The sequence below is a fragment of the Podarcis erhardii genome (genome assembly GCF_964252035.2).
Source record: "Podarcis erhardii genome assembly, chromosome: 6".
NCBI classification, from domain to species: domain Eukaryota; kingdom Metazoa; phylum Chordata; class Lepidosauria; order Squamata; family Lacertidae; genus Podarcis; species Podarcis erhardii.
Genome location: NC_138510.1, coordinates 1,443,072 through 1,512,533, shown reverse-complemented (window position 1 = coordinate 1,512,533; position 69,462 = coordinate 1,443,072). Strand labels below are relative to the sequence as shown.

At 47.8% G+C, this 69,462-nt stretch overlaps 6 protein-coding genes across 9 annotated transcripts in view; 5 read left to right on the top strand and 1 right to left on the bottom strand.

Annotated features, from left to right (window-relative positions):
- Positions 1-4,986, top strand: part of LOC309345121 (WAP four-disulfide core domain protein 2-like) — a 19,817-nt gene extending 14,831 nt beyond the window's left edge. Inside the window, exon 5 of the mRNA XM_081868181.1 lies at positions 4,587-4,986. The gene's annotated coding sequence lies outside the window, so the exon portion shown is untranslated. The remainder of the gene's footprint in view (positions 1-4,586) is intronic.
- LOC309345117 (waprin-Phi1-like) lies at positions 481-4,986 on the top strand. The gene is made up of 4 exons (XM_081868177.1): positions 481-679; positions 1,237-1,386; positions 2,034-2,186; positions 4,554-4,986. The coding sequence occupies exons 1-4, from the start codon at positions 571-573 to the stop codon at positions 4,583-4,585; spliced, it is 444 nt and encodes a 147-aa protein (XP_081724303.1). The 5' UTR covers positions 481-570; the 3' UTR covers positions 4,586-4,986.
- Positions 4,987-9,548: 4,562 nt separating this feature from the next.
- LOC309344906 (uncharacterized protein) lies at positions 9,549-36,482 on the top strand. 4 transcript variants are annotated; one of them, XM_081867793.1, is made up of 13 exons: positions 9,549-9,625; positions 10,966-11,154; positions 16,452-16,592; positions 18,593-18,736; positions 20,701-20,844; positions 23,384-23,494; positions 24,704-24,850; positions 28,082-28,234; positions 30,117-30,281; positions 31,144-31,206; positions 32,222-32,287; positions 33,592-33,729; positions 36,316-36,482. In XM_081867793.1, the coding sequence occupies exons 1-13, from the start codon at positions 9,559-9,561 to the stop codon at positions 36,357-36,359; spliced, it is 1,572 nt and encodes a 523-aa protein (XP_081723919.1). In that variant the 5' UTR covers positions 9,549-9,558; the 3' UTR covers positions 36,360-36,482. The 4 variants fall into 4 exon arrangements, with proteins under 4 accessions (XP_081723919.1, XP_081723920.1, XP_081723918.1 ...); XM_081867794.1 differs by having other exon boundaries at positions 9,550-9,625; positions 10,963-11,154; positions 30,117-30,266; XM_081867792.1 differs by having other exon boundaries at positions 9,550-9,625; positions 10,963-11,154.
- Positions 36,483-41,447: 4,965 nt separating this feature from the next.
- LOC309344241 (uncharacterized protein) lies at positions 41,448-48,022 on the top strand (the record flags this gene model as incomplete). The annotated part of the gene is made up of 5 exons (XM_081866489.1): positions 41,448-41,523; positions 42,463-42,606; positions 45,117-45,263; positions 47,243-47,461; positions 47,982-48,022. The coding sequence occupies exons 1-5, from the start codon at positions 41,481-41,483 to the stop codon at positions 48,020-48,022; spliced, it is 594 nt and encodes a 197-aa protein (XP_081722615.1). The 5' UTR covers positions 41,448-41,480.
- A 1,344-nt stretch (positions 48,023-49,366) lies between these two features.
- On the top strand, positions 49,367-64,105 carry LOC309345019 (actinia tenebrosa protease inhibitors-like). Its single transcript, XM_081868028.1, has 9 exons — positions 49,367-49,568; positions 50,340-50,480; positions 50,616-50,771; positions 54,082-54,219; positions 54,318-54,500; positions 57,761-57,808; positions 60,436-60,603; positions 62,545-62,712; positions 63,432-64,105. The coding sequence occupies exons 1-9, from the start codon at positions 49,553-49,555 to the stop codon at positions 63,440-63,442; spliced, it is 1,029 nt and encodes a 342-aa protein (XP_081724154.1). The 5' UTR covers positions 49,367-49,552; the 3' UTR covers positions 63,443-64,105.
- Positions 64,106-67,261: 3,156 nt separating this feature from the next.
- Positions 67,262-69,462, bottom strand: part of LOC309345115 (eppin-like) — a 9,185-nt gene continuing 6,984 nt past the window's right edge. The window contains exon 4 of the mRNA XM_081868176.1: positions 67,262-68,438. Within this exon, the coding sequence (XP_081724302.1) occupies positions 68,428-68,438 (11 nt within the window). The 3' untranslated portion in view covers positions 67,262-68,427. The remainder of the gene's footprint in view (positions 68,439-69,462) is intronic.

Sequence of the window (69,462 nt, the reverse complement as noted above, 5' to 3'; positions counted from 1 at the left end):
ATATATCTAAGACCTCAAAGGGACGTGGGTGGCACTGTGGGTTAAACCACAGAGCGTAGGACACACCAATCAGAAGGTTGGCAGTTTGAATCCCCGCGACGGGGTGAGCTCCCGTTGCTCGGTCCCTGCTCCTGCCAACCTAGCAGTTCGAAAGCACGTCAAAGTGCAAGTAGATAAATAGGTACCGCTCTGGCGGGAAGGTAAACAGCGTTTCCGTGCACTGCTCTGGTTCACCAGAAGCGGCTTAGTGATGCTGGCCACATGACCTGAAAGCTGTACGCCGGCAAACCACCTGGCCTGGGCTGTGCTTCTCAGGAAAGATCGGCCCCTGAGTCTGAGCCTCCAGCTTCCTGGTTCGCACCAGAGCCAGGGCTGTTACCTGATCCGATTGTGCAATGGAAGGAGGAGGGAGCTGGGCTCACCTTGTTCTCCAGTCATCGCCCAGGAGCCTCTCTTCCCCCTCCCCACCTCCCTGCCTCCCTCCCCCTCCACCAGCCACACCTGAGAGAGCTTAAAGCTTGGCTGGCAACAGCCAGAGACCACAACATCTTCTCTGCAAGCAGCATCACCATGAAGACCAGGAATAGCAGCTGCTTCCACCACCTCCTCCTTGTCTCCCTGGTGGGGCTTCTCACAGCCTCAGCTCACCTGACAGACACACCTGGGCAGAACGTTACAGGTGGGTGTGAGCGGGTGGCAGTCCCTAGGAGAGAAGGAGAGTAAAGCCCTTGTTTCCAGCCTAGCCCAGCTGGACAAAGGAGCAGAAGGTCAGTGGGGGGGAGTGTCTGCCTTGCCGACAGAAAGACCCACCTTCTCAATCCCTGGTTGCATTTCCAGGTAGAACTGGGAGCTACCTTTACCTGGAATCTTGGAGGCCTGCTGCCAGTCCACCATCCAACAGCTCTCAGTCTCAGAATGTTCTTCCTGATGTTTAGTCAGAAACCCCTTCCCTATAACTAGAAGTCGTTGGTTCAGATCTTACCCTCTGGAGCAGCAGAAAACAAGCTTGTTCCATCTCCCAACTGTAGAGTTGGAAGGGACTTTGAGGGTCATCTAGTCCAACCCCCTGCAATGCAGGAATCTCAGCCAAACCACCCATGACAGACGGCCATCCAACCTCTGCTTAAAAACCTCCGAGGAAGGAGAGTCCACAATCTCCTGGCGCAGTTCCACAGCCAAACAGCTTTTAAAGCCCGAAAGTTCTTCATAATGTCTACTTCTCTTTGCCTTTTCCAGTTGCTGCAGAGAAAGCTGGCACGTGCCCCAATGCAACGCTGGGGACGGCCCGTGGAAACTGCACAGAAGATTGCCAGTCCGATGCCAGCTGTGCGGGGACAGAGAAATGCTGCTGGATGGGCTGTGGGGCCTCTTGCCGTCTCCCAAACGGTAACACTTGCCCTCCTTTGCCCCCCGCAATTCTCCTGCCCCCAGGACCCAGTCTCAGGTGGGCCTCAATGCCAAGTTCATAGAACTGCAGAGCTGGAAGGGGCCCAAGGGATCCTGCAATGCAGGAGTGGGACTTTAAGGTGCTGGATGCAATGTGGGGGGGGTGGCTGTGATGGGAGGCAAGTTGCCCATGGTGCCAGGGGCCCAGCAGTGGCACCGTCTCCAGGCAGGGGCCCCTCTGCACAGGAGAATGTCCAGGAAAAGCAGGCACAATGCTCAGATTGTAACTTGGGCTAACAGTGTTTGCTGGTGAGGTGCCAGAGAGGTGAATGGGCTGCAACAAGCAACTCCTGCTGGGTGAAATATTCCTGCAAGGAGCACAATATGAATTCTGCTCCTTCTGTAGGATGAGGGAGGGGGAGCTGGGCAGGAGTCGGCCTGAAACCCTTCTGGAATTCTGCAAGCACCTTCTCCATGGATGGATGTCTTGTCCCTCCAGGCAATGCCTGCAAACTGTAGTGTTGGAAGGGACCATGAGGGTCATCCAGTCCAACCCCTGCAATACAGGATTTTTTTTGCCCAACTTGGGTCTCGAACCCACGACTTTGAGATTAGGAGTCTGATGCCCTCCCTTTCTCCCCATGCAGATAAACCAGGGTTCTGCCCTCCGGATCCCCCTATCATATCACTGCTGGGCATCTGCAGGGATCAGTGCAGAGAGGACTCTGATTGTCCCAGCGACAGGAAGTGCTGCATGAGCGGCTGCAAGAAATGGAACTGTGTCCCTCCCAGAGAGCAAGGTAAGTGAGTGGCAGAGAAGCGGCATTTGGGGGGGGGTGAAGACATCATTTCTGTGTTGTGGGTCTTCAGGGGCAGGAAGTCTCGGTGAACCTGTCAGTATTGATTGCTGCTGGTTTCTCGTTTTGCTGGTCTCATGTTCATTTCTGCGTTATTATTTTCTTAAGTCCTCTTGAAAATTCATCAACATTTTAGGGCAAGTTTCTCCTAATATGAACACCTTTGAATGTGATTTTGCTTGAGATGCACACTTTTACAATCTGATGGAGGCTCCTTCGCAGCTAGCAGGTGAAGCAAAGACAGAGAGTTCCCAGGACTCAGCTACATAGCTGCAAACAATGTTTTAAGCGTGTTGCAAAGTGCAATATACAAATGTGACACTAGATGGCAAAAGTGAGCTATGGCAAATTCAATGTATTTTTCAAAACTTTTTTTTAAAGCATTTTCACAGCGTTATTTTTACATGTGTGTAGATTCCACCCTATAGTCCACTGAGTAGACCTTGGCCAACAAGCAAAGTAGAGAGCTTAAAAATTATATTCATGCTGAATAAGGCTAGGGATGGTCGTGCGAGATCTCATAGAAAATCATATGGCGCCTGCAAGATCATTTCTGAGCTTCACAGATCTGGCATGCTTAGCAGACCTTGCCCCCGCCTCCCAGCAAAGCAGAGAGTTCTCTATACACCCAAGCCGACTTGGCAAAAAATGAACCTCTCCGCTTTGCTTGGGTTTAACTTGTGCAATTTCAACCATCCTACCTTCAACTGCATACATCTGAAATTGCTCCAGTTAAACATGCATAAGATGCTATTGCACTGTTTATGTAACTGAAATCATACCAGGTCCTTCCCCTGTTCACTTCCATATCTGCCCCCTTCCTGTCATGTGTCTCTCCCTTGTAAATGGCACAACCCTTGGGACAGACACATGTCAAACACCATCTACAGAGATGGTGCTGTGTGTCTTGCCAAATGCAAGGCGGTTCTTTTAAAATGGGATTCAGAAGTGATACAAAACACAAGTGAGTGGGAAGATTGAAGATTTGGTTTTAAACAGCAAGCAATATATACATGCCAAGCAAGCGCCTCAATCTGCCACTTGGAAGTCCCCTAAGAAGTGGCGAAGTGACTCCCCAGGGAGCCTCAGTTTGCACGGCCCCACAGCCATCAGTCTCTGCATGAGCTTCTCAGAAACTATGCCCCAAACCATCCAATTTATAGCTAGCCTGCATGGCTTGCTTGACTGGCTATGTGCAGATAATTCATTAGCCACCCTCTCCCAGTGCCTCACTTCCCCAAACAATGTCCAACATCAAAGAAGGTACCCAGCACTATCGCTTCCTTCCAACAGATTAAGACATTAAAGGTTGTTTCTCAGCCATGAAAGAGCTTAACAAGAGATAGGGAAGGGGAAAGGAACAGGGGGCAGGAAGGGTAACTATGATGGATCATATATTGTTGTTGTTGAGTCATTTAGTCGTGTCTGACTCTTCATTATCCCATGGACCAGAGCACGCCAGGCACTCCTGTCTTCCACTGCCTCCCCCAGTTTGGTCAAACTCATGTTCATAGCTTCGAGAACACTGTCCAGCCATCTCGTCTTCTGTCTTCCCCTTCTCCTTGTGCCCTCCATCTTTCCCAACATCAGGGTCTTTTCCAGGGAGTCTTCTCTTCTCATGAGGTGGCCAAAGTCTTGGAGTCTCAGCTTCAGGATCTGTCCTTCCAGTGAGCACTCAGGGCTGATTTCCTTCAGAATGGAGAGGTTTGATCTTCTTGCAGTCCATTTACAGATAGGTAGCCGTGTTGGTCTGCCATAGTCAAAACAAAATTAAAAAATTCCTTCCAGTAGCACCTTAAAGACCAACTAAGTTAGTTCTTGGTATGAGCTTTCGTGTGCATGCACACTTCTTCAGATGTTCAGATGTTCAGATGTATCTGAAGAAGTGTGCATGCACACGAAAGCTCATACCAAGAACTAACTTAGTTGGTCTTTAAGGTGCTACTGGAAGGAATTTTTTTATTTTGTCTTGCAGTCCATGGGACTCTCAAAAGTCTCCTCCAGCACCACAATTCAAAAGCATCAATTCTTTGGCTATTAGCCTTCTTTATGGTCCAGCTCTCACTTCCATACATCACTACTGGGAAAACCATGGCTTTAACTATACGGACCTTTCTCGGCAAGGTGATGTCTCTGCTTTTTAAGACGTTGTTTAGGTTTGTCTAGGTTTCTCTAAGATGCTGTCTAGGTTTGACGGATCATTTAACTCCTCGAAACACAAATATCTTCTGGATAGACTGCGCATATAGTGTGTTGCACACCTCCAGCAAAGTTATGCTCACTAATCCCTCTCTCGTCTTCCCTCTGCAGATCCAGAAGCCGAGACCCCATGGAACACCTGAGGTGGGGGACCCTCCACAGACCCCGACCCCAGGGCCATGACAACCACTGGCCTCCCTCATCTCTTGGCACTTGGTCTCCTCTTCACCTTCGCCATGTTCGTTGGAGTCCCTCACCCACTTTCGAAGTAAAATTCTCCCTTTGCACAGCAGCCCTCAGTTCACATGGCTGGGTCGTCACTGCTTGCTCCGTCCTCCAGACCACCTGCGCTCGTCGCTCTGTGCATGCACACGACACCTGACAGTATCAGGAAGCGGTGGGAGCTCCCTTTCGGATTTGGCATCCCACCTCCTGTCCCTCCCTCCTGGCTCTGAATGAAAGCCAAGCCAAGAAAGCAGCCATTTAGTAGATCATATACCGCAAGCAAACACATTAAAGGTGCTTCTTATCATGTACAATAGAATTAAGGATTTGTTGTTCTGTTCTGTGCATGTGCTAATTATGGAGTTGAAGAAATTCTTCAAAACATTTCTTGTCATGTCCCTGTTCAGGGAAGTTTTTAATGTTTGAAGTTTTATTCTGTTTTTAATGCTCTGTTGAAAGCCGCCCAGAGTGGCTGGGGAAAGCCAGACAGATGGGCGGGGTATAAATAATAAATGATTATGATTATGATTATGATCACCACCACCATCATCAATAAATTTTTTAAAATATTTTTTTATTTTGACAACGTAATAATAAAAAATAAATAAGAATAGAAATATGTGCCCCACCCCCGAGACCATTTCACTGTAACTATCCAACCTCCCAAAATTTCAGCACCTCTTGCGGTGGTTTGACCCCTTTCCTTTTTTCACAGTACAAATTCTACAAACACCGTCAGGTCATAAATGGTTATAAGGAATCATGCGTACATGAGGTGAAGAGGGCAAATTCCTGCATTTGAGGAAAAACAAGCTTTATCTTATGAATTACGAGGTGTCATAAAGCGAGCCAAAAAAGTGGGCATCAACATTTCTTAGGAGTTATTCATGGCGGTGGAAATGAATCAACAGGTCTGGTCACCGGACAGTTTCTCAAGGTGCTCCTCCTTGCAGGCTCTGGAGCCAGGAATTCTGTTGTGGCAGCTGAATGTCACAAGCCAGCCAAGGGGCCGAGAGGGTCCCAGATTTTTGTATTATGAGTCCCGGTGGAATGATGCCCTGATCCGTTAAAATGAGCCAGATAATTTTTATTTGATAGATATGATGTTGTATAAATCCTTGGTTTTCTTTTCTTTTCTTTTCTTCCCTTTTTTCTTGTTTTTTCAAACTTATTTGTTTTTTGTTTCTATACTTATCTTCGTTGTATGTTTGTATGTTTGCATTTTAAATCAATAAAGATATTAAAAAATAAAATAAAATAAAATGAGCCAGAGAAAAGGCATATCCTGCTGATCTCTTTTTACTGACGGTTGCAATATACCTGCTATGGAAAAGTGCCTTTTTTTTTTGGAGGAGGAGGTTTGTTTTTTTTATAAACCCACGAGTAAATTAAAAAGAGGAATGACTCCTGCTGCTTCTACAGGAACAGTTCAATGCTGCAGATTAATCATATTAAAAGGAACAGGCCCTGTCTGCAAGATGACAATCCGAAGGTCAAACCAGATCCATGGCATTGTATGGGCAAGGTTTTTTATTAATTTGAAAATGCACAAATGGTATCAGCTGGTGTGGGGTGCGGAGGGCACATGCCCAAAGGTGGATTCTTCTGAATACAAATAACCCTTCCAGAGGAATCACAGAATCATAGAATTGTAGAGTCAGGAGGGAGCCCTGAGGGTCATCTAGTCCAACCCTCTGCAAGGTAGGATTCACAACTAAGGAACTCCTGGCAGTTGGACATCCAACCTCTGTTTAAAAACCTCCAAGGAAGGAGCATCCACCAGTTCCTTCCTTTTTTATATAATTTTTTAATTAAGTTTTTGGAAAAAATATATACATATAAAACAAAGCCATTTCAAACATCAAAATGCAGAGTTGTTTCGAACCCTTGGACTTCCTTCTCTCCCTCTATGGCTTCCATCTTTAAGATTAAATTTACTGCATTTTTACCCTTATCTAGCTATTGTATAGTAACCATAATTACCATTACAACAATTCCACATTACAAGCGTCTTTCCATCTCTGCCAAAGGTTTTAACTGTTTACGATGGTCTTCTAAATAAATGACAATTTTACTCCAGTCTTTGGAAAATACTTGATCCAGTACGTTTCCGAGCACAATTCAAAGTGTTGGTGTTGACCTTGAAAGCCCTAAACGGCCTCAAAGACCCAGTATACCTGAAGGAGCGTCTCCACCCCCATCATTCTGCCCGGACACTGAGGTCCAGCTCCGAGGGCCTTCTGGCGGTTCCCTCACTGCGAGAAGCAAAGCTACAGGGAACCAGGCAGAGGGCCTTCTCGGTGGTGGCGCCCGCCCTGTGGAACACCCTCCCACCAGATGTCAAAGAGAAGAACAACTATCAGACTTTTAGAAGACATCTGAAGGCAGCCCTGTTCAGGGAAGTTTTTAATGTGTGACATTTTTGTGTATTTTTTGTCTCTGTGGAAGCCGCCCAGTGTGGCTGGGGAAGCCCAGCCAGATGGGCAGGGTATAAATAATAAATTATTATTATTATTATTATTATTATTATTATTATTATTATTATCCGCCACCTTCTGAGGGAGTTGGTTCCGCTGCCCAACAGATCTCACTTTCAGAAAGTTCTTCCTGGTGTCCAGCTGGAATGCCCTTCCTCGTGACCTTGAGGGTCCCTTCCAACTCTACAATTCCATGAGGTGTCAGAGGACTCTGCCATAGTTGCATCTGAGTCCATCTCCTCCTCGCCCAGCCTCTCTGACTGGCACCCAAGAGACCCAGAGCCCTTCCTTAGGAAATGGCAGACCTGCAGAAGATGGAGCAGGGTTGTTTCCTGCTGCTCCGGAGCAGAGGACCTAAACCAATGGATTCCAAGGACAAGAAAGGAGATTAAGCTTCCAACTAGACCTTCTGACAGCGAGAACCGCTTGATAGTAGAGCTGATCACCTCAGAAGGTGCTGGACTCGCTTAACTGGAGGTTTTCCATCAGAGGTTGGATGGCCAACTGTCAGGAAGTTTCTAGCTGTGATTCCTGCATTGCAGAAGGCGGGTTGGACTAGATGACCCTTGTGGGTCCCTTTCAATTCTTCAATTCTATGAAGAAGAATTTATTATTTTGGTCACAGACCAGTTCCAGCTCACATACAATATCAAGGAACTCATAAAACACGATAGGGATACATTTGAATTTGCAATTAGGTATAACAGGGACACTACAGATATAGCAACAGTTAAAAAAATATACAAATTAAAACTTAGTCACTAACATATAACCTAAAATTATCATTTAAGGCCTTAATCATTCAATTCTATGACTGTAGGAGCAACAGGAGTGCAAACTTGGCAAGGTGCTTCTGTGGCCTCTGGCTGGAGGAGTAGAGCTGCATTGTCCTGGAATTCAATGGGCAAAGAGGAAAACCTCTGTTGCTTCTGGACTCCCCCAGTCCTTGGCAATGTGACCCGACTCCGATTCCTCCTGTCCTCCGCTCACTGACTGCAGAGAACAATGGAAAAGCAACTGGTGACAAATGGACACAGCCAGGTAGCAGCGCAGCAGAAAAATATCGCTTGCAATCACTTCCCAATCACTTCACCCTCCCAGTCACTTCAATTTTAACTGCATCCCCTTACCAACAGTTCCTGCCAACAAAGACAGCTTAACTCCAATGAAACTGTTATAAGAATTTTAAGGTCTTATATATATATAATAAATGTTCATAAATGTGCCAACCAAGCACTGACATAGATCAGCACAGGAAGACCGACCCGAAACCATTTTGACTCCCAAAGTGACCAAATGTTTTCCCTGCAAGGAGGGGGGGGGGGGTGAGGGAGCCTTCCTGTTGTCCCAGGAAATGGAAAATCACCATCTCAAAGAAATGGCCAGACTGCCAGGAAAGGCAATCAGATAAGGCATTATCAGAGAACCTGGCAGACAGGAAAAACAACAACATTCAAATTTCTGTTGTAGACCACCTTTTCTGTGGTGTAGGTATGATGTATCTGGAGGGGTGGTCTTGGACACCAGGGCGGGCAATTTAAAATGTCTATATAAGGGCGGACACACCTGGTTTCTGGGTCCTCCTCCTTTCCTGCATGTGAGGGGAGACCCTGTTGCAACAGTTTAATAAAGATCAGGCTTACTAGCTGCTTTGCTTCTCAATATTCTCTGGTTGGCCTCTGTTATTTTCTCCTACCAATAGGGAACCCACATAAGGACTCTATCCGGGCTCTTGTGTCCCCCATAAGGGAAAAAGGGCAGATTTTGTTTACAACAAAACAGAACTACATTTTTGCCATATTTCTAGTATTACTGTGTAGAAACATACATAGAAAGCTGCCTTATACTGAATCGGAGGATCGGACCATGCACCTTGGTATTGTCTGCACTGGCTGGCAACAACATTTCAGGGTTAGGTAGGGGAGATTCCCAGTCCCACTGAGTCCAGCGTCCAGTTCTCACAGTGGCAACCAGATGCTCATTATGAGAAACCAGCAAGAAGAATCTGAGCACAAGAGCAACTCTCTTCCGTCCTGCGGTTTCCTGCAGCTGGAATTCAGAAGCACAACAGAGTCATCTCCTCCAGCACTTCTTGTGTTTCCACGGCTCAGTGCTCAGGCCTCCCTGGGTCTGTGCTCCGCTGCTTCCAGGCCTTGACCCAGCAGCTCTGCTCATGTCAAGGTGACAGCTGCAGATGAGAAAACGTGGCTTGCCGGGAACAAAGATGACCAAACCCTGGAAAAGGAGGGCAGAGGCTGCTTTCATGCTGGCAGGAACCCACCGCCAGCTCAGATGGGAAACTCCTGTGCAAGCACCCCCTGTTCCCCTGGGAAGGTGGCGAGGGAGGGACGTCTGCCTATATATAGCCCAAGGCGGTGCAACCCCGGGCAGGCCAGCCGCTTCCATGCAGCGCCATGCAGCTCCCATCCCTCTGCCTTCTCGCGGGGCTGATTGTCTCAGTGGCCAAGCCAGGGCTGGGAGGTTAGTGTGCAAGCTGAGCCAAAGAGAAACATGTCTCTCTCTCTCTCTCTCTCTCTCTCTCTCTCTCTCTCTCTCTCTGTGTGTGTGTGTGTGTTTGGGTGTTTGGGTGGGTGTTTGGGTGTTTGGGTTTGCAAGAAAGAGATCTCTTTTTTTCTAATTTTGTTAAATTTGCTTAGTAACATAACATTATTATATATAATCTATAAAACAAAGAATACAAAACAACATTCATTCATACTACAATGCATAACTACATAACATTAATATATATAGTTTCTGAAAAAAGGCTTACATAACAAAATCAATTCAAAATACCATCCGGTTTACCTTTTTATTCTTATTATTATTTTCCCCCCCTCCAACCCTCCCCCCCCCCCGGTCAGGCCTTCCTTCTTCATATTTTTATCCATGTACACAGTCTGTTCATGCGAGCTTGTGTCTTAGGGTTGGCTCCCCCCCTTTCTATCCAGTTCCTGTAAAATGCCAATTTATTTGTGATTCTTTGGCATTTATTTTCCCATCTATCCTCTGCCCCTATCTGTGCAAATATTTCTGATTGTATGTATTCAAGAACATAATCATTCCATTTTTCCATATTCATTTGGCCTTTTCTTCCCATCCCAGAGCAATAACTGCCATTCCAGCTAGAATCATAATCTTGTACAACTCGCAAGAAAGAGATCTGACTCTTCTCATGCACAATCAGAGAGTTCCTCTCATCCCATCTCCAGGAGCTGCTATGAAGGGATTTGAAGCTCAGGGACTATTTATTTTTTATTTTACTAATTGCATTTATATCTCACATTTTTCTCTCCAAGGAGCTCAAGGTGGCGTACATGGTTTCCCCCCCTTCCTCACTTAATCCCCACACCTGTGAGGTAGGCTAGGCTTAGAGGCACCACCTGCCCCCCACGGTCACACCCAGTAAGCTTCATAGCCAGGGCTGGATTTGAACCCTGGCCTCTCCCAGGTCCTACTCTGACACCCTAGCCGCTACACTGTACTGGCTCCCACTTAGGAGACTGTCTTCTCCTGAATCAGACTGTTGCCTTACACTGACTGGCAGCAATGGCTCTCCAGAGCTTTAGGCAGGACTCTCTGCCAGCCCTGCCTGCAGCTGCCTTTGGGGATTGGGACCTTCTGCTTGCAAGGCAGCTGCTCTGCCACTGAGGGATCAGCAGCTCCCACTGGCAGCCTTTCTGGAAGACCTTCCTCTCCAGAGAAACACCCTCTGGTGCAGAGGAATTCGCAGGAAAGCCCGGCCGGCCAAGAGGAGTCAGGGCTGTGACTTGTCCCTGGCGGGCTCTGCTGCCCGAATGGTCTCTTCTTTTCCACAGGAGGCGCTGGAAAGGGGAGCCCGCTGCCCTCAACTCCTGCCTCTGCCCTGGAGAAAGCTGGCCTGTGCCCACCAGGGAGGAACCCGGATGCCCAGCCCTCCGAGGTCTTCTGCCTCTCCGACGCTTCCTGTCCCGGCAGTGAGAAGTGCTGCAACATGGGGACGCTGAGGATCTGTGCGCATCCTGCAATGGGTAAGTGTGGCAGACAGAGGATGGGAGCAGCAATGGTGAGAACCGTCTGCTTAGGGGAGGCCAAATGGTTTGACTTTCTACAAGCACAGAGTTAAACTATGGAACTCACTCCTGCAAGAGAGAGGTGATGTCCACCAGTCTGGATGCCCTGAAAAGAGAATTGCCATATTTTTCGCTCCATAAGACGCACCTACCGTATTTTTCGTCCCATAGGATGCTCCGTCCCATAGGATGCACCTAGTTTTTTATTCCCCCCCCCCCAAACCAGGTCGGGGAAACCGAACCAGGTCGAGGAACAGCGGGATGGCGGCGCTGTGCCTCCCCGCTGTCCCCCGAGCTTGTGGGGCTGGCTGATGTCTGTCCGGCACACGGGGCGCTCTGCTTCAGGGAGCCCCATGCGGGTACTCCCGCAGGGCTGCCTAGGCTGCGGATGTCTTCCTGAAGCCTGGAGAGCGAGAGGGGTCGGTGCGCACCAACCCCTCTTGCTCTCCAAGCTTCAGCGAAAGCCTGCATTCGCCCCATAGGACGCACCCAGATTTCCCCTTCATTTTTGGAGGGGAAAAAGTGTGTCCTATAGGGCGAAAAATACGGTAGTTATTAGAGGAGGAAAACAAGAAAAAAATATATTCTGAAACAGTGGATATATGATTTTTGTGGTTCATGCTGTGGCCACAGACATGTGATCTGATGGTGAATTTTGGTGACCCAATGCAAAAATCCTGAGAATTCATGTGGATCTGTGCTTTGTAACCACGTTTTTACACCATTGCAGCCCCATGAAACAGTGGATGCGTGATTTTTTTGGTGCAGGCTGTAGCCATGGACATGCTATGTGATCTGATGGTGAATTTGGGGTGACCCAATGTAAAAATCCTGAGGATCCATGGGCTTTTACCTCCCCCCTCCCAGGCAGCCTCCACTAGTGTCCCTTATCTCTCTTCCGATCCCACCGATCAGCTGTTTCCTTTCAATACCCCCTTCCCTCTTGTTTGCCTTAGTTTGTTTTCCTTAGCCAGAACAGTTTTTTGCTCCTCCTTTTCTTTTAATTTCTCCCCTTATTGCTTTAGTCTTCCTGTTTCCCCCCTTTGCGAGTTTGCTGTCTTTACATCCCCCCTCCCAGGCAGCCTCCTTTATCTCTAGCGTCCCTTATCTCTCTCCCCCATTGGCAAACAATCAGCGGCTTTGTTTCAGCACCCACTTCCCTCTTTCCAAAAAAAAAGCATGATCTGCTTTTTGTCCCTGGGCAATTCAGCTCCAGGGACCACACATTCGCTCCATAAGATGCACAGACATTTCCCCTTACTTTTTAGGAGGAAAAAGTACGTCTTATGGAGCAAAAAATACCGTAGGCAAGTTCATGGAGGAGAGGACTGTCAATGGCTAGTAACCCCGATGGCTCTGCTCTGCCTCCAGAGTCGGAGGCAGTGATGCTTCTGAGTACCAGCTGCTGGAAGATACAGGAGGGGAGAGTTGCTCTTGCCCTCAGGTCCTGCTTTGCAGGTTTCCCATTTGGGCATCTGGTTGGCCACTGTGAGAAGAGGGTGCAGGATCTCCCTCTGGAGCTTGTGGACTCTCCATCACTGGAGGTTTTTAAGCAGAGGTTGGATGGCCATCCAGGGCCTTGCAGAGCCCAGGCCAGGTAGATAATATGCCCCCCCCCCTTTTTTACCCTGGGGATAACTGAAGTCTTATAAATAAGTAAGTATATAAATAATTTTCACAAAAGTTATGCTGACAAATAATTTTATTTCAAGGCTTGAACTGTATCTTCATATAAAGACCAAATGGAAAATATAGATATACAATAGTGCTTTTTAAAAATACATAGGGGAAAGGATTATTTTAAGTATTTACATTTAAAAATGCTTTCCTAGCTTTCTTTTTGGCAAATTCTTGAATTACGTAGGAAAAATCAAGCAACTTCGCCTTATCGTGGTTTATGTTTATCATTGCTAAACCATTTAGGCGTTCTTGAGCCATTGTTGATCAAAAGAAAGACTTCATTCGTTTTGTGAATATGCTGACCGAGGCCCCCTTTGGAATCTGAGGCTCGGGCCAAGTGGCCTATATGGGCCCCCCTCTGTCTGGGCCTGTGGCCATCGGTCATGGATGTTTTAGCTGAGATTCCTGCATTGCAGGGGGTTGGACTAGATGACCCTCGGCTCCCCTTCCAACTCGACCATTCTATGCTTCTATGCTTCTCTGACTAGATGGGTTATTGCCCTGATTCACCAGGGCTCCTCTTATCTTCTCAAGCCTCCCCTCACCCCTGGCCGTTGGCTCAACCAACTTTCTGCCATGAATATTCAAAAAAACTCTCAGTGTTTTTGAGGGAAAAGACTCTGTTCTGAAATGGTAACAAAAAGTGGCTCAGAGATAAAATGCTTACCGTATTTTTCGCCCTATAGGACGCACTTTTCCCCCTCCAAAAATGAAGGGGAAATGTGTGTGCGTCCTATGGGGCGAATACAGGCTTTGCGGACCTCTCCGCAAGCAGCGGGAGCCAGCACTGGGCTCCCACGGCTTGCAGAGAGCTGCCTGTTTGGGGGCTGGGGTCGGGGGAAGCTTGCACGGGCCTCCCCCGCCCCAGCCCCGCGCCTGGGGGGAAATAATTTTTTTCCCTTTATTTCCCCCCAAAAAAGCAAGGTGCGCCTTATGGGACGGTGCGTCCTATAGGGCGAAAAATACGGTATATTCCATGAACAGGAAAGAGATATTGAAACATCCCTCCTGATTCTGCCTTTCCAGCAGCAAACCTTCATAGAATCATGGATTTGTAGAGATGGAAGGGTCATCTAACGCAACCCTCTGCAATGCAAAAATCACACACATCGAAGCCGGCAGACAGGCGCCACTATTTCTGTTGAACATAAATTTTAGAGAAAAAATGTCAGTGGGAAGGGGGCCATAATTTTCATTTAGCTTGGTTTCTTGGCAAGATGACTACCAAACCAGGGTGAAAGAATCAGCTCCAGGAATAACCTCAGCAAAGACCTGCAGTAGCAGCTGGATCAGGCCAAAGGGACCCCATCCAGGCCAGCATCCTCTTCTCACAATAGTCCAGCAGATGTCTCTTGTGAGTCGAGGACCCGCCACTCGCATAATAAGACGCACAGATACGTTATTTTAGGTTAATGGGCGAAATTAGGCCACAACTTTTATTGGTTACAGCATGTGAGTAGTATTGGCTTAGGCACTGGATGAAACAGCAATACAAGACTCCACCGGGAGTCATATCAGGGTTAACAACCAATGAGAGGAGCTTGTTGATGCAAATACAACTGGAAGCTCCCCCATGATGTCCCCGGGGGTCCTGCCATGGCCCCGGCCACCAGCAGGGCATCAGACAGGATCCACGCCCACCGGATTCCTTTAACAGAATACCTAAAAGAGGAGGGGTAGATGATGGCCCATACCCAATCCTCCAACACAGCACACCTATTCCAATGCCTAACCACTGATACCAGAAGTTGTGATGAATTGCTACGAGGTAGGCGAAAAAACCAAGAGGCTGGTGCCAATTTGCCAAATGGATAAAAAAAGTCCTACCAGGCCCCTTGGGCAACCAACCGAAGTCCATAGCAAGGTCAATACGCAAAAAGAAGCTGACCTAAGAGGGAGGGAGGGAGGGAGGGAGGGAGGGAGGGAGGGAGACCCAAAGAAAACAGGAACAGGCTGGGAGCTGAGCGCTGCTGCAGCTGTTTAAATGTGGCTAGCCCTGCCCACCAGCCGGCCCTATTGGTCGGCTGGGAGGCTTGGCCACGGCAGCAGAAGCAATCAGGAGCAGGGAGCCAAGCACGCCTCTCTGTCCCTGAGGGAAGCTGCTCCTGCTCACAACCCCTCCCCTCTGGGAGGAGGAGAGGTCTTGTGGAAAAAACCACTAGCAGGACCTGAGCACAAGAACCACCTCCCTCCCTGTGGTTTCCAGCAACTGAGATTCAGAAGCACTGCTGCCTCCATCTGTTGAGGCAGAGCAGAGCCATCCTGCCCAGGAGCCCTCCATAGTCCTTTCCTCCTCCATGAACCTGTCCAATTCTCTTTTAAAGCCCTCTAATCTGGTGGTCATCACTGCCTCCTGTGGCAGGGAGTTCCATAGTTTATCTATGCATTGTGTTCTTTCTTTGACCTCTTCTGAATCGTCCGATCTTCCTGAATTCAGTCCAGAACTTGCATGACTCCTGCAGGTGAATCAACCACAACTTTTTATCTATCAAGCTGGAGTTGGGAGGAAGAGGTCAGGATGAATCTTCCCTCAGCACTGAGTCACCAGCACAAGCCCTGAGGCCGCTCTGAGGGACAGGCTCCCCGGCCAAAGGGGTTTCTGCTGTGGGAACACAGCATCCCTTCTGGTCCGTCTCCTCCTGGCTGTGACAAACCCACAAGACCTCCCCACTCTCTGCTGACTCAGTCCCTGACCTGCTCCCACCTGGCTTGGCCTCATCTCAAGAACATTTCTGGAGGAACCTCGCCTCTCGCTGAAGTCTTTGCCAATGGGGTGAAATTCCATTCAGGTCACACTTCAAGACAAACCTGCCCGATTTGCTCTTTCCAAAAATGCAGGGATCCTTCAAATTTTGCACTTCTCCAGCACGGCGCAGTTTCCCACATGAGAAATCTGATGAAAGAATAAGTTAATAAGTTAGAATATGCAGAAATGTTAAAAAAAAATAATAATTTAAGGAACCGCAGAAAGAGGAGGAAGGAAGTCAGCTTTTGAAATGTGAGAATGATTGAAAAACTATTGAAATGTATATAACTGAAAAGCATAAATAAAATAATAATACTTTTTTTTAAAAAAGATGAGAAATGTGTACAAGAGTGCAAATAACAGGGGAGTGTGTGAATAAAAATGCATGCATACGTGAAACTAACATGCAAACATGCAAATTCCTTGCAAAATTTGTATATTCAGCCAAACTGCAAAGACAAGCATGTATGTTTTCATGGAGAAGCGTCTGCCAATGGTGACAAGCCCTGATGGTTATACTCTGCCTCCATGTCAGACACAGTAAATGTTTCCAGATACCAGTTTCTGGAAACCACAGGAGGGGAAAGCGATCTTGCGCTCAGATCCTGCTTGTGGGTTTCCTGTTGAGGCATTTGGCTGTCCACTGGGAGAGCTGGAGGCTGGACTAGATAGGCCACTGGTCTGATCCAGCAGAGCTCTTCTATGTTCATATGGTGAATTTTCACGAAGAAAATCCTTGGCAATATGGGGAACTGTACTTCAGTTTGGGAATATAAGATATCACACTGGCAGATTTTGCTCCTCACCCCCTATCCTTCTTCTTCCCCAGTGAGCCCAGGCTACTGTCCGAAGCTCTGCTCTGGACTGAAGGAGGCCTGCCAAGTGAGCTGTCTGGATGACACCTGGTGTGGCCCCGGAGAGAAGTGCTGCCCTGACGATTGCCACATGCGCTGTGTGGCAGCTGCCCCAGGTAAGCGGGGGTCTTTGAGCTGGCAGATCTCAGCTTGGGAGAGGGAAGCTCTCGCCTGTCTTCCTAACCAAAGAATCACAGAACTGTAGATTCAGAAAGAATCCCCACTACAAGGCAGGAATCATAGCTGAAGAAGCCCTGACAGGTGGCCTTCCAACCTCTGCAAGGAGAGACACACCCTTCGAGGGAAGCGCGTTCCACTGTCAAACAACTCTTACTGTCCAAATGTTCTTCCTGATGTTTAGTCATAATCTCCTTTCTTGTAACATGAATCCATTGGTTGAGTCCTACCCTCCAGAGCAGGAGAGAACAAGCCTGTTCTCTCTTCCAAGTGACAGCCCATGAGATATTTGAAGATGACTATCATATCTCCTCTCAGACTCCTCTTTTCCAGGATTTGTTGTTTAGTCGATTAGTCGTGTCCGACTCTTCGTGACCCCCTGGACCAGAGTGCGCCAGGCCCTCCTGTCTTCCACTGCCTCCCTCATTTTGGTAGCTTCAGGAACACTGTCCAACCTTCCCATCCTCTGTCGTTCTCATCCTCTGTCGTCCAGAACTGGACCCAGAGTAGAATAGACCTTATGCCACATGCATAAGACGAAGCAGAAAATGGGCGATTCAGACCAGTCACTAAAGGAAGGAATCCTTCACTCTGCATGCAGCTAAACTATGGAATTTGCTCCCACCTGGAGCACTGATGGCCATTCATTTAGATGGCTTTAAAAGAGGATCGTGGAAGTGAGAGCTGAACCATAAAGAAGGCTGATCACTGAAGAACTGATGCTTTTGAATTCTGGTGCTGGAGGAGACTCTGGAGAGTCACAAGGAGGGCACGAGTAGAAGGGGAAGACAGAGGATGAGATGGTGGGACAGTGTTCTCGAAGAGACCAACATGAGTTTGACCAAACTGCGGGAGGCAGTGGAAGACAGGAGTGCCTGGCGTGCTCTGGTCCAGGGGGTCACGAAGAGTCAGACATGACTAAACGACTAAACAACAACAACAACAAAAGAGGATCAGACAAATTCATGAAGCAAATGAAGGCAATTGAGAGCTGGTCCTAGGAACACAAGCAGCTGCCTTATTATCCTTTGGGCCTCCTAGCTTAGCACTGCTTGCACAGACTGGCAGCAGCTCTCCATGATTTCAGGCAGACATTGTGATGTTGCTTATACCCAGTGCTTTTTTTCAGGGGGCACTCCAGGGTATGTAGTCTGGCACCTCTTTTTGTTGCCGTTAAAAAGTGTGGCACTTACTGCAACAACTTCATGGCCAGCACCTATTTTTCGGGGGGGGGAGCACTGCTGATACCAGGCATTATTTATTTGCACATGGCTTAATGCCCAGATGTGCTGAGTGAAGAAATCCTCCCTCTTCAAAGGTCTGCCCTGGCTGCCAATTTGTTACCTGGCCAAATTCAAAGGGTTCCCTTTGAGTAGATAAAGCCCTCCAGAGCTCAGAGTCAGTTCAGTCCAAGAACCGCCTTCCCCCGCAATCTAAGTATCCCGCCAACCGCTTTGACCTTCGTAATGGGCACATAACGTTCCTTCTCCGCTTGCGAGGGGTTGAGCTTTCCAGGTGGCAACAATGACAACATTCTGGCACTCGCTGCCTGCGAAAACGGTAGATGCCCTCCGTGTTGCCTCTTCTAAATCATGGTGTTCATGTCTAGAGAACAGACTGAAACAGGTCACTGCGACAGAAGATTAATGGCAGCGTTGATGGGCAAAGGCAGGAAGAGGCTTGGCGGTCCCAAGATCGGGGAGCAAAATAAACACTCCAAATCAATAAACTTGCATAATTAACACCAGAGGAGAGGAATGTTGCTTCTGAGGAGGGGGGAGGTATGGGCACCCCCGGCCTCTGAGAAATCTGCATTCTGGGTCTAACCCAAAGTGTAGACGCTGCAAAACATGTCATGCTGAAAGGCTCTTGGGCAGCAACCTTGGAGCAGGAGAACAAAGGCTTCGACTGAATGGCGTTGTGTTGCTTTCTGCCCCAGTTAGGCCTGGCATTTGCCCACGGAGGATGGCATGGCCGAATGGCACCCCCTGCGGGAACCAATGCGAAGATGACAGAGACTGCCCTGAGGACCAGAAGTGCTGCTTCGCTGGCTGTGGCCTTCAATGCCTGAACCTCTCTGCAGGTACCAGAGCCATCTCATGAGCATCTCTGGGGCACAAAGCATGGGGGTGGGGAGTTTCACTTTCCTGCGTCGCAGGGGTTGGACTAGATGACCCTCGCGGTCCCTTCAAACTCTACAATTCTATCATTCTGTGATTCTAAACTCTCAGGCGCATCCAGCCAAAGGTTGCAAACGCAGGCATGGCCATCCTGTCTGATTCTTCAGCACGACACCAAACTTGCTAGCCAGATCACAGATCAAGCCAGGCCACCCAGACCTTAGCAGTCAGCTGCTTACAGTGCAAATAGTTGCAGGTGGCTCAAGCAAGCAAGCCCAGCCACAGCGTACCAGAAGAGAAAAGAGGGAAACTCACAGACTCTCCAAATTGGGCACCCTTTCCTGGGCAGAAAAGTCCTGGACAGGCGAAGTCCTTCCTGGTTTCTGGTCCCCACAGAAAGCAAGTTTGGGATGAACCCACCGATACTTACAGTGATCTGTGTCACATGACAAGGCAGGGATGAAGGAGGTGCAGCAATACCTGGAAAACAGTTGTAGGAGAGAGCAGAGGGAGGAGGGAGTTTTGTGCCGGTGACCCTCCTGCTAACCTTATTTGCTCAATGAAATGCACCAGCAGGTTTTGTTTGCCAAACTCGCTGCTGGATCTAAGAGAAAGTGGACAGGAGCCAGTTCCCAACTCTCTGAGAAAATCCTCCGCAGCCAGTTAAGGCCTCTGCACACAACAAACCTCTGCCTTTCCCAACTGTCTCCCAGGAATAGGACCAAGCTAAGAGAGGCTGTGGGCCAGGGAGCCTGGAGAATGGGAGAGCTTTGTTCCTGGACAGGGGTGTCTTTAAGCATAGGGTTAAAATATGAAGGATTTGGAAGAAATGCCCCCAGGTCTTCCCGCATTGCTAGGAGGTGATGGGCCCAATGGCCATGATCTTAATTTTTTATCTTCGTTTTTTTTTTATGTTGAGCTTCAGACCATATTTTGCTCTCTCCTCTTTCACCCTCATTAAAAGTTTTTTTTAATTTCTCCTCACTTTCTGCCATCATGTTTACTTAGGAAATATTTATCCAGGGCAGTTCGCAATGACATAAAACACAGTGAAATAAAAGCAGCAGAGAAAACAACAACCCAAAGACATCATTGGAAAAGTTTTGAATACGTGGCCTTGTGTGACCTGAAAGAAAAACAGTCCCTGGCAGGTCATCTGTGCACATGTGTCTCTTTAATCACATGGTAAACGTGGCACATAGGACAAATCAAATGTATTTTTTGGCACAGTGATTTATTTGTGCAGTTTAAAGGGCTGCCAGACCCTTTCTCTCATGTGCATTATTATTCAAACAATTTTAATGCTTCTCTTCCGTTTGATTTAAAATGCTAAACCAACTCCTATTATTATTTATCGTGCAGTTTCCAAGCATAGAAACCCAGTATACAGTCATTAAAACATCAACATCCATAATTAAAATATGTTCCTCTACAACCAGGCCTTTGGCTGATTAATATTCCACAGCCTTTCAAATGTGTTTTTACAGTGTGTTTTTCTGGGGGGACACATACCCCAAACATTTTGTGAATCTTTGTACTTTTGTCCATTTACAGTATTTTCCCCGATTTGAACTATACAACTGTGGCTTTCTTGAGTCAAAATGAGAGTAACCCCTAAGCATTTTTAAGTGGAAAAAAGCACTGTGTTTTTAGGTGGGGTGCTATTGTTTCGTTGTTTTTGTTTTAACTACTTATGTGTATTTTTACCTTGTGAACTGCCCTGATACACAGATTAAAAAATAAAAAATAAAATAAACGAATGCCATTAAAACTTGTGGGCATCCCAAGAAGCTGCATTTGGGGAGGTTCTGGGCAGATAAAAGACAGGGTTCTCTTCATGCGGCGAAGGGTTAACTTGTGGGACTCCCTGCTGCAGGAGGCAGTGAGCAAGATTGTGACTGTGAACAACCCTCTCCCCCCCCCCCAGAAAATCCCGCTCCGTGTTCAGAGGCACCAGCTGAAACCACTCCAAAGAGCTGCATCGATTTCTGCAGGGATGACTTTGACTGCCCAGCAGCCGAGAAGTGCATTGCCACGGACTGCGGCTTCAAGTGTTCAGCACTTCTCCCAGGTACCTTGTCTTCCCCTAGTGACACTCCTGAAAGGTCAACTTCTTTCTCAAGCCACTGCAGGAAGGCTGGAGTCTGTCAGGTCACACACACACACACACACACACACACAGACTATAAACCTCTGCATTGCAAGGGTTGGGCTGAATGATGCTTGGGGTTCCTTGCAGCTCTACAATTCAGTGACTCGATTGTTCTAACAAAATAAAATAAATTCCTTCCAGTAGCACCTTAGATACCAACTAAGTTTGTTATTGGCATGAGCTTTCGTGTGCATGCACACTTCTTCAGATACCTGCATGCACACGAAAACTCATACCAATAACAAACTTGTTGCTCTTTAGTCGCTTAGTCGTGTCCGACTCTTCGTGACCCCCTGGACCAGAGCATGCCAGGCACTCCTGTCTTCCACTGCCTCCCGCAGTTTGGTTAAACTCATGCTGGTAGCTTCGAGAACACTGTCCAACCATCTTGTCCTCTGTCATCCCCTTCTCCTGGTGCCCTCCATCTTTCCCAACATCAGGGTCTTTTCCAGGGAGTCTTCTCATGAGGTGGCCCCAGTCTTGGAGCCTCAGCTTCACGATCTGTCCTTCCAGTGAGCACTCAGGGCTGGTTTCCTTCTGTAGCACCCTGCTTGTGGTTAACGCTTAGCTGGAATGAAATATTCAACGCAGCAATAGAGAAATTAAAATAGTAATTTATTTGTCAGACAAATAAATGAGAGGCTCAGTGGTACATGGTTACCAAGCTCTGGCCTGGCCTCCTGCCATTCTGGCCAGCACTTATATTTCCTTAATCCAGCCCCCTTGCTCCTCCTGTGGCTGCCTCTGTCCAATCAGCCTGGTTGAAATTCCTATTGGCTGTTTGCTAGAACCAATCACAAAAGATACACCCATTTCCTTGCCCTTTTATGGAACACAAAGAGCTATATATTCTTATCTATAAATGACAAATAAGTAGTAATATATCTTACATATGTCTCAACAAGGAATCTTAATTACCAGCTCACCTCTTGCCCTCCTTGCCCTATTGCCTTCTAAAACAGATGGTTAATCTTAAATTTTTATCTTCAACAGATGTCAAGGATCTTGAGTTCACATCAACATTGAAAGATCTCCTTCATTTGATGGTTTCTAAACAAAAAGGCCTGACAACTATATATCAGGAGTGCTCGATGGCGTCTCCTGTCTGGCAGGAGGCTGGGCTCATTTGCCCCTCTGGTCTCCTATTGCAATATGACTCTATGAAATAAGAATCTAGCATTTCTTAAATCCTTTGCATAATTACATTTAAGCCAATATATTTAAGCTAATATATTTCATACATTATCATAGGTAGCCTTTTAAAAGGAATAAGGCCTTTGTAAAGTAAAAAAGGAACTCAGTAAAAAAACAGCTTCAAAAGAAGCCTCTTCAGTTTACACCCCTCCTTTCACAGCCAGCTAGATGCTTCTCCATTGCTCCTGGCCTTAGGAAAATACGGCTCAAGTTTTAATGGGAGGCCCATGGTGTTATTTTACCCATTTCCTAATTGTGTTTATCTCTGCTTTTTTTATCTTCTGTAACATGTAGGATCAGTGTCCTCGCTCTCAGCCTGTAATTTCCTTTTTTCTTACGACTTTGAGAATTGTTTTCTGCTATAAATCAGGGGACCCCTTGTTCAGGAGGAAAACATTGCCAAGGTTCTTTCTAAGCAGCTGGTCTTCTGCCTGGCATGAAACATTTGAAAATCTTTAAGCTTATTTTAAAATGCAAGCCCTGATTAAACATATAGAAGCTTTGATAAAAATGCAGGCTTATGATTAGATGCCTCACTTCAGAATGAAGAGGTTTGATCTTCTTGCAGTCCATGGGACTCTCAAGAGTCTCCTCCAGCACCAGAATTCAAAAGCATCAATTCTTCGGCGATCAGGCTTCTTTGTGGTCCAGCTCTCACTTCCATACATCACTACTGGGAAAACCATAGCTTTAACTATACGGGCCTTTGTCGGCATGGTGATGTCTCTGCTTTTTAATATGCTGTCTAGCAGGAACCGGCAAGCCACTCCAGTATCCCTGCCAAGAAAACTCCATGGACAAAGACAACAGACATATAACAAACTTAGTTGGTCTCTAAGGTGCTACTGGAAGGAATTTTTATTTTTTTATTTTTTTCAACTATGGCAGACCAGCACGGCTACCTACCTGTAACTAGTTCTATTCTTCTAGTTCAGGGATGTCCAGCTCCCAAGAGACTGTGATCTACTCCCACTATGAAAACACTGCCAGTGATCTGGATTGACCAAAGCTGTTGAGCTTGTTGAGTTTTTTGGGGGGAGGAACCCCCACAGTTGTTCTGCTTCTTCTCGGGAGACTTCAACAAAGTTGTTGAACTTTTTTGGAGCGGGGGGTTGTGGCGGTGATCGATCAGGATCACACAATCAACCAGGAAGGCCCCGCGATCGACCGGTAGATTGGGATCGCCCAGTTGAACATCCCTGTTCTAGTTGGTCTTAATGGGAAGCGCTTCTCCTGCTCTTGATTCTGCCCCATTTTCCCCCAGCTGCAACCAAAACAAACACAGCGGCGCCGAGACTCATGGGACCCACCTCAGCCACCGTTTACGCACCCGGCCAGCCGGGCAAGGGCCCCATCCTGACCCCCCCACCTGCAGGTGAGTGACTCTGGAGGGGGCTCCTCTGGGTGTACTGGGGCTACAAGGGCACAGCCCTCCCCTGAAAACTCAAGAATCTTTCCCCTCCCCAAAAAACCCTCCTCAAAATCTCAGAGCCACACACCCTTTCCTGTTCCTCACACCCCTTAGAGTTCCTCTGTAGGGGCTCATTCACAATTCACTTGTGCCTTGCCTAGAAAGCATGGCCACCAGGGGGGAATTCCTGCTTGCTCCCGTTGAGCACTAGAGAGTGGTTTTCCCCAGGAGACAACGAGTTTTCCCCAAACTGCCATGCTCTCTGGGTGAGGCACCAGTGAAGACCAGTGAAGTGTGGAGGAGCCCATAGAGGGGCATCTCTGCCAGTCTCCCCATCTCCTCCTCCTCCTCCTTTTTATTACAAATTTGCAACAAATTTAAACATAATCAAGAATTCAAATTACATTTTACATTTCAGAATTACTGCCCCCCCATGACTCCTCCCAGCTTTCCTTCCTGGTTTATCCCATATTTATTTCTTCTGCTTATGATATACACCTTATTTTCTAAGATTAAAGTTATACATTATCGATCCATTTTCTACTTTCAACATTTTAACCACATACTTACATTTTTTCCCTTATTTGTTAATTGTAAGTGGCTTAGTCGAATCCTGCAAGTGAGTCCATTTCAGTACATTGTTTCTGTATATACATCATAAATGTTCCCAGTCTTTTTTGAAGTCATCATTGTCCTTGTCTTTAAGTCCCTCAGTCAATTTTGCCATTTCAGCGTATTCCACCAACTTTTCTTGCCATTGTTCTTTCATTGGCATTTCATCACTTTTCCATCTTTGAGCTAATAAAATTCTGGCTGCTGTTGTCGTATACATGAATAGATTCTCCTTATCTTTTGGCAAATCTTGTCCTAAAATTCCTAATAAGAATTTGCTTGCTTATTAAACAAGAATGCTTTCAGCCGGCGCAGATAAAGGCGGCTGCTTGATATCAAGAGGCAGGGAGTTCCAAAGTGCAGGTGCTGGAACATCAGTGTCTTACACATGCAGAATGGGTTTTGTGCAGCACCACTAACAGGGCCGGTTCTGGTGTCCAAAGCAGTCGAACACAGAGAAAGGCAAAGTGGGCATTTATGGGGTAACCAATGAACAAGTTTTAACTGTGGAAACAAATGGAATTCCTAAACTCTTCCCCCTCTGCTTCCCTCTCCTGTCAGAGGCAGAGCGGCCTGGATCCTGCCCTGTCGTGCCCCCAAATACCCCACGGTGGTGCTGGCAGGGGTGTAGAGCTGACAGCGAGTGCCCCGGAGCAAGGAAGTGTTGCTGGAATGGCTGTGCCCGCGTCTGTTTGGTGCCTCTCCTGGGTAAGTTGCCTCTTGTAGGGCGTTACGGGTCAGGTATAATAATAATATAATAATAATAATAATTTACTATTTGTACGCCGCCCATCTGGCTGGGTCTCCCCAGCCACTCTGGGCAGCTTCCAAAAAAGATTAAAAATACATCAAAATGTCACACAATAAAAACTTGCCTGAACAGGGCTGCCTTCAGATGTCTTCTAAATGTCAGGTAGTTGTTTATTTCCTTGACATCTGACAGGTGGGCGTTCCACCGGGAGGGAGCCACCACCAAGAAGGCCCTCTGCCTGGTTCCCTGTAGCTTTGCTTCTCGCAGGGAGGGAACCGCCAGAAGGCCCTCGGCGCTGGACCTCAGTGTCTGGGCAGAACAATGGGGGTGGAGATGCTCCTTCAGGTATTAGGGATGCTGCAGAAACATGCTTCATTATTCATCATGCACATGAGGAGTGTGGCTTTCAGAGGACACACAAGAACAGAGGCGGCTGTGGTGCACTAATGTGGTTTGCTGCCTTCAGGGAACATTAATGCCAAACCTTTGATAATGTTCTTCTTCTTGAAAGAAGATCAGATGAATTCATGGAGGAGGAGGAGGCTTCCAATGATTACTCCACGAATGGAGGCAGCAACGCTTCTGAATCCCAGTTGCTGGAAACTGCTGGAGGGGAAAAGGGCTATAATAATAATATTTTATTTATATCCCGCCCTCCCCAGCCGAAGCTGGGCTCAGAACAGCTAACAACAATAAAAGTAACACAGCATCCTAAAATCAATTCGTTCTAAAATCAATTCAAAATTAAATTCATGGCAACCATTGGGCTAGAGTTCTGGGAGGATTACCAAAGGAGGGGCTCAGACTGTGCCTTGGCCAAAAGGCCAGTCAGAACAGCTCTGTCTTGCAGGCCCTGCAGAAAGATGTCAAGTCCCGCAGGGCCCTGGTCTCTTGTGACAGAGTGTTCCACCAGATTGGAGCCGCGGCCGAAAAGGCCCTGGCTCTGGTTGAGACCAGCCTAACCTCCCTGTGGCCCGGGACCTCCAAGATGTTTTTGTTTGAAGACCATAAGGTCCTCTGTGGGACATACCAGGAGAGGCGGTCCCGTAGGTACGAGGGTCCTAGGCCGCATAGGGCTTTAAAGGTCAAAACCAGACCTAAAACCTGACCCTGTACTCCACGGGGAGCCAGTGCAGTTGGTATAGCACCGGGTGAATGTGATCTCACGGCAAGGACCGTGTAAGGAGTCTCGCCACGGCATTCTGCACCCGCTGGAGTTTCTGGGTCAGTCTCAAGGGCAGCCCCACATAGAGCGAGTTACAATAATCAAGTCTGGAGGCTATGTGCCGAACAACTGCTTGTGAGATTTCAATTGGGATGTCTGATTAGCCACTGTGAGAACAGGATGCTGCACTTGATTGGCCATTGGCCTCATCCAGCAGATGTTCTTCTGGTGTTCTTAATGGTATTTTACATAGAAACATGGGAAGTTGCCTTATCCAATGTCAGACCATTGGTCCATTAGTTCAGGATCTTCCACAGTAGCCTGGTTCACACATAACACGAAACCATGGGTTGCTAAGCTATGGTTCAGTAAGCTGTGGCTTAGTGCTGTGTGTGAACGCAGCTCAGGAGCTTACTTGAGGTTTATTAACTATGGCTAGAGGCTTGTAGTTGGTTTACAAACCACAGTTAACATTAACCGTAGCTTAGTGTGGCAGGCAAACCCCAACCTCCTCTTTATTTAAGGAGCAGTCCTTGCCCAAAAACTATCCACAAAATTCTCCACCTGTTTCTCCTGCATTGCAAGGAGGCTGACTAGTATCAATCCCCACCTGGATCTTCAGGTAGGTCTGAGAGAGACTCCCTGCCTTAACCCCAGAGAGTTGTGGCCTGTCAGTGTGGACATTACTCAGGGCCGTCTTTAGCATATGCACCTCCGGGGTGCAAAGATCTGCCCAGTGCCCCCAAATTTAGTTTAGCCTCTAAATTAACTTTTATTATGTTTATGTCAGACACCACGCTTATGCCTTATCTCTTGTTTATGAAAGAAGGGAGGGGAAAGAAACAAACTTTTTTATTTGCCCATTTATTGTTGTATTTAGTGTTGGTGCTGACCTTGAAAGCCCTAAACGGCCTCGGTCCAGTATACCTGAAGGAGCGTCTCCACCCCCATCATTCTGCCCAGACACTGAGGTCCAGCACCGAGGGCCTTCTGGTAGTTCCCTCAGTGCGAGAAGTGAGGTTACAGGGAACCAGACAGAGGGCCTTCTCGGTGGTGGCGCCCGCCCTGTGGAACGCCCTCCCACCAGATGTCAAAGAGAAGAACAACTACCAGACTTTTAGAAGACATCTGAAAGCAGCCCTCTTTAGGGAAACTTTTAATGTTTAACGCTGTACTGTTTTTAACACTTGATTGGGAGCCGCCCGGAGTGGCTGGGGAAACTCAGCCAGATGGGCAGGGTATAAATAAATTATTATTATTATTATTATTATTATTATTATTATTATTATTATTACTACTACTACTATTACTACTACTACTACTACTACTATTTACAATGCACTTATACTTAAGTATATAGCACCACCACACTTAAACTTGTAAGTATTGTTTGGGCACCTTCTTAGGAGAAACATCAGTCGTGTCAAAGGTGCCGCTGACCCCTCTGCTGCATAGCAGCTCAATGCAATACATAACATAACAAGAGTTCATTTCGCGTGCAGGGCGCCGTTGAGAATGACAAGTGCCGTCGTTGTGAATGACAAGTGCCACTGCTGGCGCGGCACGTCTTTGGTAAATGAGCGCACAAAGTCAAAAGTTATTTAGTGAAACAGTAGGTATACATTTTGGTAATACCTAGGTATATATGTATTTTGTTTTACTAGCTTGATCAAAATTATTTATTATTTCATAACAGGTAGATAGTTAAGAGCTTAGGCGGCTTCAGTGCCAGGCACCTGGCGCCCCCCAGAATTTGGCGCCCGGGTGCCCCACACCCCTTGCACCCCCAGGAGAAGACGGCCCTGACATTACTGAGCGAGACGAGCCAATGGTAGCTTCCTAGGTTATCTCCTGGTCACCATCTCCCAACTCCTTCTCTCTGGGAATTGCACTGTCCAGCCAGATGGACACTGGAAAGCTTTCCTGCTTCATTCGTCCCCTGACCCTCTCCAGCCTGCTCTGGTGGGATCCTCACCCCCGTTGCCTTTGTGCCTCAGAGGTCCATGGGTTTTGTGTGTTGCAGTGAAGCCCGGAGCATGTCCTTTGCAGCTCAGGGGCTCCATGGGGCCTTGCCCAGAACCTTCCCTGAAGAACTGCAGCCATGACTTTGACTGTGAGGGCACCAAGAAATGCTGCTCCATCAGCTGCACCAATGTCTGCAAGGAGGCGGAAGAAGGTAAGGCTGCCCTGCTTCTCCCCAGGCTCTGGGGACCACGCAAACCCATCCTGTCTCTTCCCCTCCCTCCCTGTTCCTGGGCCTGGCTAGGAGAGCTCTTGGTGGCCACAGCTGAGTCTGCACAGAAACACACACTGGGAGGCCAGCAAGTTTGGAGACGGAAGTTAATGGGCAGCTGAGGGGGAAAAGACTGGGTGATCCACAGGGCTGCATCCTGCTCAAGGCTTAAACAAACTCTGCCACATTTAACCCTGGGATCTGCTCTAGTCTATATTTTCTTCCTCTCCAGACTCTTAACTCAGAAAGGTTGTTTCCATAAAATACTGCATTCAGATGGCTATATGATTACTGTGGGTGGCATTGTCACCAAGGGTTACAACCGCTGAGTCTATAATGGTAAAGGTAAAGGTAAAGGGACCCCTGACCATTAGGTCCAGTCGTGACTGACTCTGGGGTTGCAGTGCTCATCTCGCTTTATTGGCTGAGGGAACCGGTGTACAGCTTCCGGGTCATGTGGCCAGCAGGACTAAGCCGCTTCTGGTGAACCAGAGCAGCGCACGGAAACACCGTTTACCTTCCCGCCTGAGCGTGCACTTTGGCGTGCTTTCAAACTGTTAGCTGGGCAGGAGCTGGGACCGAGCAACGGGAGTTCACCCCATCACGGGGATTCAAACAGCCGACCTTCTGATCGGCAAGCCCTAGGCTCTGTGGTTTAACCCACAGCTCCACCCGTGTCCCTATCTATAATGTTACTCTGCATTAAAAAAGATGTTTTCCTTACGTGTGCAGAGGAGGGGGTCAAGATGATGAAGGGCCTGGAGACAGAGAGAGGAGATATGAGAGCAATCTTCAAATAGGGTTGCCATATTTCAATAATGAAAATCTGGAGGGGATTTTTTGGACAAAATTGTTGAGCTTTTTTGCAAAATCTTAAAAAAAAACCACCACATTTTTGAGCTATTTTTTAAGGGGGAATGTTCAGAAATTCCGCCAGGACACTATTCCTGATGGGCGATTGGCAGTCCTGTCTTCACCTGTCTGAAGGGCTGTCACATGGCACATGGAACAAGCTCGTTTTCCCCTGCTCCTGAGGCTGGGATCTGAACCAATGGCTCCAAATTGCAAGAAATGAGATTCTGCCTAAACATTAGGAGGAAATTCCCAAAGGTAAAATCTGATTGACAACAGAACTGACTCCCTTGGAGGGTTGTGGAATCTTCTTCCTTGGAGGTTTTCAAACATAGGTTGGATGACCATCTGTCAGGGAATCTTTAACTGTGATTCCTGCATTGCGGGGGGTAGGACTAGATGACCCCCAGGTTCCCGGCCAACTTTGCAATTCTACTACTCTTAGCTGCAAGTAAGAGCCTCCGCCATTGTGTTTTGAGTTTTGGGAGCCAGGACAGTGGGGGCACTGCTAGGCCCTAAAGAGATTCGGTTTGCAGTCCTATGGCCCAAATCATAGCTGTCAACTTACATATTTGAAAATAAGGGACCAGCAGCCTCGAAAATAAGGAATCAGCAGCCAAAATAAGGGATTTTCCGGGCACAGGTATGTTCAACTTCTGAGCCCCTCTGAGCCGAAGGCAGAAAGCCCAGCCAGCAGCCAAATGAAGCCTCATCAATAAGGGACAGCAGCGGGACATGGCGCTGGGATAAGGGACTGTCCCACCAAATAAGGGACACTTGACAGCTATGGCCCAAATTTGCACACAACTTGCATATGCTAATTTATATGTATAGATTCAAATTCTGGAAGTAAATCCACCGTTCGTGCCAAGAAAAGTAGGGGGAAGGAGAAAGAGAGTCCTGGGGCTGCCCACTGCAGCCACCCCCTCTGACCCCAGTTTCTCCCTCCTCCCTTTTGATCCCCCCCCCTTAGTGCGCCCTGGGACCTGCCCCCTCCAAGCTGCAAAGAGCCAGGAGCCAGACTGCTCCACCTTGACCTTCTGCGTCAGAGACAACGACTGCTCTGGGCCCAGCGAGAAGTGCTGCTGGCTGAGTTGCGGGTGGGTCTGCCTGGCTGTCACAGGTGAGGCTCCCCCAGGTGAGGCTGAGGATTGGCTGGGGAGGGGAGGGGATGCTCGGGGGCGGCAGCACATGAACTGGGCACATCCTGGAGTCAGGGCTGGAGACTGGAGGTTCCTTTGCCCATTTGGGGGTGGGGGGTGGCACCTCCACTAATTATTCCCCTTACGGTTTTGATTTATGGGCTACTTTTAAAATGAAGCTGCTTTAGGGTTAGGGTTAGGGTTAGGGTTTTTAAATTGTATTTTAACCTGTATTTTAAATTGGGTCCCCCCTGCATTGTAATTTTATTGGTGTTAGCCGCCCTGAGCCCGGCTTTGGCCAGGGAGGGCGGGGTATAAATCATTATTATTATTATTATTATTATTAAACACCAGGGGTTTCTCTATAACAAGAACTTTGGCTGATTAATCAATCTATGGCCTTTTAAATGGTGTGTGGAGGGGTTCTTGTTTTCATTTGCTATTATGGTATGTATTTTTGGTTTTTTATATATTATGAACCACCCTGTGAACTGTTGGTGAAGGGTGGTATAGGGAATGCATGAATGAATGAGGTTAAGTCCAGGAACACCCCTAGACTGTAATCTGGACTGCCGAATGGGAGCCATTCCCCATCCAAAACAGGCTGGATCCATGTTATGATGGATGTTTAATGCTGTATTGTTTTTAACACTCGACTGGAAGCCGCCCAGAGTGGCTGGGGAAACTCAGCCAGATGGGTGGGGTATAAATAATAAATGATGATGATGATGATGATGATGATGATGATGGGCACCTCTGTCTGGTCTGGATTAAGCTGCCATTTGTTCGCTCTCCTCTGGCCCATCGCTGCCTCCAGGCAACATTAATGCCAAACCTTTAATAATGTTCTTCTCTTAGATAGTCCAGCTATGGAACCACCAACATTCAGCGCTGAAGCCCAGACAGAACTTGGAGCCACAGGTTGGTAGAGAGAAGGAACAGAAGGAAGAGGGGAGGGGGCTGCTCCTTTTCTCTCTCCCCCCCCCCCAGGTGGACTTATAAAAGGACCCCTTTGCCCCCAGGATATCAAGGGTCCCATTTTATTTTCACCTTTATTCCCCACGTTTTCCTCCAAGGACCTCAAGGTAACGTACATGCTTCCTTGCTTCCTCAATGTAACCTTGGGAGGTAGGCAAGGCTGAGAGACGGTCACCCAGGGAGCTTCATGGCTGAGGGGGAGATTTGCACCCTGGTCTCTCCCAGGTCCTAATTTGACTCTCTGACCATTACACCATGCCAGCTTTTATCATTTCCCACTGAAACCCTTCCCTCTTCTGTCAGAAACTCTGCCATTGGAGACTCTTTAGAGAGAGGCAGACTTTTTTTTTTCTTCAATTTTTTTTATTGATTTTCCAGATTTTTCACACATGACAAAAAACATGACAAAGCACACAACAAAGACAATAAACACAAAATAAAATTATTACTTCAAATACCTAAATCTCTTAACATTGGTAACTGACTTCCTCAAATCCCCTCTCTCTGAATTTCATTATATCACCTGTATAACAGTTCTCCAATTTCATATTTCTAATAATATTAACTCCTTTCATTGACTAACCTCTTCTCTTTTATTATTATTCCAATCATTAATATTTACTACCACATATTCTTATTCTACCCCTAAGCCTATTTGTTACTTCCAAGAATTTTCTATTTAACTTATATTACAATATTTTGCTAAATATTCTTTAAATTTCTTCCAATCCTCTTCAATCTCCTCTTCTTTCTGGTCGCATATTCTTCCAGTCAGGTCAGCCAGCTCCAAAAAAATCCAACATCTTCATCTGCCAATCTTCTATTGTTGGTATTTCTTGCTAGCGAGAGGCAGTCTTGCACACCCAGAAAATTGCCCAAATTCCAAGAACCAATGAGATATCAAGTGTTAAGGTGTCAATCTACAGCTTCTTGTTTCTTTCACGGTGCTTTTCCCCAGGGGCTCCAACTCTTACGCCTCTTCTGAGGAAAACAGAGAAGCCAACAGAGTCACCGATATCAGCAGGTAAGGAGGACGAGAGGAGAGGAGGGCCTTCGCCAACGTGGCACCTGCTAGACATGATGGACTGCAACCCTTTCTGACCAATGAGGGGCCAGAGCTGGTTGCTCAGGTAGCTCACGTCTCCCGGGGGGGGGGGGAGGTGTTTAGAAAGGCACAACCTTCCTGAAGGACCTTCACCTGCTGCCCCCCCAAAGTGAATAGTGAAACTTCATTCATTCTTCATATAAAGAGCAATGAAATATAAAACCATTCACTTGCAGAAAGCCATTAAGCAGATAGACCAACAAGGTCTACCTACACCAGATAATCCTGGGAACAAATGATTTGTAGGTCCAGTTTTTGAGAAATCGGGTTTTGAGAAGTGCCCTGCTCTTCAAAAATGCAGATTTTTGAGATCCTTAAAACATCAGAAGTAAGAATGCTTCTTCCACCTATAAAGGCATTTAACTGGTGGATGGGATTGTTTTTCTTCCCTGTATTTCTCAATTTTTGATCTCCTAATACTCATTATAGTCCCCGCATGCTAGTTGTTTCAGTTCATGTTGATGATTAACGATCTCTTGCCTGTTATCTATGCTGCTCTAAAATGTGATTTAAAAAAACAAACAAAAAAAACCTGTACTTGTTGTATTGGACTTCTATCTATAATATTTTTTAGGATGTTGTAAACTGCTTAGGATATTTTCCTTGAAATACGTAGCGCTTCATAAGTGACCTGAAAATAAGTATATACAACTCCCAGCAGCCCCAGCCCAATCAGCTGTGCTGAGGAAGGCACTGGGGGAGAACATAAAAGGTAAAGGTAAAGGGACCCCTGACCATTAGGACCAGTTGTGGCCGACTCTGGGGTTGCGGCGCTCATCTCGCTTTATTGGCCGAAGGAGCCGGCATACAGCTTCCGGGTCATGTGGCCAGCATGACTAAGCCGCTTCTGGCGAACCAGAGCATGCACAGAAACGCCATTTACCTTCCCGCTGGAGCGGGACCTATTTATCTACTTGCCCTTTGACGTGCTTTCAAACTGCTAGGTTGGCAGGAGCAGGGACCGAGCAACGGGAGCTCACCCTGTCGTTGCGGGGATTCGAACCGCCGACCTTCTGATCAGCAAGTCCTAGGCTCTGTGGTTTAACCCACAGTGCCACCTGCTTCTGGGGGAGAACATAGGGGGGGGGGGTAATTTCTACTTATCCCACGCCAGAGGCTCTCATCCCAGCATCTGAGGCAGAGGGGAGACAGTGGAGCCCAGAGCTTTTGACCAGGGGACTCAAAAAGCCTTTCCATTCTCGGGTGTCTTTCTGTTTGCACAGCAAAACCAGGCCATTGCAGGGAGTCGGCATACAAGTGTGGGAAAACAATGCTCACCCATGAATGCAAGAGCGACAGCAGCTGCAGTGGGACCATGAAGTGCTGCCTGAGTGGCTGTTCTTGGAAGTGTGTGGAGCCAGGTAAGGGGAGTCAGCCCCCCCCCGTAGGGCCATAGCAACCCCCCCCCCAAGGCCTTTCTGAGAAAGGAGAGGTCCGTCAGGTGAACAAGGCTGGCACTGATGAAACAGGCTCAAATGTTCAAGGTTGTAAAGAGATAAGCAGACTCAGGAATGCACATTGCCGTGGTGTGGTGGGGCTGGTGGGGCCATTACAGGAAGGAGGGGGGGCAAGCCCATGTAAGGACATAGGAAGTTGCTATAACTTTTGATTTCCCAGAAATCAGGTGGTTTTACAAGAAATCAGGTGGTATTGTATTCTGCAAATGTATAAAAAGGGGGCGCATCCTGACTGGGGTGTGCAGATTGCAAACTCATTGCTCTGTACCTCTGTTCTGCACATGCATTTCAAATAAATCCTTTGCTCAACACCCACAATTCCAGCTGCTCTAGACAAAATGCTCGTAACCATGATGAGTTTCAAAGCATCAAAGAGATTATGGAGGCCAGAATTCATAGAATCATAGAACTGCAGAAATGGAAGCGGGTCCCCCGGGGGTCATCTAGTCCAACCCCCTGCAGTGCTGCCATCGCAGCAACAAAATCCCCAACAAATGGCTATTTAACATCATGCATGAAACAACTGCAATCTCTAAAATGCTATTAACACAGCAGCAACTAAAAAAAATAAGCCAAAAATCACAATTACAGCAAAAGGCATATTACACGATTAGCAATTGATACGGCATTAATAATAATAATAATAATAATAATAATAATAATAATAATAATAATAATAATAATTTATACCCCGCCCATCTGGCTGAGTTTCCCCAGCCACTCTATAATCTATAAAACAGCATTAACAAAACGGCAACTAAAAAAAAAAGCTGAGCATTGTTAAGTTCATTTGCACTCTCTCCATGCCCCCCCGTGATTCATAATCTTTCTATACAGTTCACTACACATTAAATTCTCATAATGCCCGTTGTTAAGACAGCTCACCCAAATGCTACACCGGCTGGGGTCCTCTGGTCCTCCATTATCATGAAATAAGTGACCCAGTTAAATCATGGGTGTTTTTTCCATTATGTTTTATTACATTAATGTTATTTAATGTTTGTAAGCTGCTTTAAGATTCATTTCAATGAAAAGCAGCAAGGAAACACAATAAATCAAATCAAACCGGGGGGGGGGGAGGCTATTTAATCTCTGTTTTAAAACCATCATTGAAGGAGAGTCCACCGCCTTCCAAGGTGGTCTTTCCCATCATCAAGCAGCTCTTGCCATCAAAAAGTTCTTCCTAATTTTGAGTCAGAATCTCCTTTCTTGTCATTCAAATCCATGGGTTCGGGTCCTCCCCTCTGGAGCATCAGAAAACAAGCTTGCTTCCTCGTCCAGGTGACTTCAGATATTTGAAGATGGCTATCCTATCGCTTCTCAGTCTCCTCGTCTTCCAGCTAAACATTCCCAACTCCCTCAACTGTTCCTCCTATGGCTTGGTTTCCAGACCCTTGGTTGTCTTGGCTGCCCTCCTCTGTACCCCATCCTTCTTTTTTACGTGAGAAGGTCTAGGAAACTGCCAAGTGAGCTGCCTTCCCTGCAGTATTGGCCCTGTATGAATCTAGAGAAGCCTCTGCAAGGGGGTGAAGTCTAGAATAGGGGAGTCAGGAGATAGAGGTTTCAAAAACCTCAATCTGCGCTCATCATTTTTGGAAGCAAGTGGCTCGCCTGGAGCTATCCATGGTCCTGAAGCACCAGCTTCACCTGTGGGCTCCCGCATCAGTCTTGAACCTGAGGTCAGCAGTCTGGGTTCTTCCCATGGTGAATTGTGGCAAGACAATATTTAGCACAATCTGCTCAGCCAGCTGACAATATTGTCCTTTTCTGATTACCCACACACTCCAAAAAAAAGTTACAGGTAGGTAGCCGTTTTGGTCTGCCACAGTCGAAACAAAATAAAAAAATAAAAAAATCCTTCCAGTAGCACCTTAGAGACCAACTAAGTTTGTTATTGGTATGAGCTTTCATGTGCATGCAGGTATCTGAATAAGTGTGCATGCGAAGTGTCTCTGAAGAAGTGTGCATGCACACGAAAGCTCATACCAATAACAAACTTAGCTGGTCTCTAAGGTGCTACTGGAAGGGATTTTTTTTATTTTGTTTCGACTCCAAAAAAAGCATTTGATGAATCAGAAGATGCTGCAGTCTTGTAGAGCCATTTCTAAATATGTGTAACCAGGACAAAATAGGTGGTCATAATTTTCAGGACGTTTTCTACTTATACAGTTATGAACTCCGTGTTAAGAAAAAGTTTGCAGTAAAGTGAAGCAGCATTGAAAAGAATGTTTTACCTATTTTTTAAAAAATATATATGAAATGCCATAATGGAAAGAGAGCCGAGCTCTTGGACCGCAAGCTGTTTCACAGGCGTTGCAAGGGGTTGGGCTAGATGACCCTTTGTGCCCCTTCCAGCGCTGCAAAAATTGGGGAAGAGATTATGGAACTAAGGAGGCATTGGCCCAGAAATCCCGGCCTTAATGTGTCTGAGGCAATGATTCACTAAAAATTTCCTATTCACCTGTCACTTGTGTGCATTATCTTTTACAGGTGTGATGTCCAAGAAGGCCTCTGTCTACAGAGTTCATAAATAGCCAGTAGAACCCATAGGCTGCTTAAAATGAAGTAAACATTTCACCTGGAACTTAACACTCTTATTTTAACTGTTGACACGGTTATGCTGAAACTGAAGGGAACAAATAAAGTTCAGTATTTAATATCGTGTGTGGTTGTTGTTGTTTCTTAACGCAATAAAGAACAGCAAAACCTGGAAATGTAGAATTAGCTAGGGTCAGAGCTAGGATTAAGCGCTGCTGCTACACCAGCTATTTGGAAAATAGCCCAGTATATATAAGACAAAACTGGATTGGTGCCGCGAGTAACCCAGCCCTCATTTTGCCTGCGTGAAACTTGACTGTCTTCATTCATGCAGCAGTCTGACTGTGAGGCTGGCTTGAGTGCGGTTCTGAGCTCTTCTTCCCTTCAGAATAAATGAGGCCAGAATCTTATCATGGAAATGTTCCTTATTGTATAAAGTAACTTCTGCAAGGGGGAACAGAGAAGCAATGTTTTTGGGTCCAACTGCTCCAGGATCCTGGAGAGGGCTTGGAAGATGCATGTTTGTTGTTGTTTAGTCATTTAGTCATGTCTGATTCTTTGTGACCCCCTGGACCAGAGCACGCCAGGCACTCCTGTCTTCCACTGCCTCCCGCAGTTTGGTCAAACTCATGCTGGTAGCTCTGAGAACACTGTCCAACCATCTCACAATCTTCCCCAACATCAGGGTCTTTTCCAGGGAGTCATCTCTTCTCCATGAGGTGGCCAAAATCTTGAAGCCTCAGTTTCAGGATCTGTCCTTCCAGTGAGCACTCAGGGCTGATTTCCTTCAGAATGGAGAGGTTGGATCTTCTCGCAGTCCATGGGTCTCTCAAGAGTCTCCTCCAGCACCATAATTCAAAAGTATCCATTCTTCGGTGATCAGCCTTCTTTATGGTCCAGCTCTCATTCCATACATCACTATTGGGAAAACCGTAGCTTTAACCTTTGTCGGCAAGGTGATGTCTCTGCTTTTTAAGATGCTGTCTAGGTTTGTCGTTGCTTTTCTCCCAGGAAGCAGAAGATGCATAGCATCAGGCAAATGTCCATGTGTGGCCCAAGGAAAGGTCCAGCTTGGCATGTCCTGCTGTCGGCCCATCTGAGACTGAGCCACCTCCAGGTGGTGGCTGAAAAGATGCTTCTCAAGGGGTGAGGCCACCTTCATGGGCCCTGCAGACCAGAGTCAGCCAGGCTGGCCGGGTGGCTGCTAAGGGTCGCATGGTGAAAGACCCAAGCAGGCATTTTTTGCAAAGCTCACAACATTTGCCTTCCTGCCAGAGTCACGCTGACATGCCCCAAGCAGATTTGCTGGGCCACTAGATAAGGCTGTTGACACACCCTGGCAGAGTGACCCGCACACAGGATTCTGGGAATTGTCACCAGCTGACCAAGAGGTGGGCAGGTAGCTGTTTGTGTCACAAGCAAAACGGCCAGGTCCAGCCTGGGGGGTTTATATTCCAGCCTCGCCCACCCTGGCAGAGGCACTGCCATCTCCAGTCACAGCCATGAGGGCCCACCTTGCCATTCTCCTCCTTCTGGGGCTCTTGGCCCTCCGAGTGGAGCCCAGTTCTGCCAAAATGATGAAGCACAGGGCACAGGGTGAGTGCTGATTCTGCTGTTGGGGGGGGGCAAACAAGGTTGGTGCTTGCAGAAATTCACCTTCCCCGCATTACCATTCCAGGTAGGCAGAAATGGAATCATTCTTGCTTAGAGAATCCTCGTTGTTCAAAGAAAGAGGACAAAAGAGGATATTTGCACAATCTCCTTCTGTTCCCCCCAATAAGATCCTGGCAATGCTTCTGAAAAGCAATTGCTAGAAACCCCAGCCCTGATTTGCCAAGGGAAATGCAGTCAGGAGAAGGTGCTGAGGGGCTTCTGGGTTTCATATGACAGGCAGCGGCAAAGGAGAAAGGTTTTCTCCCTCTCTCCTAACGCCAGAACTCGCAGACACCCTGAAGCTGAATGTTGGAAGGTTCAGGACGCATGAAAGGAAATCCTTCTTTATGAAACACATAGTTAAACTGTGGGACTCCCTCTGGAGGCAGTGATGGGCCGCAGCCTTTGAGGTGATGGTCATTGTTAGTTGCTCTTGATCTAAGCAACTCCTTGGGATGGCTTGATAAGAGAGAGACTCCAGGATAAATTTAGCAGTCGTGCAGAAAGAGGAGAGGTCCCCCGATGGATCAGAGCTTGGATACATGGCAAGAAACAGCGAGTGGGAATGAATGGGGAGTTCTCCGGACGGTCCCTCGAGCAGCAACTTTGAGATTTTTCCTTTTAGACTTGTTCATAAATGGTTCAGAGTTAGCAGTGAGCAGCGAAGTAGCTAAATTTGCTGCTGAGAGAGAAATGTTCCGCCTTGCTAAAACAAAAATGCAGTTCAGCGTAAGCAAGTGTAAAATGATGCCTATTGGGGGTGGAAATTCTAACTTTACATGGGGAGTAAGGGGGTCTGAAGTGGCAGTGACTGCCAAGGAAATGGGCATTAAAAATAAGAACCGAAGAATAGCCTGCTGGATGAGGCCAGTGGGGGCCCATCTAGTCCAGAATCCTGTTCTCACATTGGCCAGCCAGATGCCCCAGTGCAGAAGCCCACAAGCAGGATCTCTTGGTGTTTTGCAACTTTGACCTGTTGCAGGACCTTAGCAGAGCATACGCAGAGTTCACGAACACATTCCAGTCAGTAGGACGTAAATCATTATGCCTGTGTGAGACCTAGAGCTGTTTCCAGGCTCCTCTATCTCCAGGCAGAAATTCTCCTTTCTGCTCAGTTATCCTTGGCTGTCGGCCAACTCTTAATTGACTCTGTGTGAAGCTGCACAGAACTGCACGTTGTCAAATTCCCAACAGGAATTTGGCCCGCTCCTCTCCTGTGGCTTCCAGCAACTAGGATTCAGAAGCCCCAATTTCCAGCCCTAGGAGTCTTCACAAGGGAGCTGTTTCCAGAGATGAGGGGAGAGATACTTTGTGCTGCTCATCAGGCAATGGCTTTTTCCAGCTGCCTTGCCCCACCATCCAGCCCTGGGAGCCTTTCCCAAACCATGACCTTAATAATAATAATAATACCTTTATTGTCAATGTGCAACCTGTGTACAATGAAATTAACCGAGTCTCCCCCCCCCCTACAAACACTCAGTCTCATTGCACTCTGTGTGCTTGTCGCACAACACACCAACCCCGAAAGTCAGTTGCACTATATTACTTTCCGTTCAGCAGCCTAACAGCCCATGGATAGAAACTGTTTTTTAGCCCATTGGTATGACTGATTATGGGACGCAGGTGGCACTGTGGGTTAAACCACAGAGCCTAGGACTTGCCGATCAGAAGGTCGGCAGTTCGAATCCCCGCAACGACAGGGTGAGCTCCCGTTGCTCGGTCCCTGCTCCTGCCAACCTAGCAGTTCGAAAGCACGTCAAAGGGCAAGTAGATAAATAGGTACCACTCTGGTGGGAAGGTAAACGGTGTTTCCGTGCGCTGCTCTGGTTCGCCAGAAGCGGCTTAGTCCTGCTGGCCACATGACCCGGAAGGTTGTACGCCGGCTCCCTCGGCCAGTAAAGCGAGATGAGCACCGCAACCCCAGAGTCGGCCACGACTGGACCTAATGGTCAGGGGTCCCTTTACCTATGACTGATTATACTTCTATATCTCCTGCCCGAGGGTAGAAGATTAAAGAGGTGCTGGCCAGGATGTGAGTCGTCCCTGAGAACTTTCCTTGCTCTCCTAAGGCAATGATCCCTTGCGATGTCATCTGTCAGGCTCAGGGGACAGCCCATATCATGTGCTGTGTTCACCACCCTCTATAGAAACTTGCTGTCCGTGGCTGTCAAGCCATCATACACCACTGTGATACAATATGAAAGGACACTTTCTATTGTGGACCAGTAGGAGGAGGTCATCAATTGTTGTTTAACATTGTTCTTTCGCAAGAACCTGAGGAAATGGAGTCTCTGTTGGGCCTTCCTAACCTCCTGAGTTATATTATTTTTCCAAGTGAGGTCTTCACTAAGGTAAACTCCCAGGAATTTAAAGGAAGAGAATCTCCCCATACAACCCTCCAATATACAACGCGGCTAGTTCCCCTCTCTTCCTCTGAAAGTCCAACACAATCTCCTTTGTCTTGCTAATTTTTAAGTGCAAGTTATTCTCTAAGCACCATGTAGATACTTTTTAAACCTCCCCCCCTGTACGCTGATTCATCTCCACCTGTAATTAGACCCATTATGGTAGTATCATCTGCAAACTTAATAATTGCAGTGGATGGATCAGATGAAATACAGTCGTATGTATGCAACAGAGTACAGGTAGGGACTCAGCACATATCCCTGTGGGGTGCCAGTGCTGAGCTTCAGAGAGGTAGATGTAACAGGCCCAATCCTCACTGTTTGTATCCGATCCCTCAGAAAGTCTTTAATTCAGTCACAGATGGTAGAAGAAAGGTCTAGTTCCATCAGCTTTTTGATAAGAATGTCCAGAAGGATGGTATTAAAAGCCGATCATAATCAATAAACAACATTGTTAAAAACAGCAGAAGATGCTGGGAAGAGAGAAGAAGGGATTTTTTAAAGAAACAAATTTATAAGTTCTGTGCCTTTGTTACTCAGTTTGATCCGCCTGTGGGATCAGCTATGCTCTGCCTGGAGAAGTACTTTGATTTATCCATCCTGAATCTTCCAACAAACGCTGTTGAGTTTAAGCAAGTGTAAAGTGATGTGCATTGAGGTATAGAAGCGACGACTGTTCACATGTACACTCATCACAAAATCTTAACTGGTGTTGACTGACCAGGAAGGAGATTTTGGGGTTGTGGAGGGTGGCTCAATGACAGTCTCAGCCCAATGTTTGGGGAAATTTTTAATGTTTGATGTTTTTAATATTCTGTTGGGAGCTGCCCAGAGTGGCTGGGGAAACCCAGCAAGATGGGTGGGGTATAAATAAATTATTATTATTATTATTATTATTATTATTATTATTATTATTATTATGTATGGCAGCTGTAAGGAAGGTAAATCCCATGCTGAGCTGCTGGTGGTGAAAAGTCCACAGACACTGCTGAGCACCTAATCAATTATTTTTATTTCCTCCTTGTAGGTGCAAATCATCACGAGGCAGGAGAAATTCACATGGATGAGGAGACCTTCCAGACTCCAGTGCTCTCAGCAAATGGTGAGAAACTATTTGCAAAGTTCAGCCGGAATCTAAAAAGCTTTTGGGACATCAGCGTTTCTCAAGCTGTGGACCAAAGACCCCACAGGTGGGCATCAGTCCACATTCAGGTGAAACTCAGTGCAGCATCCTTTTCTCACAGTGGCCAGCCAGCTGCCATTATGGGAGGCCCATACGTAGAATCCGAGCATAAGAGAAACTCTCCCCCTCCTGCAGATGCCAGCAGCTGATATTCAGATGACCGTGGAGATCGTATCTATGCGACCGCTTCTCCTGTTCTGCCCCGCAGAGGACCTTAAGGTCCATGAATAACCATAGCTTAGAGGTCCCGGGCCCTAAGGAAGTCAGACTATCTTCCACCAGGGCCAGGGCCTTTTCAGTGATGGCTCTGACCTGGTGGAATGCTCTGTCCCAGGAGACCAGGGCCCTGCAGGATTTAACCTCCTTCCGTTGGGCCTGAAAGACAGAGCTATTCTGCCTGGCTTTTAATTTGAATTCAGCCTGATCTTTTATTTCCCTTCTCTTCCCTCCCCCTCCCCTTTTATGAAGATTACCCGCTCTGAGACCCCACAGCCAATTCTCCCCTGGCCTCCTAGCTGGCCCAAGTAGGGCCAATTCAGCCAGCTAGCCCTGGGGATTATCTAATTGATTTTTGATTTTTATTATTATTCAAGTTTTTATACTGTATTTTATGCTGCTTTTATAATTAAGTGTTTTAAAGTGTTTTAAATTTGTTATTAGCCACCCTGAGCCCGGCTTTTGAACCGGGAAGGGCAGGGTATAAATAAAAATGTATTATTGTTATTGTTATTATTGCCATCGTGTCTAGCAGCAATTGATAGCCCTCTCCTCCGTCGAAGAGTTTCGCCTTCTTTCACAGCCACCCTTTGTGCTTTGGCAAGTGGTGACTGGTGCCCTCTCATCTCCTTTCCTGCCCAGGGTCCCCGATGCCCGGCAAGTGCCCTGCCACTATCACCCATCACCACCTGGGAGCTGCCTACTGCAGCGAGGGGAGGCCCTGCCCAGGAGACCAGAAGTGCTGCCGTGTGGGGAATATTTTGAAGTGTGTCCTTCCAGAAGGAGGTATGTTTGCTGCCCCTGTTCCCCATATCCCAGTGCCATGCATGGTGGAAAGGGACACGGTTCATCTAAAAATCAGCAGCTACTTTCCTTGCTGGGATGGAGCAATGTTCAAGATCCTGGAGGAGCCCTGTGAATTTCCCTGCTGTTTGCCAGAGTGCCCTTGAGAAAGGACTCTGCCTACACAGCCCTCTGTGCACAACCATGAATCCTAGAGTTGAGTTTCTTGCATCTGGAGGTGTTACTGGGTGCAATGGCCGAGCCTCACCCTAAGAAAAACCCCTTCCTGATCTCCTCTGCCATGAGGAAGTGGCCTTAGAGTGGCCTGAGTGGATGAGGAGGTCAAGCACTTTGCACTGACAGGAGTGAGACCTCGACAGCGTGTAACTCCTGTGCTCAGAGATCGGCCCTGGTTGCTTATCTGCAATTGGGCCAAGAATATACAGTAAAGTGGGATGTGGTTGGCGCTATGGGTTAAACCACAGAGCCTAGGACTTGCCAATCGGCAGGTAGGCGGTTTGAATCTCCGCGACAGGGTGAGCTCCCGTTGCTCAGTCCCTGCTCCTGCCCACCTAGCAGTTCAAAATCACTCAGTGATCACTCAGGGGATTTGTAACTGGCTGACTGACCGAACCCAAAGGGTGCTCATCAATGGTTCCTCTTCATCCTGGAGAAGAGTGACTAGTGGGGTGCCACAGGGTTCTGTCTTGGGCCCGGTCTTATTCAACATCTTTATCAACGACTTGGATGATGGACTCAAGGGCATCCTGATCAAATTTGCAGATGACACCAAACTGGGAGGGGTGGCTAACACCCCAGAGGACAGGATCACACTTCAAAACGACCTTGACAGATTAGAGAACTGGGCCAAAACAAACAAGATGAATTTTAATAGGGAGAAATGTAAAGTATTGCACTTGGGCAAAAAAAATGAGAGGCACAAATACAAGATGGGTGACACCTGGCTTGAGAGCAGTACATGTGAAAAGGATCTAGGAGTCTTGGTTGACCACAAACTTGACATGAGCCAACAGTGTGACGCGGCAGCTAAAAAAGCCAATGCAATTCTGGGCTGCATTAATAGGAGTATAGCATCTAGATCAAGGGAAGTAATAGTGCCAATGTATTCTGCTCTGGTCAGACCTCACCTGGAGTACTGTGTCCAGTTCTGGGCACCACAGTTCAAGAAGGACACTGACAAACTGGAACGTGTCCAGAGGAGGGCAACCAAAATGGTCAAAGGCCTGGAAACGATGCCTTATGAGGAACGGCTAAGGGAGCTGGGCATGTTTAGCCTGGAGAAGAGGAGGTTAAGGGGTGATATGATAGCCATGTTCAAATATATAAAAGGATGTCACATAGAGGAGGGAGAAAGGTTGTTTTCTGCTGCTCCAGAGAAGCGGACATGGAGCAATGGTTCCAAACTACAAGAAAGAAGATTCCACCTAAACATTAGGAAGAACTTCCTGACAGTGAGAGCTGTTTGACAGTGGAATTTGCTGCCAAGGAGTGTGGTGGAGTCTCCTTCTTTGGAGGTCTTTAAGCAGAGGCTTGACAACCATATGTCAGGAGTGCTCTGATGGTGTTTCCTGCTTGGCAGGGGGTTGGACTCGATGGCCCTTGTGGTCTCTTCCAACTCTATGATTCTATGATTCTATGATTCTATGAAAATACCTCAAAGTGCAAGTAGATAAATAGGTATCGCTCTGGTGGGAAGGTAGACAGCATTTTCGTGTGCTGCTCTGGTTCGCCAGAAGCGGCTTAGTCATGCTGGCCACATGAGATGAGCGCCACAACCCCAGACCTAACGGTCAGGGGTCCCTTTACCTTTATACAGTAAAACGCTTAACTTGGGACCAGTTTACCTACGAGATCAGCTTACCTCACATGTTCCCACTCCACCACTTCAACCAGTGGAATGGGCACTACTGCAGGTGCCACAAAATTCCTGTTCCGCATCTGTGGGAATCTTAATCTTAATTTTGCAGATTCAGCAAAAACCCGCCAAGTCGCTGTTTTGCAGCCCGATTCCCAGATGTGTCCAGGAAAACCCGGATGTATGGCAGCCCTATTTTAACTTTTCAAAAGTCTTACGTGGCTGTTGTTGATTAGTGTTTTATTTTATTCTTTCGGTAGTGCTTACATTTTATGAAATAAATACAGTGGAGCCTCGGGTTGTGAATGTGATCCGTGCGGGATGCACGTTCACAACTCGCAGCATCCGCAACCTGCAGTGGCGCATCTGCACTCACGCAGGTTGTGATTAAGTGCTTCTGCGCATGCGCGACCGCCAAAACTCAGAAGTAATGCGTTCCAGTACTTCCAGGTTTTGGTGGTCCGCAACCCCAAAAAACACAGCCTGAAGCATCTTTAACCAGAGGTATGGCTGTAAATAACTTACAGTGCTCCAGCTTTCATTTATGGCCACCTCCAGCAGCAACAAACCCAGCAGCTCCCAGAAGAATGCTCTCCTGTGGCGCAAGAGACCCACTGACTGCCCTCTTGCCTTGCAGTGCATCGTGGCTACTGTCCCCACTCAGAAGATCGTGCTGCTGCTGCCGCCTCCTCCTCCAGCCCCTGTTCTGATGACTCCCAGTGCACCTCAGAGGAGAAGTGTTGCTTGAGGGGCGGTCTCAGGAGATGCACCAAGGCTCAGCCAGGTACCGGCCGTGACAAGGACCTGAGGCCCCAGCACCCCCAGAAGGGGCCTCCAGAAGGGCCAAAGCAAGCACTGGGGGGCAGAAGAGTTGATCTTTCCTTCCAGCACCCGCTCCCAGCCCTGATTCTATCTATCTATCTATCTATCTATCTATCTATCTATCTATCTATCTATCTATTGTATTTTTTGCTCTATAAGACTCACTTTTTCCCTCCTAAAATGTAAGGGGAAATGTGTGTGCGTCTTATGGAGCGAATGCAGGCTGCGCAGCTATCCCAGAAGCCAGAACAGCAAGAGGGATTGCTGCTTTCGCTGCGCAGCGATCCCTCTTGCTGTTCTGGCTTTTGAGATTCAGAATATTTTTTTTCTTGTTTTCCTCCTCCAAAAACTAGGTGCGTCTTGTGGTCTGGTGCGTCTTATAGAGAGAAAAATATTTTTTATATATATATATATACCCCGCCCATCTGGCTGTGTTTCCCCAGCCACTCTGGGCAGCTTCCAACAAAATATTAAAATACAATAATGCATCAAACATTTAAAACTTCCCTGAACAGGGCTGCCTTCAGATGTCTTCTAAAAGTCTGGTAGTTGTTCTTCTCTTTGACATCTGGTGGGAGGGCGTTCCACAGGGCGGGTGCCACCACCAAGAAGGCCCTCTGCCTGGTTCCCTGTAACTTGGCTTCTCACAGTGAGGGAACCGCCAGAAGGCCCTCGGCGCTGGACCTCGGTGTCCGGACTGAGCGATGGGGGTGGCAACGCTCCTTCAGACTCTGAACCCAAGAGCACCTCAGTCCCGCCAACCAACCTTTGCTGTCCTTGGCAAGGAAGAGCCCCCTGGGCAGCTGGCCAGCCATGATGTGGCCACAGGAGAAGGTTTGGTGCCGAAGGTGCTAAGGGTGTGTCAGGATGACCCTGCCTTATCAGCAGACCTGAGAGCAGGGAGGGTTGTGAATCATGGACCTGGCTCAAGCCAAGAGTCCATTGGCATCCCTTGCCTGGTCCGCTCCTCCCCTTCCAGAAGATGACTTGCCATAGTCAAGGGCTGAACGGGCCACTGGCCTGATCCAGCAGCCGCCTCTTAGGGCTCTGCTTTTTGCCAATTAATTTTCATTGATCTTCCAAATTTTTAACAGATTAACAGCAAATTAATTCAAATTTAACACAAATTTAAAAGTCGACTTAATTTTTACTCACCTATTATCTATGCTTAATTAAGTATTCTATGTATATGTTTAAATCTTGCTTCTATTTATTTAATAATTGTTCACTTAGATTCATCCTGTTATGCTATTTATTTAGATGTTTTGCTTATGCTTTTTTTTAAAAAAAAATTTATTTTATTAACATATGAAACACATACATATACATTTACACAATATACGTACACAACACACTACCTAATGTTCATAACATAAAACATACCAACATTACTCTATATAATAGCTACCTATACTATACATATCAACATACCTTCACACCTGCCCCACACAGACACCCGCCAAGTGACTTGACTTCCAGCCGTTCTTGTTACGCTGCTTTATTTTTCCAACTAGCTTAAACGCATTTCATTATTTCTTTAATCTGTTTAAGATGTTTTGCTTATGCTGGTCTATGACCATAATAAAGTACTTGACATGAAAGTTGACTTTTAACCCCCCTTCAAAACGTTTCTTTTCCCTCCCTCCTTTGCTGCTCACAATAAAATACTTCCTAATTTCTATTACTTTTCCGTCCATTCTCTATTGCCATTGACTGCTCATGTTCAATTCCCGCTGAGACTTTTCTTTAACTATTTCCCCAGTTAATCAAGTAGATTTAATCTCCCTTTGTCAATCCATATGTGTGAATCATTGATCCTGTTTTTGAATCGTAATTTCCTCCAATGCAACTTTTTCTTATGGCTCGTCTTATGTCCTTAAGTTCTTACGGCAACAGACTCAGGATGCCTTTCCCCTGCTTCACTCTTCCCTTCCTCTCCAGAAAAAAGGGGCCTTTGCCCCAAGAGCCGCCTTTTGCCCGCGTTCCGCCCGTGCGACAGCCAGTGCAAGGACGACCGAAGTTGCAGCCTTGGGCAGAAGTGCTGCTTTAAAGACTGCGGCTTGAAGTGTGTCGACCCCGAGATTCACCATCAGGGCAGCGGGCAGCGCAACAGGCAGCTCTGGGAAAGGGAGAAGGATGAGCCCAGCAAGCAGGAAGAAGGTGAGTTGTGGAACCACAGACTCAGAGAACTGTAGAGTTGGCAGGGACCCAAGGATCCCCCTTGCAATGATCTAGGGCAGGGGTCGGCAACCTAAGGCCCGTGGGCCACAAGCGGCCCACTAGGGTCGTATAACCAGCCCAAAAGCCACCCCTGAACCGAGCCGTAAGTCCCTGTGCACTGCAATAAACCGGCGCAGTGCAGCACAGGGACTCACTTCCACGGTACCAGAAATCATATTTGCGCAGATGCCAGAAAACACGTCTGCACACATGCAGATGCTGGAAATTGTGGGCATACATGGAGGGATCTCTGCTGGAGTAAACCTTGCCAATCCCTGCTCTAGGGGGGAAGCGAAGCTGCCTCAGAAAGAGGGGTCTGCTGTGGATCTCTCTCTTTCAAGTTGCCACCGCCGCTGGGCCAAGGGAGGGTCTTTCCTCGGCAGAGTCTGGGGGCTCCAGAAGCAGCAGCAGCAACAGCAGTGGGAACGTTTGCCGGATTCTGATTTTGGCCTCATTGCAGGGAGGCCAAGAGCTCCTGATGAGTCCAGGAAGAGGGCCTAGCCCCCCTCCTTCAGAGGAAGGCAGGGCGAACAGGGGTAGAAGTGGGGTGGTGGGTCTTCCACAGTTGGGCAGGTGTCCCAAAGGAAGTGTGTTGTTAGGAGATTTTGTTCATGGCTTCAGTCTGAGGTGCCATAAAAAGGGAGTGAAAGGAACCAAGAGCCTTGGAGAGCTGCTACTTCCAAGTCTAGAGTTCTTCATAGCCGCTGACTGTCTTTAGGAAGTGCAAAAGCCCCCCACCCATTTGTCAGTGGTCCAAGGAAAGCAGTGAGAGGCTCCTGCAGATGCTGGTTGCACCCAGAGGCATAGCAAGGTCAGGTGGTACCTGGAGCGAAAAAATGGTTGTCACCCCCCCACACACACACACTGCAATTTTTGGGAACGTTGCCAGGGGTGTGAGCACTAACATAAGATAAGCTGGAGTTCTTGTTATTAAATACAGTGGTGCCTCGCAAGACGAAAATAATTCGTTCCGCGAGTCTCTTCGTCTTGTGGTTTTTTTGTCTTGCGAAGCACCCCTATTAGCAGCTTAGCGGATTAGCGCTATTAGCGGCTTAGCGCCTTAGCGGCTAAGCGGCTTAGCGGCTATTAGCGGCTTAGCGGCTTAGAAAAAGGGGGGGGGAGCGAAAAAACTCGCAAGACTCGCAAGACTCGCAAGACTTTTCGTCTTGCGAAGCAAGTCCATAGGGAAATTCGTCTTGCGAAGCGCCTCGAAAAACGGAAAACCCTTTCGTCTAGCGGGTTTTTCGTCTTGTGAGGCATTCGTCTTGCAGGGCACCACTGTATACCAAGAAAAAAGCACACCAAGAACTCAGGCCAATGTAAGTTTCAATAGTGGTCCCTACTCACTAGTCAATAGTAACAAAAACTATCAATAGTCAATAGTAACAAAAACTAATCCATTAAAAAGTATGTATTCTGACAATAAATGCAAACTCAAATAGAGGTTACAAACTCTAACAGAGATTACAAACTGAACTCATAAAGATATTTGAGTTTGTATTCCTTGTCTGAATACATACTTTTGAAAGGGGTGTGAGCACTGGCAACCGGGAGTGTGAGCACTGCCCATCAGGGGTACCAGCGCCATCCGCTAACCACAAAAATCTGACCGCTGATCGCATAAAACCGCCTGCTTGGGATGCAATTGCCACCCACCAGGGGGGTGCCAGGCGGATCGCTGGGCATATTTGCACGATCAGCGGTCGTATTTTCACAATAACGATCATGCCAATTGTGACAATCCGCCCGCCGGAGGTGCAAGCGCCACCATGCCGATCCGCCCAGGGGGGATTTTTGTCACCCTCCCCAGGCATGAAACCTGGGGCAGACCGTACCCCCCCTTGTGACACCCCTGGTTGCACCCCACCTCTGTAGAGCATCCCAGTGTGAGAGTCCCCTTTCTCTCTTTCAGTGCGCCCCGGACAGTGTCCTGTGCCCCATGGATCCGGGACGTGCGCAGAACTCTGTCGCAGTGATGCCTCTTGCTCGCTTGGGCAGAAGTGCTGCAGCAACGGCTGTGGCCACGAATGCATGAAAGTCACTGGAGGTAAGAGAGGAGCCCAAGCCATCGCTCTGAGCAGCTTCATTTGCACATCTATGCAACCTTAGCCTAAGATGGAGGCGCTCGCAGCGTCAGCACCCCAGCAGATCTCGCTTCTCCATGAGTCACAGCTTTGGATCTGGAACTGAGCAAGCAGTGGGGCGGTGGGTCTTCTACACCTGGAAGAATTGGGCAGAACTTTGGCGAAGAAAGCAAATAATGGAAACTGAATAAAAAAGAAAATGTGTAGGGAGGAAATTCTTGTGATTTTTTTAAAGTGCCAAATGATACAGAAATGTGGATAACTGAATTTAAGATTGGGGGAAAGGAGAAACTGAGAGAAAATGGAATTGATGTTTTTATGACTGATTGATTGATTGAATTAATTTGTACACCGCCCCTTCATCCAAAGATCACAGGGCAGTTCACAACATGAAAATACAGCGGTACCTCGGGTTACATACGCTTCAAGTTACAGACCCCGCTTGCCCAGAAATTGTGCTTCGGGTTAAGAACTTTGCTTCAGGATGAGAACAGAAATCGTGCTCTGGCGGCACAGCGGCAGCAGAAGGCCCCATTAGCTAAAGTGGTGCTTCAGGTTAAGAACAGTTTCAGGTTAAGAACGGATCTCCGGAACGAATTAAGTACTTAACCCGAGGTACCACTGTACAAAATAAGAAAACAGAATACCTAATAACAGCAAAAACAAAAGAGCTGAAATCCTCTCTCTCTTCAGCACCAACAAAGGGCTCAATAATCTCTCTCTCTCTGTTACAGCCAAGCCTGGCATCTGCCCTGCTCTGGCTCAAGGCAATGAGTCGCTGCCCCTCCAGTTCTGCTCCACGGATGCCAGCTGCCCAGGGGACCAGCTCTGCTGCGAGACCATGTTTGGGCGGCAGTGCTTGCTCCCTTTCGGAGGTGAGGAACTCCCTGGCAATAGAAGAAAACACTGGGGATGCCCTCCAGCTCGGCTTGCCAGATCATCCTCAACGTTCCCTGCAGCCTTCCAGAATTTCCTCCTGTTCAATCTTCTCCCTTTCTTCTTTTACCCAGTGCCCAGAGGATACTGCCCCAGGGAGCCTCCCCAATCCAGCCAGAATATAGCAAATTGTTCTTCTGACTTAAGTTGTGGTTCAGGCGCTGACTCCCCAAGGAAGAAGAAGTGCTGCAGTTATGGTCATCTGCAGACTTGCCTGGAGGCTGAGGAAGGTATTGCTTCCCCATGAACTTTGGGGGTGGGGGTGGGGGTGGGCAATGCCAGCAGGACTTGGGAAGGATGTTCATGGTGCTTTGTAGAGCCCAGAGTTTGGATATTGCCCAAGAAGGGGGGGGGGTGCAGAGGCCACTTGCAGAATCTCCACTCCCTAATGCCCAGCTGTTTTGTGATCGCCTGTGGTAGTACTGTGGGACTCGGGGGCGGGAGAGAGCAATGCACTCTGCACATGCTCAGCGCCACTCTCATTTGTCACTTCCTCACACATTCTAGGATTGAGCCCTGGCATTCAAAACACTATCCGGAGGCTTTGGACTCTGTTGCCACAATGCGCTCTTCAGAGATGTCCAGAGAGGGTAGTTCATGTACATGCAGCTAGGAAAGACAAGAGAGACCATTGGTATTGGCCAGGAGAAGGGAGAGGTTTAATAATAATAATAATAATAATAATAATAATAATAATAATAATTTATTTATATCCCACCCATCTGGCTGGGTTTCCCCAGCCACTCTGGGCAGCTAACAACAGAATTAAAAGAACGATAAAACATTAAAAACTTCCCTAAACAGGGGTTCCCCAAACAAGGGTTAAAGGCACTTACCCAGGTTTCCTTGGAGGTCAGACTGTGGTGTCTTTAGGATATGTGGTTGTATTCACACATATATCCAGCCTGGGCATAGGATGGAGGGGCTCATGGCGTTAATGTCAGGAGTTCAGCCTACACTCGAGTAGGACCCTGGCAGAGACACATAGAATAATAGAATCCTAGAGTTGGAAGAGACCACAAGGGCCATCGAGTCCAACCCCCTGCCAAGCAGGAAACGCCATCAGAGTACGCCTGACACATGGTCATCAAGCCTCTGCTTAAAGACCTCCAAAGAAGGAGACTCCACCACACTCCTTGGCAGCAAATTCCACTGTCGAACAGCTCTTACTGTCAGGAAGTTTTTCCTAATGTTTAGGTGGAATCTTCTTTCTTGTAGTTTGGAACCATTGCTCCGTGTCCGCTTCTCTGGAGCAGCAGAAAACAACCTTTCTCCCTCCTCTATGTGACATCCTTTTATATATTTGAACATGGCTATCAATCACCCCTTAACCTCCTCTTCTCCAGGCTAAACATGCCCAGCTCCCTTAGCCATTCCTCATAAGGCATCGTTTCCAGGCCTTTGACTATTTTGGTTGCCCTCCTCTGGACACGTTCCAGTTTGTCAGTGTCCTTCTTGAACTGTGGTGCCCAGAACTGGACACAGTACTCCAGGTGAGGTCTGACCAGAGCAGAATACAGTGGCACTATTACTTTCCTTGATCTAGATGCTATACTCCTATTGATGCAGCCCAGAATTGCATTGGCTTTTTTAGCTGCCGTGTCACACTGTTGGCTCATGTCAAGTTTGTGGTCAACCAAGACTCCTAGATCCTTTTCCCATATACTGCTCTCAAGCCAGGTGTCACCCATCTTGTATTTGTGCCTCTCATTTTTTTTGCCCAAGTGCAATACTTTACATTTCTCCCTGTTAAAATTCATCTTGTTTGTTTTGGCCCAGTTCTCTAGTCTGTCAAGGTCATTTTAAGTGTGATCCTGTCCTCTGGGGTGTTAGCCATCCCTCCCAGTTTGGTGTCATCTGCAAATTTGATCAGGATGCCCTTGAGTCCATCATTCAAGTCATTGATAAAGATGTTGAATAAGACCGGGCCCAAGACAGACCAGGCCCAAGACAGAACCCTGTGACTGGTCGATCGTTCAGGAGCTTCATAAGCTTTATTCAGGCTGAATAAAGATGCCAACCAACACTGGCACACTTAGGGATCCGCAAAGTCTTCGCAGTTTGCGTAACAGACCTCAGCAACTCAGCATTTTGGCTAATCTACTTTATTTACATATAAACACACACAGAGCACTGCAACATGACTCCCTCTCTCTCTAGCATCAGACAGCAAAGAGAAAAAACAAAGGACAATAGTCCCACTTCACGGAACACAGTAACACAAACATCCTGTGTCCGTCACTTCCCACTCTGTGGAGTCAAAACATACACCGTCATGTGATAGACGACAATCCCATGACTGCAAACACGGAGCAGGAATTCTAACAATTAACACCCCAACAGCCCCTGCTTCTTCATTAGCCACAGCCTTGGATCCAGCACAGAGCAATTCTGTCTCTGTGTCTCCAGCTTCCAGCCTGCTTCCAGCTCAGCTCACACTCAAAAACTCCTGCTATGTAGCACTTTGGTGAGGGGGGTCGAGGAAAGCTCCCCACACACCATTAGCCTGGAGAGCTCCATCACTTAGTTGTGGCTCATCCTTTGGGGATGCTGAAGAGGACACTTAAGGGGCCAGCCAAGGCCACTGGCTCACAAAGAGACTTGCCTGACTAGCTCAGCAACCTCCACTATTCTCTTCAAACCCTCCCTGGGCGCAAGACCCCAAGTGTGGGGATGTTCAGGGATGCAGGAGAGAATATATTGTCTTATAATATCCTTTTCCAACTTGTGTAAACAAGTTCACAATTTAGCAGAATAACATTCCCCTTTTTAAACTTGCAGCGGATGGATTTGCTCAGGGTTGCTAAAGCCTCTATAATAACTGTTCTGATAGTTCCCCCTTATTCCCTCATAAAACATAAGACACGACACAGTCTTCTATAAAAGTATAAGAAGAGTTTACTCACATATCATTCTGTTCACAATAGGATCCCAGAAGGCAGACTTAGCTTAGAAAAGTAACATACACCTGGAAACTATCTCATAAGGAGACAGTCCCTTTGTCCTCTCCTGGCTGGAGGCTAAGAGAGCATCTTTGGCTAAACAGATGTTGCTTCATCGATGCATGTAGTCACAGAAAGAGAGATGGCTGCGCTGCCCTGCCCTGTGCTTTTGTGGTTACCTGCACAGGTGAGGCCACGCCCACCTCTAGTCACATGCAGAGGAAGTCTGTCCCAGCCCAGAAGGAAACAGGAAGTTGACCTGCTGGCTGGACAAACATTCCTCCCCATGTGTAAACATGTTCACTCTAGGAATGTTGTACTTGACTGCTCTTGTGCTTCACATCCCACACCAAGAACTGGAAGGGACTCGCAGAGTCATTCCGACAACAGTTTGGCTGGAGGAGGTAGAACCAGTGGCGTAGCAAGGTCAGGTAGTACCCGGTGCAGAAAATTTCTTGTCACCCCCCCCCCCACCACCACCACATTGAAATTATTCAAAGAAGGGAAAATAAGCTACTTATAACTGGGCTCCTGCTTCTGTGGTTCAGGGCACAGATGCAAACCTCTCATCCTTCACCACTCTTTCCTCTTCCCCCAGAGCACCCTGGCATGTGTCCGAGAAAGAAAGTGGTGCATAGCTTTGCCCCCTGCGAGGACAAGTGCCAAGACGACAGAGACTGTGACGTCACCAAGAAATGTTGCTTCAGCGGCTGTGGCCGGGACTGCCTGGACCCAGGTACTGGCACGACACCTGGGCAAAAAGGGCACAGACCTCAGGGCTCTGGGGCCCAAGAACATCCCCTCCTTAACCTCCATCCCCTCTGCCTCCCACAGTTCCCAGCGACCGATGCCTATTGCCCCCGGAGACCGGATTTTGCAGAGCATACGATCAACTTTACTTCTACTGCCCAGTGCGGAGGAGGTGCCTTCAGTTTGTTTATGGCGGCTGCGGGGGCAACAGCAACCGATTTAGGACAAAGGGGGAATGTCAGAAGTCCTGTGGGAAAATCAACGCAGGTATGGAACATCTGCCTTGTTGTTGTTTTTAATATTTATTGACTGCAAAAAAATTTTTTTGAAAAGAATAAAGGGTGCATCATGGACTCTGCTGCCCACTAAACTCTCAGCTCACAATTCAGATCTGGGAAAAAGAAATGGCAGTTTGACATAAGAAGAGTTCTGCAGGCGAGAAGAGTCTCATTCAAAGTCAGCCTTGGGGAGTTATCCTGGGCTCTGTGCTACCTAGGAAAACCCAGCTGGTGGCAGCAACAGCCAGGAGTATTTCTTCAACTGCTGATGCAGCAATAGCGATACTATCTGGAGTGGTTAGACCTGACAGTTGCAAAATATTATTTCAGCAGCCAGGTGGTTGTTAAACAGGCAGCTCTTCTCCAAAATATTTTGTGCATACACATACACATACACAAACACACACATACACACAGACTGAACATCCATGCACATTTGTGCAAGGGATCCATGGAAGCATAGAATGATAGAATTGTAAGGTTGGTAGTGGAAGAAGAAGAAGAAGAAGAAGAAGAAGAAGAAGAAGAAGAAGAGGAGGAGGAGGAGGAGGAGGAGGAGGAGGAGGAGGAGGAGGGGGAGGAGTAGTTTGGATTTGATATCCCGCCTTTCACTCCCCTTCAGGAGTCTCAAAGCGGCTAACATTCTCCTTTCCCTTCCTCCCTCTGTGAGGTGTGTGGGGCTGAGAGACTTCAGAGAAGTGTGACTGGCCCAAGGTCACCCAGCAGCTGCATGTGGAAGAGCAGGGAATCGAACCCAGTTCACCAGATTACAAGTCCACCACTCTTAACCACTACACCACGCTGGAAGGGACCCCAAGGGTCCTCTAGTCCAACCCCCTGCAATGCAGAATAGAGTGGTACTGTTATTTCTCTTGACCTGGACACTATAGCTATGCTGACGCAGCTTAGAACAGGAGCAGCTCTCTTGCTGCCGTATCCCACAGTGGACTCGTGTTCAGCTTGGAATCTGCTAAGACCCCTAGTTGCTCTGGGGTTCCTCGCTGCCCCATCACTTAGGGGTTTGGTTTCCAAATTACAGGTAGGTAGCCGTGTTGGTCTGCTGTAGTTGAAAGAAAATATTAAAAATCCTTCCAGTAGCACCTTAGAGACCAACTCAGTTTGTTCTTGGTATGAGCTTTCGTGTGCATGCACACTTCTTCAGATACACTGAAACAGAAGTCACCAGACCCGTATATATAGTGGGAGGGTGGGGAGGGGGGTGGGAATGGGTGATTGGCTGATAGGTGTGGTAAACCTGTTGACGACTGTTAACGACTGCAATTGGTCTTACAGGAAAAAGCAAGGGGTGAGATGGCTAAAAATAGCTTTATCATGTATAATGAGAAATTCTTTTGTAATAGTCCTATTTAATTGCTCATCTTCTACCATTGTGTATGCCATCAAGTGCCCTTCAGCTCTCTATATTGGACAAACAGGCCAAACCCTACGCCAAAGGATAAATGGACATGAATCTGACATCAGGAATCGCAAGACAGAGAAACCAGTAGGAGAACACTTCAATCTCCCAGGACATTCTAGACAAGATCTCAAAGTAGCTGTCTTATTACAATAGAATTTCAGAAATAGACTGGAAAGAGAAGTTGCTGAATTGCAACTTATTGCCAAACTTAAAACCATGAAGAGACCTGGTCTGAATAGAGACATTGGATTCTTATCTCATTATACATGATAAAGCTATTTTTAGCCATCTATAAAGGTGTTTCAGTGTACTTCTGTTTCAGTGTATCTGAAGAAGTGTGCATGCACATGAAAGCTCATACCAAGAGCAAATTTTGCTGGTCTCTAAGGTGCTACAGGAAGGATTTTTTTAAATTTGGTTTCCCAATGTCATTCTCTGGCCCAGAGGAAAGTTGCGCCAGTCATGGGCAACTGCTGCCTGCTGCCTGTGGTTAAACTGCTCCTGGCTCACCTCCCCCAGCTGCCTTATAAGAAGGTCCCACCCCCAGGGAGCCCCCACTCCGCTTCCCGAGAGCACCATGCAGCTCCACCTTGCCCTTCTCCTCCTGCTTCTGGGGCTTCTCTCCAACTGTGCCAACTCTTCTGCTGCTGGTGGTGAGAGCCGGCGTCACCTGCCAAGGGGTGAGTGGGGGACATGGTGGCCATGCACCCCACCTGAGGGTGGTCTCTGTTTGCCCAGGCCAGGGGGGACTCATGAGGACAACCAGGCAAGGACTGCGTCGGGTGGTCCTGCCCAGAAGCATTTAGCCCTTTCACCCTCAGCGCTTGCAGGTTCACAGGGCTGAGATGAGGTCCAAATTCCTGGGGCCTGGCAGTCCGATTCTTTTGATTTATGTAATTCTTAACCAAATCCATATTTTACATTCAATGCACGCACAGTTCTGAGCAATGGCTTGCACACTTGCGCTGTGAACTGAGCCTTTCTGAGCATTTCCAAATCTATAGGAACATTCGCTCCTGCGCTTTGATGGCAGGAGAGCACAGCCTCATTTTATGATTGTATGTTTTCATAAGCGAAGCCCGTGTGAATACAACAAAGCGCTTGTGTGATACACATTGGGTTGTGTTGCCCACACAGGCTTAACATTTAAAGTGCATGTTGGTTCTGCAACAATCGTGTGGGTGCACGTATTATTGATGAGAGTCTTTAGGATCTTGATATTCTCAACAAATACGGATACCATCATATTTATTATTAACATGAAAATGAGACCACGCCGTTATTTTATATCCATGTAAAGATTCTTAGCCTTCGCAGAGGTGCCCCCCCCCAAAAAAAATTCACCAGGGGCCAAACCTACTTTTGGTGGCCCTGCATGTCCAGCTGTGCATGTTTTCTGCCCTCTGGGTGTTGGGGGGGGGTCTTGGTAGTGAAGCCTTTTGTAGCCTGAGTCCTGGCAGCTGTTTTGGATTACGGCAGTTGGCTGTGTTGCAATAGGAACGAGGCATTCATGGCCCATGCAGATGTTTCTGAACTACAACTCCCTTCCACCTCACCAAGCATGCCCAATGGCCAGGGGTGAAGATGGGAGTTGTAATTCAGCAAGCACCAAAGGCTCCCCACACCTGGCATATGCAGTGACAAGGAAAGGCCCCTCTAGTTTGGCACTAAGATGCTTCTGGGGCAGGGCCCCACTGAGAACGATGTTAGGAGTGATGCCAAGTGCCACACGGAAGCAGACGCGACCCGGTTAATTTCTACCCTTTCCCTCATACATGTAACTTGAGGTTGGCCTCTTGAATTTCACTTGTCATTATCTCTTCCTTTAGGAGCTGATGAGGAGCTTCTGATGGAGTTGGCATCCCATTCTGTTCCTGGTAAGTGTAAAGTCTGTGATGTGAAGGCACCTTCCCAAGTTTTCTCAACAGGCTGGTGATGCCTCTAGGATGGCAAACATTCCTCTGCGTGTTTTTAGCATTCTCTCTCTCTCTCTCTCTCTCTCTCTCTCTCTCTCTCTTCAAGTTATTTGCAAACCGTTTGGCTGATCCAGAGGTTTTCAACCTTTGTGAGTTCACAGCTCCCTTGACCGCAAAGCCAGCAGCCCCCAACCCTTTTCAAACATCCTCCCTTGTGGAGTGTTCCCTCAGCCTCCTTGGGAATCCCTCCAGCAGCCGCTGCTGCCACTCCTGTCTTTGAGCTGCCCCCTATCTGCCCCATTGAGAGGTGCCTCCTCACCCTGCCCCTGTGGGCTGTCTGTCCATTCCAAGTAACAAGGGCTGGTGGACTGCCTGTCTGGGCTCCGCTTGCTTGCTTGCTTACTCCAAGGACACCTCAGTTCCTGGCCACCAGCACCCCCTGGCCAGCCCCAGAGGCACCATTCACCTCAGTAGTGCAGCTAGCCACTCGGGCACCCAGAGCAGAACACATCCCGTGCACCCGGGGGGCAGGGCGAGCCACCCAGGGTGGCAATTGGCATGGCAATTGGTGTGGCAATTGGCACCCAGGGTGTGTGGCAGTGATCCACCCAGGGAGGCGATTGGCACGGTGATTGGCACCCAGGGGGGCAGGGCAGCAATCCGCCCAGGGCAGATTTTGTCACCCCCCTCTAGGATGACACCCAGGGCGGACCGCTCCACTGCCCCCCTTCCTATGCCCCTCCAGCTGCTCAAGCCTTTGGGAGGCAGAGATGCGAGAGGCATCAGAGGAGGGATGGAAGGAAAGAGGGATGGAGGCCAGGGTTGCCCACAGCACCATCCTTCAAGGCACCCCAGGGTGCCATGGCACACTGGTAGAAAACCGCTGGGCTAATCAGATGGCTTTATCATAGAATCATAGAATCATAGAATCCTAGAGTTGGAAGAGACCACAAGGGCCATCGAGTCCAACCCCCTGCCAAGCAGGAAACACCATCAGAGCACTCCTGACATATGGTTGTCAAGCCTCTGCTTAAAGACCTCCAAAGAAAGAGACTCCACCACACTCCTTGGCAGCAAATTCCACTGTCAAACAGCTCTTACTGTCAGGAAGTTCTTCCTAATGTTTAGGTGGAATCTTCTTTCTTGTAGTTTGGATCCATTGCTCCGTGTCTGCTTCTCTGGAGCAGCAGAAAACAACCTTTCTCCCTCCTCTATGTGACATCCAAATAAATGTGGATGGATTTAAGCAGGAGGAGAAGGCTATCAATGGCTCCTGGGCAGAAGGGCTCTGCTCTGCCTCTACAGTCAGAGGCAGTGAATGGTTCCAAAGGCCACTTGCTGGAAAACCACAGGAGGGCAGAGTTGCTCTTGTGCTCGGATCCTGCTCCTGTGTTTCTCACAAGCCTCTGGTTGGCCGCTGTGAACACAGGATGCTGAATGAGATGTGTTTATGTTCTTAGTTTATGTATTACTGTATTTTAATATTTGGTTGGAAGCCGCCCAGAGTGGCTGGGGAAACCCAGTCAAATGGGCGGGGTATAAATATATTATTATTATTATTATTATTATTATTATTATTATTAGTTTAATGTTGCCCACCCACCCACCAACACTCCCCTCCCACCCTGCTTATTTCTCCTGACCTCCTTTGGCTCTTCCAATGTCCTCTCCCTCTCTCTCTCTCTCTCTCTCTCTCTCTCTCTCTCCAATTTAATCTTTATCGATTTTAAATATTGAATCCATTCCCCACAAAAAGAACCAAAGGAAAAACAAAACACATCAACTACAAAGGAAATGTTACATATAAAATAAATTCTTCCATACGTCCATACGTTGAGACTTCCGTCATCCTCAGCATGGGTTCTTCGTTTCCTTGTTGACTGCATATTGTGTGACCTTTAACTTATCATAAATTATCTATAATCTTTGTAGCATACAACATTGCAGAAGTTAATCAAAGAACATCAAAGATTTCATATGCGAACAATGTTCTTTTAAATATAATCTGTACGTATCCCATTCTTTGTTAAACTTTTGCTTTGTCTCCTTCCTAATTTTCCCTGTCATCTTTGCTAATTCTACATGGCCAAATAATTTCGCCTGCCACGCCATTTTAGCTGGCATTTTGTGTCCCTTCCACCATTTGGCTATCAGCATTTTCGCGGCGGTGGTTGCATGCGCGAATACCTTCCTCAGTTCCTTCAGAATATCCGCCGCCATGATGCCTAAAAGGAAGGCTTCTGTTTTTTTGATGAATGTTAGTTTAAATGTTATTGTTTTTAGCTCATTATAAATAATTGCCCGAAGTTTTTTTTATCTTTTTACATTTCCACCCATGTCATCTCATTGCTGTTGTGGATTTTATTTCTGAGCGCCATACATATTGCGACCACAGCGACATCCCCACCCAGTGTCCCCTTTCCTGGGGGTTTTTAAGCAGAGTTTGGGTGGTCATCTTCCTGGATGCGTGAGATTCCTTCCTGCTGGGGGTTGGACTAGATGACCCTCGGGGTCCCTTCCAACTCTACCATTCTATGATTCTCTGACCTCGCCACAGTCTGTATAACGGGTCTCTCCTCCATGCCTAGATTTCTGCAACCTCCCCAGTGACCCCGGCCATTGCGACAACTCCACCCTTCGATTCCACCACAGCCCCCACACGGGGCAGTGTCTGAAGTTTCTCTACCGAGGCTGCGGGGGCAACAGGAACAACTTTGGGACGCAGCTGAGTTGCCTGCAGACGTGTGTGGATCCTGGTGAGCAGGCAGGGGGCTGGGGACGGGGAGGGTAAATTCACCCCTTTCTCTGTTTGCTTTATGCATGCCGTGAAATACTGTATGCAAGATGAAAGAAGGGCCAAGGAATGAGAGGTCAGCAAACTTTTTGCGCAGTGGGCCGGTCCACTGTCCCTCAAACCTTCTGGGGGGCTGAACTATATTGGGGGGGTGAATAAATTCCTATGCCCCCCAAATAACCCAGAGATGCATTTTAAATAAAAGGACACATTCTACTCATGTAAAAACAAGCTGATTCCCGGACAGTCCGTGAACCAGATTTAGAAGGCAATTAGGCCGGATCCAGCCCCTGGGCCTTAGTTTGTCTACTCATGGGCTAAAGTTTCCTACAGTCTAAAGCTCTTTGAAACAAATGTTTTCCACCTGCTGTCTACAGTCCAGAAGGGAGCAGGCCAAACAGACTGCCTTGGGCAAGGAGTTCCACAAATGTGGAGCCACCACTGAAAAGGCCCTAGACCAGGCTGAGGAGCCTGTTATGCCTGAGGGCAATATTCCCTCATGGACAATCTTTCAGGGGCCACATGGTTGTTTACAGTATTCTCTTAAATACATTATTATTATTATTATTATTATTATTATTATTATTATTAGGGGCTCAGGAGCAGAGACACAGGGGAGAGAGGAAACGGAGAGCGAAGGGGAGGAATCGGAGGGCAGCGTAGGGGAGTATGACAGTGGCCCGAGAGATTCCATGAGCTTCTCCAGCGATTCAGAAGATTCCCAGAGGGGGGCGCCGATGGCCAGGGCAAGGGGGGTCCCAGGGGGGACACACCAGAAGCAAGGGGCCAGCGGGGATTCCCAAAGCAGCAGCGGGAGATCAGGACCAGTTCCCCCACCAGAGCGGAGTGGGGGGGAAGAGTCCCATGAATCAGGGCCAGCTTCTCCTCCAGCAGGGAGAGAAGATGAGTCAGGGCTGACCACGCCTCTATCGCAGAGTGAGGGAACGGAGGGGAAGTCAAGTCCAGCTAGCCTCTCCGAAGGGGGAAGCAGTGACAGGAGCAGTGTAACGGTCAGGAGAAAGGTTGCTGGCTGGGCGCGCGCGCCAAGTTCAAATGTACAGGCGCGCGGGGCAGCAGAAAACCCGGATTGGGAACCAGGTCCTAAAGCCCGCCGGAGGCAGGGGGAAGAATCAGGGGACTCAGCGTCAGAAGAGTCCAGAAAGGGCAAGACCCCAGCGGACAAGCGGACCCAGAGGAGGAAAGAGCAGAGGAAGAGGTGGAGCAAGGCTAGAGTCTTAAACTGGTGTCTGGGGGGAGGAGATTCAGACGGAGCTTCAGCGGTCTAGAGTTTGAGACATAGAGCTGCGCGCCGCGGCTTTGAAATCGAAACTGAACTTCAATAAAGACTTTTGTATATAATAAGAACTGGCATTGGTCCTTTGTGAGCTGGGACCTCAGGCAGCTCTGACAATTATTATTATTATTATACCCCGCCCATTTGGCTGGGTTTCTCCAGCCATTTTGGGCGGTTTACAGCATAACTAAAAACATAATAAATTTCTCCCCACCCCCATTTTCATTAAATTAAATTCATCTTTTTAAAAGTTCTCTTACATTTCTGATTAAAAAATATGCTACTTGTGCATCTGATTCTACATGGCTCTTCCCTTTGTCAGAAAATATTCTGTGTGAAGTCAAACTAAGTTCAGTCTCCTGAAAACAGTCCTAAGAATAAAAGACACAAAATTAAAAAAATGAAAATGAAATGAAAACATAATGAAAACACCGAGCCTTTAAAGCCCTCCCTAAACAGGGCTGACTTCAGAAGTCTTCTACAAGTCAGGTAACTGCTTATTTCCTTGACATCTGACGGGAGGGGTTCCGCAGGGAGGGCGCCACCACCAAGAAGGCCCTGTGCCTGCACAGAGGAAGATTTTGGCAAACTCCTGCTGTTTCGTTCCAGGTGTCTGCCGGCTCCCACAGCATCAAGGAAACGGGGATGCTCTGCGCACTCGCTTCTACTACAGCCCCACCTCCAGGACCTGTGAGGGGTTCATCTATCGAGGGCACGGAGGCAACGGAAACAACTTTTTGACGAAAGAAGACTGCCTACAGTTCTGTGCAACTCATGGTAATAATAATAATAATAATAATAATAATAATAATAATAATAATAATAATTTATTTATACTCTGCCCATCTGGCTGGGTTTCCCCAGTCACTCTGGGTGGCTTCCAACAAAGTATTAAAATACAGTGGTCTGTTAAACATTAAAAGCTTCCCTAAACAGGGCTGCCTTCAGATGTCTTCTAAAAGTCTGGTAGTTCTTTATCTCCTTGACATCTGGTGGGAGGGCGTTCCACAGGGCGGGTGCCACCACCAAGAAGGCCCTCTGCCTGGTTCCCTGTAACTTGGCTTCTCGCAGCGAGGGAACCACCAAAAGGCCCTGGGAGCTGGACCTCAGTGTCCAGGCTGAACGATGGAGGTGGAGACACTCCTTCAGGTATACTGGACCGATTCCATTTAGGGCTTTAAGGCCAGCACCAAGACTTTGAATTGTGCTGGGAAACATACTGGGAGCCAATGTAGGTCTTTCAAGACCGGTGTTATGTTGTCTCGGTGGCCACTCCCAGTCACCAGTCTAGCTGCCAGTTTCTGGAAACCGCAAGAGATCCTGCATGCTGATTTCCCACAGGAATCTGTTTGGCCACTGTGATCACAGGATGCTGGTCTAGGTGGGTCCCTGGCCTGACCCAGCATGTCTTCTGATGGGTTTATCATGTTCCAAATCTCCAGCTGGTAAGACGAGCCCTCTGAGACTGATGGGAGGTGCCTCTCTTCTTTTTACAGGTAGACAGTGACCCCCCTCCAAGGCAAGATACAAAGCTCCTGGGACCCTCCAAAGAAGAGACCACCAACCCAAGGCTGACTCCCCCTTCCTTCTCCTCTCTTTCTCCCCCTCGCTTGCCCACACTTATATCTTAAGACCTCGATCTTTGCTTCTCCAGCCACAGCACTCAGAAGGGTCCCTGCTCCCTCAGAGGGGCTCCTTCTCCCTTGTTGCCCCTTCTGGCAGTGTGGTGCAGTGGTTAGAGCACTCTGCCATGAAGCCCACCAGGTGACCTTGGGCAAGTTACCCATCTCCCAGCTTAGGCAACACTACAGTTCTGTTATTCTATGATTCTGTTGGGTGGGATAGAAAGGTCATGTGGCAATAACAATGGGGATTCTTGAATTGCAGGGGTTGGACTAGATGACCCCTGGGGTCCCTACCGACTCTACAATTTCATGATTCTGTGTCCTCCTCCCCCCTTCCAGAGAATAGCCCTATGATACCATCTCTCTCATTCCTCAAAACTCCTTTTCTGCAGAGTCTTTGCACAATGCAATCATCCTTCGTTACCCTCCCTGCCTCCCATCATATTGTAAGCTTTTAGGGGCAGGGACCTGACTCTGCTTCTGGTACTCACAATATGCCTTGCTGGCATGGGCATAGCCAGGATTTTTGTGGGAGTTGTTAGGGAGCAGGCTTCTGCTGAGGTGTGGCAGAACCACAGTGAATTTTGTATTTTTAATGCTTTTCAGTCATTTTTGAGGATTCGCCATTATAAGGCTGCTTCAGCTGCAGGTTTGCTTGGAGGGTTAAGCGGAGCCTTGTGCACCCTGCAATAAAACCACTATCACCGTATCGCCTTACTTATCGCGAATTTGACATATAAATTGCGAGATAAGGACAACTGTGACTTTAAAGAAGAATGGGAACCTTTTACAAATTATCTTAAAAAACAACAAAATAAACTGGACTCCTAGGCAGGTTTTGAACAAACATACACAAACTTATTGTTACTAATATAATAGATAGATAGATAAGTTGAGGAATTTTACATTTTTATAGCATGCAGAGAATAATATGTGTTAAAAAATCAGAGAGAGGAGCTGAGGGAGCGAGGGGGGAAATGGGGGGAAACATAATGAAGATGATTTGTTGGAATAATTTCTTATGTGAAAACATTTAATAAAATTTAAAAAATAAAAAATCACTGCCTTATCTGCAGCCTGGAAAATCCGGTGATTGTGTTGTTACATGACACTTCAGTCACCAAATGGTGATGGCCTCCTGGAGTTGCAGGGAAAGTTTTCTTGGAATAAAGGTCAGCAGTGGTTTATTTAGACTAGAGGGTTTTATTTACACTCATGTACATCCAGAGAACAGGATGGGGTTGGGGGCTCACAGCATAGACACCCAAACACCTCTCGCTTCTCTGTAAGTTGCAGCTTTGGCTCCAGCACAGAGCAAGCAGGTCTCAGTGTCTCCAGCTTCCAGCCTACTTCCATCTCAGTTGACTCCTACTGAAATCTACTCGGAGTCGAGAGTGGATTTCGTGCTCTTTATTCAGCTCATAGTGGTGAGGAGGAATGGAAGTTCCCCCAGAATGTCTGCTTTATATACATTATTTACACAATGGGCCCCACGTGATTGGCTAATTCTGGGATTCTCCTGTAGGCCAATCAGGTTGCGGATTCACTTCCACCTGGAGCTGGATTGGGTGGCTCCTGTGGACCAATCAGATGGCTGCATTCTGAATCCTATTGTTCTAGGGCCAATCGGAGTGCTGCATTCTGGGTCCTATTGTTCTAGGACCAATCAGACTGCTGCATTCTGAATCCTATTGTTCTAGGGCCAATCGGAGTGCTGCATTCTGGGTCCTATTGTTCTGGGACCAATCAGACTGCTGCATTCTGGGTCCTATTGTTCTAGAACCAATCAGACTGCTGCATTCTGAATCCTATTGTTCTAGGACCAATCAGACTGCTGCATTCTGGACCCTATTGTTCTAGAACCAATAAGACTGCTGCCTTTTGGATCCTATTCAACTCAGTACATAACACCTACCTAGCAGCTAGGTGAGGGGGTGGAAGAAAGCCCCCCAACCCATTTGTTCTATGGCACAGAGAAGATACTTCAGTTCAGCTAAGGGTGGTGCATAAATAGCCAAAGCCATTGTCTGGACCAAGAGACTCGTTTGGCCAGCTGGCTTCCATCCATTCCACCCTCCTAGGCTCCCAAGAACCGGAAGGGGCATCATCCAGACTGACCCCAAAACTCACAGCGCCACAACACTGCCCCACTGCTCTGAGCCTGCTGGGCCTGGGGGTCTCGTGGTAGAATCACTCGTCGTGCTCCCATTTCCACAAGACCTACCCCAAGGTTTTGTGAGCAGCTTCAGCACAGACTCCAACGCCAGCCCACTCTCCTCTCAGCTTTGTCGACTGCTGGTGCCATGCGGAGGGCAGCTTTGTGTGGGTTTTCCAGACCCCAAATTCTTCTGAATCAAAGGATCTGGAAAACTGTGGGGCGGTGGGGAATTCCTGCTGAAGGTTCGAGTTTCTAGCCCCAAATGTTGTGGGAAGCCTGAGGGCATGCAAACGGGCTCTTAAAGGGCTTTTTGAGGCAGGAGGAGGGTCATGGGGTGCCAGGGGAGGGGACCCCGTCAGGTTTGCTGTATAAAAGCCAACTCTGGGTCCAGGGCCAGATTTAGGTTTGATGTGGCCCTCAGCTCCTGAAGGTAATGGGGCCCTTTATATGTCCAGCTGCCCTTTATCAACAACAAATTGTTGCTCTTTTTGTGTTGAATATATGCTATATGGTAATTTATGGATCTAATAGGTATCTCAGGCCATTTGCGCATGTTGCCCTGCAACCAGTCCATGCAGAATGTAGGCACCCTATATATAGAAAGGAGCAAAGCAGGGATATTTTAGGGAGCAGGTGAGCAGGCGGGGCCCATGACTTACATCATAGGAGCCGACACAACACAAAACACTGTTGCTGTGTGTAGGTTTCTTTTTATTTGTTTTTTATATTATATTATGGAAATGTACATCCAGGGGTTTTTTTTTGGGGGGGGGGGCCAAGAGAGTGGGGCCCTAAGCTATAGCTTGTTGAGCTTATACGTAAATCCAGCACTGTCCGGGTCTCAGTGCTACAGCTTGGAAACTTCTGCCTTCAAACAAGCCCAGCAGCTGACACAGCTCTCTCTGCTGGCCAGGACCTGAAGCTGTGGACGCCAGAGAAAGATCTGCAAAGGATGAAGCATGGCCAGTCCAGCCCAGTTCGACGTGTCTCTTTAGACCCAGCTAAGGAATACCTAAGGGACGCAGGTGGCGCTGTGGGTTAAACCACAGAGCCTAGGCCTTGCCGATCAGAAGGTCGGTGGTTCGAATCCCCGCAACGGGGTGAGCTCCCGTTGCTTGGTCCCTGCTCCTGCCAACCTAGCAGTTCGAAAGCACGCCAAAGTGCAAGTAGATAAATAGGTACCGCTCCGGCGGGAAGGTAAACGGCGTTTCCATGTGCTGCTCTGGTTCTCCAGAAGCGGCTTAGTCCTGCTGGCCACATGACCCGGAGGCTGTACGCTGGCTCCCTTGGCCAGTAAAGCAAGATGAGCACCACAACCCCAGAGTTGGCCAGGACCGGACCTAATGGTCAGGGGTCCCTTTACCTTACTTTAAGAAGGGCTGGCATCACAAACAAGACTGGTTCTCAGTCCCCCCCCTTGTCCAGCCCCTTCCCTCTCTGCCTACGCATCTGTGGCTTTGGCAAGTGCTGCCTGGAACATAGACGCACCAACGGGTGACAGTTGGTACCCATTCATTCATTCATTCATGAGCACCAGCCAAAATCCGTTTCTTTATTTGTTTATTTGAGTATTTAGAAAGCACCAACTCATCAACAGAGAGACTAGATGACCCTTGGCATGGGCGAAGCCAGGGGGCAGGGATGGGCAGCTGCCCTCCTAAATCAATAAAAAAAATTAAAAATACATAGCTAACTGAGGTTCCCTCCGCCCCCCCCCCCAGCAAAGATCCTGGCTATGCCCATGACTCTTGGGGTCCAACTCTACTGTTCTAGGATTCTAGGAACTTAACACTCAGGAGGCGGCCAATATCTGCCCTTTTCTGTATCTTGGACATAAGGTGACATCTTTTTCTCAGCGGGCGCCTGCCTTGCATGGCTCAGTTTCCAAATGGGGGAGAGGATCTGCTATGAGCTTTGCTTGGACAAATGCAGTTTTTGCTTCTCGTTTCCTTGGGCGGGGTGGGGAGTACAGCCGTATATCCTAGCAAAGCCCCTTCTCCCTTTCCCAAGTGCAAACAAGTGCATCTCACGCCACTCAGGTTGTCACCGAGGTCAGAGACAACTGCAGGGGAGCAGGCAGTGGGGGCTGCAAGCAACATTTGGGGAGCAACGGAAACCACGAGAGGGGCCAGCCACGTCAGCGAGTCATCCAGCAGCGCTCCTTGGGCAAAATGATCTCCTTCCTTGGAGGTTTGATGGCCACCTGTCAGGGATTCTGCATTGCAGCAGGTAGGACTAGAACTCTACAATTCTATGATTTTGGAGATCCCTAAACTTCTCCACAGGATCAAGGATCTACGAAGGTGTGGATCAAGAGGCCTGAAGCAGAAATTCTTGGTCTCCCCTGCCAGGACTATCACTCTGGAAACGGGAAACAGCAGAGAAGTGTCAAACGGGGGATAAGTATCGATTGTGACACGGGCTTTCGACACAGGTGTTGCTTTCATGCAGAAACATGTCGGACGCAGTGCAGAGGGTGAGGCATTCCCAGGAACCCACCATCAAGGAGCTGGCAGGCTGGAGAGCAGGCAGAGCGCCCACCCAGGATCCCTTGCTCCTCTCATCCCATTTTCTGAGACAGAGTCAAAGATGTCAGGGGTCTCTGAGCCCCTTCTCCACCAGGCCAGGAAAGAAGGTGCAGCTGCTGAGAGGAGGACGGAGTCAGGTCTCGCAGCGAGGGGACAGGTCTGCCCCGATGGCTTTCTCAGTCTAGGCTGTCCCTGGAAAAGAAAAGAGGACAATTTAGAGAAAGGGCAAGTTATGCCCTCTTCTGGAGCTCAGTGGGTCCAAATATCAATAATATCAATAATAATAATAATAATAATAATAATAATAATAATAATAATAATTTATACCCATAATAATAATAATAATTTATTTATACCCATCTTCCCCAGCCACTCTGGGCGGCTTCCAACAGAGTATTAAAATACAGTGGTCTGTTAAACATTAAAAGCTTCCCTAAGCGGGGCTGCCTTCAGATGTCTTCTAAAAGTCTGGTAGTTGTTCTTCTCTTTGACATCTGGTGGGAGGGCATTCCACAGGGAGGGCGCCACTACCGAGAAGGCCCTCTGCCTGGTTCCCTGTAACTTGGCTTCCCGCAGGGAGGGAACCGCCAGAAGGCCCTCGGCGCTGGACCTCAGTGTCTGGGCAGAACGATGGGGGTGGAGACACTCCTTCAGGTATACTGGACCGAGGCCATTTAGGGCTTTAAAGGTCAGCACCAACACTTTGAATTGTGCTCGGAAACATACTGGGAGCCAATGTAGGTCTTTTAAGAATGGTGCTATATGGTCTCGGCGGCTGCTCACAGTCACCAGCCAAGCTGCCGCTTTCTGGATTAGTTGTAGTTTCTGGGTCACCTTCAAAGGTGGCCCCACGTAGAGCACATTGCAGTAGTCCAAGCAGGAGATAACCAGAGCATGCACCACTCTGGCGAGACAGTCCGCAGGCAGATAGGGTCTCAGGCAGATAGGGATCCCCTGCACAGCTGGATAGCTGCCCCAAGAAGCTCCGAAGAAACACTCCAGCTGCTCCATCCTCCATATTACAGTACACCCCTTCAGAGATTCGATGACGGCGACCATATAGGAATCTAGGAAACTGCCCTATACTGAATCAAACCATTGTTCCATGTATTGTCTACACCAGACTTCCTCAACCTTGGCCCTCCAGATGTTTGAGACTACAGTTCCCATCATCCCTGACTGCTGGTCCTGCTAGCTAGGGATCATGGGAGTTGTA

Coding starts and splice junctions, on each gene's coding strand:
- LOC309345019 (XM_081868028.1), top strand. Junction 54,220..54,317: donor CCGGGACTGCCTGGACCCAG/GTACTGGCACGA, acceptor TGCCTCCCACAG/TTCCCAGCGACCGATGCCTA. Junction 57,809..60,435: donor GGCATCCCATTCTGTTCCTG/GTAAGTGTAAAG, acceptor CTCCATGCCTAG/ATTTCTGCAACCTCCCCAGT.
- LOC309345117 (XM_081868177.1), top strand. CDS start 571: ATGAAGACCAGGAATAGCAGCTGCTTCCACCACCTCCTCCTTGTCTCC. Junction 1,387..2,033: donor CTCTTGCCGTCTCCCAAACG/GTAACACTTGCC, acceptor CTCCCCATGCAG/ATAAACCAGGGTTCTGCCCT. Junction 2,187..4,553: donor TGTCCCTCCCAGAGAGCAAG/GTAAGTGAGTGG, acceptor TTCCCTCTGCAG/ATCCAGAAGCCGAGACCCCA.
- LOC309344906 (XM_081867792.1), top strand. CDS start 9,559: ATGCAGCTCCCATCCCTCTGCCTTCTCGCGGGGCTGATTGTCTCAGTG. Junction 16,593..18,592: donor CTGTGTGGCAGCTGCCCCAG/GTAAGCGGGGGT, acceptor TTTCTGCCCCAG/TTAGGCCTGGCATTTGCCCA. Junction 33,730..36,315: donor TTGGAAGTGTGTGGAGCCAG/GTAAGGGGAGTC, acceptor TATCTTTTACAG/GTGTGATGTCCAAGAAGGCC.